A 72,089-nucleotide genomic window follows, 5' to 3' on the forward strand; every position below is an offset into this window, starting at 1 on the left:
GTGTACAGTTTATATTTTATAAAGTTAATATCAATAAATAGCAGCATTTCAAATTTGTCTTCTTCACAAAATTTGTATAGATACACAGAAATATGTATTGAAATATGTATTTTTTAAATCAATTGTGTTCTTAATTCATATTTCTAGGTCATTCCTACTGCTACTTCTACTACAAGCAACTCAAATGACAGAATGTTTTACAAGAGAAAACTTTCAGGAACTTTTCAGTAACACACATCTTTATAATACTCTTATAGATATGAAATCTATGTACTGTATATAAAATATTTGTATATAAAAATAAATAACATAAAGTCCATAGCACACCTATTGCACATTTCTTTCACAAATACAGCATGAATATGAATATGAAAATATTTTAGGTTAATTCCATACATCCTGCTATAAATAGGTTATGTTTGGAATTGACTGTAGGGCACTTCTTATTGAATTGGCTACTGTTCTGTTGAAAAAACATATAATCTTTAAATGATACTATTGATCATTCTGTAAATATATTGCAGGGAAATTGGGTTTAGTTTGAAACAACAACAATGCGTAATGTTTCAGCTCTAAGACTTTTGAGCTGCATGTCCATTTTAAATGATCGGTCCCTTATCAAAAAAAAATGCAGCTATATATAAAAGACATATTTTGTTTTCATTTGGCACAGGGGACATCTGTATTTGGCAGATGGTGGATATTTGTTCTGTAGCAGAGGAACTCAAAGCAAAGAAAAATAGGGAAAATGTAAAATACATTCATTATTAATATATGGTGTGTGTATATATATATATATATATATATATATATATATATATATATATATATATATAAAAGTATATCTAACAATTTAGAAAGCAGTATAATTGTACATCATTGTCATTGTCAATATTGCAAAAGAGCATTTGATTATACAGTATCGCAAACACATTGTATAATTCATGGTGAGAAAAGCATTGCCGCATAAAGGTGGCCAAGTGCAAACTGCACTGTGGCCTCAATTTCAAACTTTGCTCAGGTATTCAGCTTGAAGTGTTTCAATTGACTCTCTAGGATGGGTATGTTCATTATCTAAAATAACATACTGAAAGCAAAGAATACTCTATGCTAATGTTTAGCGGAGACACCACGATGTATCATGTACCATATAAATGCAAACTCAACTTCCTTCCGATATTTCGGTGCTTTCTCTCCACCACAGGTTTCTATAAATACCTACTAGTCTCCAACCTGCAGTGACACTTGAATTCGGAAAAATGAACCATGCAGGAAAATCCCCTTATTTATCCAACACCCTGCATAGTCAGCGGAGCAAAGGGTGTAGATGCAACCCACAAAAATGCCACAACAAACTGCCTTTTCATTCCTGCAGGGGCACAGTAAGAATTCAGACCAACAGCACCCTTTGCTGGGCACCATGTATACACTGGTCTGTTTGGCACTTGGAGGAACAAACCGCCACAGGATGCGGAGAGATGCTGCACATGGAACTCACAGGCTGGATTATTGTATACAGCCAAAAGGTCTTTCTTCAGGCAGAGATTTTCAAAACCTTGTTTCAAATATCTCTAGTTGTGAAACTATCCACTCTAGCTGCATCTCCATTGCAGCTGTTACCCACAATTAACTGGTGGCCATTGTATTCACAGATCGGCCAACAAAACCTAACCTAATCTTACCCCAGAAATCAATTCAGTTTAGCCAAGGACGCATTGCCTTTTAATAACCCTATAGCTCTGCCTGGTGCTATCCTTCTGTATTCTCACCTTTAGCAATAGTAATAGTAAAAACCAAGAATAGCTAGATAGTTTCTTAAAGAAGGAAACATTACTTGTGTTAGACGAGATTGCGGTGGTATTTGTGTAAGACAGACAGATGCTGGGTAATCATAAGCATGTGAGTAAACTAAGTGAGCAACACTAAACAGCAGTTTAACAGCCAGATCTTCACTTACGCTGAAAACAAAAATTAATTCGGACAAGGTGTTTTTTCTTAACGTAATGGTGCATATAAGGGGTAGATATTTAGTGCAAAGTCATTTGGCGTATGAGGATAGGGGTAAGAGGACTATTGCTATGGTATGGATAGTGTCCATTAGAACTCAGGCCCCATCTGTGCGAAAGCTAGGGGCAGTGGTAAGTCACATGACTCAGGAGTAAATGGTGATGACCTCGCGTCCACCACCACGCACAAGGAGGACTCGATTTAAGCCTTCAGTCAGGACCTCGAGGAACTCCATGTCTGAAAGGGACATGCTGTTAAGGTGCACAAACATTGTCTCCAGAAGCTGATCTAAAGTGCCCACAGAAAAAAGAACATGAAACCTAAAATTCACACCCAACGAAGCACTATGAAATGAAACATATTACCATAAGTAGTGATTTTTTTTCCTGTCAGCTACTGATATGATCAAATGTGCATCTTTAAACATTACCTTGAGGAAAAAGCCAGCTTATGCTGGAAGTTGGTTTTGGCTGGTCTAAGACGGTCTTAGATGGTCATGTCCCAGCTCTTGCTGCTCTTTGATGGATTAACTGGGTGAGGCACCAGTTGGTCTTGTTGGTCATGCTGGTATATCCAGCTAAACCATTAAAGCATAATGCGAAAACACCTAAAGCTGGTCAATTATAATAAATTGGTCAACCAATTCAACCAGTTTAACCTGGTTAAGTTGTCTTTTTTAGCAGGGTAGGCAGAGACTGACTGAGTTCCACCACTGCAGAACTCCTACAATGCAGTTGACATAGTTCCGACTTCGCAGTCTGACCTGTAAAAATCAGCTACCTAATCATCTTGGAATACACAACCATATTTTATGCTGTCCACTAAGCAATGGGAGCATTCTCAGTGACTGCACCCCTGCCATGTCATTGAATGAGAAAAGGATACAGTTCTCCTCACCTGTACGGTTCTTGGGTGGACCAGGCATATTAAGCAGAACAAGCTTTGCTGCTTTGGACTTATTCACAATGACTTCATTCAGTTTGAGTGCAGTGTGCATACGTCTCACATTGGACTGGTTCCTGATATGGTAATAAAAAAGAGAGTAAGTGAAAATGTTAACTATCAGCTATTAAAATACACCGCAATAATTACAGTATTGTATAAGCAAGTTCTTATGTTCTAAGCAGCAACATTTACTCACAGATTCTCCCATTCTCTGAAGCATGGTAAGGAGAAGATCAGAAATAAAGAAATTAACATGACTGAAATTAACATGACTGAAATAAAAAGACTGGAATTAAATATAAAATGTGTTCTCTTTCAAAATCGTAGGCAGAGGTGTGGCTCTGAGGCTAGGGCTCTATACCATCAATCGGAAGATTGCTGGTTTGAATCTTGTGACTATCAGGAGCGATAATACTCCACCGGGCCGTTGAGCAGGGCCCTTAACCTGCAATTGCTTTGTCCTGGGTATGATGTTAATCTACATCCAGCCCTCCAAGGAGGTCCTCCAACTTACAGGGAAACTTGGGGGTTGGCGGCATTATTGGCACTCCAGCCACTGGAAAAAACTCATACTGTTCCATTATTGCTGGTGTGTGGTGCTGAGGTATCACCCACTGCATGGCTGCACTCAGGTTCTCATCCCTGAGGTGGTTTGTTGTGTGGTGGGTGCAGCAGCGTGCTGTAATCAGTGCATGCTCTCTTACCCCTCTCTCTCTCTCTTTTAAAAGATGTATATTTTAACTTCAGTGGAAACCCTGCTGTTCCTTCAGAAATAGTTTAACAGAATACTTTGATAGAATTTTGATTTGCTAAGCAACATATTTGAGGGTAAGAGCTGATGTGAGACAGGCAGGAGACTCACGGCTTCATGTTGAAGATGTCCTTGATTCCCGCCGAGACGTTTGCTGGTGGCTGGTCCTTGAGTCCATCACATTTCTCTGCCCATGTCATGTGCCCCTTGTCTCCTGAGGCTTCAGGGCCCTCAGCAGGGGACACTGGGCTGGTTGGGGTCAGTGTGGAATTCTTGTTGTCAATAAGATGCATCTATTTTGGCAGAAAAAGGGTGAAAAGGGAAGAGGGGAACACAGAAGATCTGCTCAGTAGGCTTATGAAGCTTTTAAAATATCACCCTCATCTGAGCATGAGAAAGCTAATGGCAGCTTAAAATGCTGCACGCACAAAGAGACTGCATCTCCATTATTATCGGCATGCTCAGGTTCAGGGAGGGGTGGAGAGGTCCTGGAGGGGAACAACAGTTACCTCCTCCTCTGGTTTTTCATTGCTGGCCATGGGCTTCTCCTCCTTCCCGCCTGGCTGGGCACCTACACCGGCTGGGTTCTTGCGACGAATGGATCCCCGAGAAACATCTGTGATGCTCTGGATCTGAGAACAGAAGAATTTGTGTAATTCACAGAATGCTTAATATAAATCACAAAACAGTGACAATCTGATAATTTTAATATGTGCATTCGCCCAATTAATACAGAAAACAAGATACATAGTATTTTTTTTTGTTAGGTTTAATCTGAAATTGTAATTATAATTCTGAACCTTAATTACTTTTATATGGTTTTCATTTATTATGTAAATGTTTTTTGTAGATTCATAAACTATTCTCAGAAGCTATTGAAATCAAAATAAATCTGACATAAAGATTGAAGCTTCAGATATCCTCAGCCTGACAAAATGTGACAAAACATTTCTCTTCTCCTCTTCATTACTGAAAAGTGCCATGTTATCACACAGACACAACCTTGCTGCTTCTAATGCAGATTAAGCTCCTTTTCACCAAGTACCTCTTGACTATGTAAACATGCCTGATTTTTGTATTTTCACCTCTTTTAACATATTCACATCATTCCTCTTCACTTTGCCTGTGTTTTGTCACACCAGTCAATACAGTAACTCCCAATACAGTCACAGCCAAACCTCATAGCCAATTACAGCTCATCTTGCTCTCATTGATCACCCTTGTCAGTGTGTTTTGTGGTGTATTCTACAGTAGGTCCATTGCAAGGGCTGGTTATCAGCCTTTTCTGTCTCTTTAGAACTGATGACTTCTTCATTATGCTACACCAGATAAGCATTTGGGCTTACTCGTTATTTCGTAAGCAGTCCCACTGGGATCTCACTGATTTTGTTGGCCAAAAAATGCTTGACTTTACAGCTGCTTTTCTCAGAATTTGTGACGCAACTTGTGGAGTGCACCATGGTTTTTTTTTTTTTGCAAAGAATTTGCATAAATTGGCAAAATCGCACATTCAGATTTTTTTAACAATTACCAAGTGAAGATGAAATGAAATAGACTAACAGAAAAATGTACAGCTTCACTTCCAAAGTGCCTATTGTTTGTTTCATTTAGACTAGGGGTTCCTAATGCTGGAGGATTAGCGAAGGGGTTGGTTAATTTTAAAAAATAAAGCATGTTTGCAGTGTCATGGCGGCGGGCCATGAAGTAGGCAACCTACAGCTCCAAGACAACAAAGGGGCTTAAGGAAATTAAGCAAAACCAGGAAGGCACAAAATAAAGGGACCACAAGGGGTCCAAAAAAAAGCAACACAGGGGAAACAAAACTACAGTGGCACCTCAGTTCTCGAACTCAATTTCTTAAAAGTCGTACCAACCAGTTAGATAAAAAATTACCTAGAGCTCGATCTGAGTCTCAGAAGTCAAACCGTGAATGCAGACCTAAGATAACTTGTACGCATGGGGTAACGAGTCACGCGGCACGTCTCTCAGCGGAAACAAAGGCCTGGTAAAGCTTCAGTCTCAGCCTCGCATTCGCTGCGATAGCATCGTGCATGTTTACACTAGCTGAATACATATATTTAGACATTTAGACAATGATAGACAGTAACAGTAATTGTTATATAATAAAATACAATAAAGATTTCTTATTCATTATTTTAATATTAATAATAGACCATTAATACATTTAATTATAATAATATTGTCGGGCCAAGCGGGGACGGAACGGAGACAAAGGCGCAGACGTCAGGGTATCGGGGAATACGGGGTTTAATTACAGGTAAGGCAGGCAAAACGCAGACGGACAATACAATGACCGGACTGGGGAAACAAACTGAAACGCGGACTAAATACAGAGGACTAATGACAACAACCAGAAACAGCTGATCACACGGGGATTCCACATGGAGTTAACGAGGGGGTGTGGATTGGGGCAGGACACATTGTTTGTTTTTTTAACTTTACACATTGTTTGGATACATTTATTTTCTTACTTTACAAATTACTGTTTTGATAAATGTGCTTAGATGTGTTTAGTACGTATATGCTTTTCTTGTTTTATCTGGTTAATTTTGTGTTTAAATGTTAAAAAAAAAACATCTTTAGGTGTAATTTTTTTGGGGGCCAGGAACCAATTAATTGGTTTCCCATTATTTCTTATGGGGAAAATTTGATCAGAACTCAAACTTTTTAGGATTCGATCCAGAGTTCTGAAGGGATTAAGTTCGAGTTCTGAGGTACCACTGTACAAGAAACCATAGGATCAGACAAATGGGGAGCAGAGCAAAAGAAATGAATACCGGGTAATGAAAAACAGGTGGATCTAATAAACTTAATCAAGGTAACTAAGAGGCTAACAGGGAAACTTGGAAACAGAATCTAACACTTGGAATATAACAGGACAAGTAATACATAATCACAAAGACACAGAGCAAAAACCAAAACAGAACAGAAACCACAAACTAGGGACAAGAAAACTAATAGAGAATAAACACAGGGAATAAAAATCTAATAAATACAAATGAGGCTGGCCTCAAACTCATAACCAAAGGGTTTATAGCCACATGCTCAGCTCATGCAGGGAACAGGGAAAACACACTAGGGACATCAAGGACAAGAGACATGGTGGAGAACAGGATGGCCAGCAACACCTGCTGGCTAAACAGGGAGGGGACACGAAGGGCAGAGATGGACGGTACAGACCCTGACATTCAATTATTACAACCTCTCACATTCACGAGGTCTGTTAGCAACTGAAAAAAAATGGAAGTGGTTAACCTTATGAAATTCACTGGCAACCCCCCAGCCATTTTATTGATCTGTGAAATTTTCATGACACAAAATGGTGTGTGGACATCAAAATGGAGGGAACTGTTTTCATCTGTGCTCTGTTCATCTCATGCTTCAGCTTTACAGAATATAAAGTTTGCCTCCACATTCCGGAATTGTTTTGCATGGTTTTCTGCAGTATTTCTTTTCGGTAAATGAAATGTGTTTGCTGTGCTGGTCCTCCCCGCAGCTGAGCCTAGCTAGACCCCATATGAATGCACACTGTGATGGCATCCCAGGATGTGTCACAGTCAAATGCAAGCAATCTGTTGATTTAGCCACTTGTGGAAAAGCTACAGTAAATTTGAAAAATTGCAAATTCATGAAAGTTTACTTGATTTGGTGTTAATTTCTGCCATTACAGAATTGCAAAATCCTGAAGGGACTGTGTAAGGACCAGTCCTTTTATTCTGCAAATAAATTAATCTACAATTCCTCCAGTGAAAGTTTATATTGGATCTAACAAGTGTCATGTATTTTGAAATTGCATAAAATATTTGTGCTTGCATTTACAAATTCATGTACAAATTACAAATGATTTAACTGAACTATTTCAAAGCTTCTTTTTGTGGCATTTTTAAAAATTCTATTTCACCATTGGGTCCTTGAGCAAGGTCCTTAAGCTCCAACTGCTCAAGAGGCTGTCTCACCCTACTGTCTCAAAAAAAACAAAAATAAAAGAGAAATGTTTGTTGTTTTGGATAATAGCATCTTCAGAACAAATGTGAATGCAAAATGTAAAAACATAATGTTTTGCCTTGGATTCCATTTAAATGAACACACAATACAGAATAAAGGAATTGAATGAGACCTACTTCTCTTTCACGCTCAGTTTTTGTCAGATGCATCTCTTTGAGGATCTGTGACCGCTGCTCCATCACAAGAGTCTTCTCATATGTGTAGGCTGATATATCACTGTCTTGCTGATGAAAGAGAGGCCATGGTTAATACATCCATCCATCCATCCATCCATTTTCTGTAACTGCTTGTCCTATTCAGGGTCGCAGGAGATCCAGAGCCTACCCCGGAGGCTATGGGCACAAGGCAGCAAACTCCCAGGACGGGGCGCCAACCCACTGCAGATGGTGGGGTGATGATTTCCTGTGTTACTCTATCAATTTTCATTGAATAACCATATATTTTAAGTGCCATTTGCTGAGATAAGCAGCACTGTGCAATGACCTTTTTGGCACTCTTCCTAATACAGGAGAACCTTGGAACTCGGATGCCTCTTTGCTCGAATTTGAATTTTTTTCGACTTGTACCTCGACCGAAGTCTTGGAACTCGACCGTTCCTGCTATAGCTTGTATGACTGGAGGCGCGTTCAACTCTACCAATTCGGACCTGGAATGGATCGGTTTAAAAAAATCTAGCCACAACTCGACCGAAAACATGACAAAACAAAACAGACCTGTTAAAATTTGTACCTATGGAGATGCATCTCTGATGGGCTGAAACAAAGGCAGATGGACCTACTAGCATGCTGATGCCTACAAATTGCTCTCTCGCGGTACCTCTCGACCGAGTTTGACGTGTGAAAGCTGTGTTCCTGTGTTCAGTGTGAATTTGAAATTTCAGTGTGATTGTGCTTCATCTACATTACATTTAGTAATACAGTAATCACGGCCCTTAAGAAAGTGAGCAGTGACAGCAGCACATCACAGAGGAAAGTAAGAGTAACTGTAGAACTTAAATAGGAAATTATAGCGAGACTTGAAGGTGGTGCACATGTGTCTGCTCTCGCTACGGAGTATGGGATTGTCATTTATTTAATGTTTTTTGCTTTTGTATGTGTGCTTTTCCATGTGTGTATTAGTTTAATATTGATTGTTAATCCTTTTAATCATTAGCTGATAAGTTTAAATAGACAGTCATTTGGGGGTCTGGAATGGATTAAATTCATTTACGTTATTTCTTATGGGGAAATTCAACTTGGACCTCGACCAAAACACAACTCAAGCAGCCTTCTGGAATGAATTAAGTTTGCGTTCCAAGGTACCACTGTACTGATATTTTAACAACTAAACATAAATTTACTCTAATATTTAGGTCGTATAGGAAAATGCGTACTCTATTTTAAAAATGCTGTTTATTTTTGGGGTAACACCCATACCACACACTTCACTTAAAGTAGAACTTTTGAATGTTTAAATAAGATTGGTGTGTATATATCAGGATATTCTCAACTGAGCTACTTTGATCATTATCTGAAAAATAATAATGTACACCTACCATCTCCACCACTTCCACTGCAGCATCAATACGGAGATGATATAGGAAGGTAATAAGATCATTCCTCATCTGAATGCTGTTGTCATCCATTTGGGCCACAGTAAAAATGCGCATCTTGCACTTTTTCCAGACCTGTTTACAGGGTGAGGCCAATCATAGTTCACCCTTAAAATGCATAACATGCTCATCTTTGCAAATTACAAGTCTGCAGGCATGCATGTTTAAGGAGAGAAAACACCACGTGTTCTATCCAGCAAGACAATAATAATTATCTCCACACCGATGAGACTGAAGTTCAGTACCTTGTGCTGGCGTAGGAGAAAGGGCAACAACATGAGCATGCCACCATCATGGACGATCCACCAGACGTCAATGAATCCCTCAGTGAAGCGTTCCCCATTAGACGGGAAAGCACAGATGTTTTTTGTCACCAGGAGAGCGAGATGGGCTGCAGTGGTCTCCCTCACCAGCTCTGCACACATGAGTGACTCCCGGTTACTGACTCCTGCCTCCCTGTAGCACGGCTCACTGTATCAGTCAGATTAAACTCAACATCTTCTTCTTACTTATTTGACTTACCAATAAAGTTTCTCCAGGGTTGGTGGTTTTCAGACTGCTTCCAGTTCTGAGGCCAGTTCACCAGCACAGTATTGTGTCGAAGGCCTCCCAGCCCTACTGCTTGGATTATCTGGGATGTGGCGTCACGGATGTTGGAGGAGATGACTGCCTTGCAGAAGCCCTTAACCCTCTCCATCTCCATCATCTTCCGCAAAGACTAAGAGGACCCAAGTTACAGATCAAGGTATACAGTTTGAGTGCTTTTCCTTTAAATCTAAGTAGTGAAGTATTTATGGCGCTGACCTGCTCTGCTCGTTGTGCCTGGGGGTAGTTGTTGAGGAGCGTTCCCTCAAGTGCAGTGCCTACAATGGTTAGGCCCTTGCCTGCCTTAAGCTGGCTGGTTAGGGAAAGTATCCGCGGTTGCTCCATGTTCTGCTCCTCGTCCACATTGACCAGAACCAGCAGCTGAGGCCTAGAGTGAGGATACACAGATTGCTAAAATGGACATCACTTTAATAGACTAAATCATTTTTTGATTCCCTCTGGAAAATCAGCTCTAATGCTCAAAGTGACCACATGCTCACTATACTGTATTCTGCTTTACACCTTGGCTTTTGTTAAATACCGTTTTGTTATTGGTCCAGAGATGTCAGGTGTGTGTTGGTCACCACACATGTAGTTCTGGCAGCCTAATAGCAGTTCTATATTAATGCATAGAATTAATGTTTTATTAAACATATTAATATAAAAACCCATGTCACTTTTTAATCATAAATAAACAGTCATTCTTGTCATTTTACTTGGTCTTCATAAGGCAAGTGTCGGTCTGTTGACGGTTTCTATGGTAACTTAAATGACTTCCCGCTTCCAGTGAGTATCCTGACCAGACATTCTGTCCTTATAAGCACTAAATTTGGTAATACTGTACATTAACGGCACCTTCATAATGCCTTTATAATGCACTCGTAGAACATTCAGTGCAACTTCGTAATGGATTCACAGAACAGCATGTAAGCATACATAAACTTCCTAACATAATTCCAGCTATAACCAGCATTATAATCATATAATCAGATAATGTTTGTTATTAAAGTATATTAAAGTTGTTAAGGTATGTTTGGATGTTAAGCTGTACTGACATGCTGCTTTTCAATGTTCTATGAGTTATAAAGGCATTATGAAGGTGCACTGAATGTTCTATGAATACATAATGAATGCATTATGAAGGTGCAGTCAATGTAAACACATTATTAAATACTAATTGAAATAACTTCCTTCTGAAAAATTAACCATGACTAGTTTATTGTATTAGCCATGGTATAAACGGGATAAACCACTCTGAGGTGTGCAGTTATACAAAAATAATCTACTCCAACCCCAAAAATGATTTTTGTATAACTGCACACCTCAGAGTGGTTTATCCATTACAAAATATATGAACTTTACATTACTTACGGATTTAATATGTAATAAAATGAAACTGTAGAATATTATATTATTTGTCATCACAAATGCTCACAGTAGTTCATACAATAAGCATTTACCCATTTTCACACAGTTGGTAAACGTGCAATATTTAAATTATGCATGTTAATGTTTTGAAGAGAAATCATTCAACCATTCAGTCGTCTTCTTAGCAATATCACTGGCAGAATGCATATTACATATTTTTTATGAAAAAGTAGGAAAAAAGCAAAAGAACATTATTTTCATAACAGAATTGAATATTATGACAGCTCTTTTGGGAATTTGAATGTTTTAGTCTGAACAGCAATAGTTGTGATCTGCTGGTTCCAATTTAAGTAGCTTATAGCTCAATAGATATCATTCTGTGGAAAGGATTTGCTAAGTAAAGGAAATATGTAAATAAAGGCTACTGCGATGACAGCGATGGAAGACACGCTAATTGCTGTGCATATGTTGAGCCTCACCGCCAGTTCTTGGTATGGGGTGGGCCCTCCTCCAGCCTCATGAGCGCGAAGCGAGCCGCGCTGAGGGACAGCCCGCGGATTCCATCTCCCCACTCTTTCTCTGCTCTGCAATCATCCAAGTCAACAGAAGACAGCTAGCTGCAGGCTTAGTGAGTAACAGAATAAATGTAGCGTTACATAAGCAAGTAACGGAATACATGTAGCGTTACGTAAGCAAGTAACGGAATACATGTAGCGTTACGTAAGCAAGTAACGGAACACGTAGCGTTACGTAAGCAAGTAACGGAACACATGTGGTGTTACGTACTCAAGTAACAGAATACATGTAGCGTTACGTAAGCAAGTAAAGGAACACATGTAGCAGCGTTACATATTTAAATTACAAAATAAGAGTAATTGTGTCCCATTAGAGTTACCTTATAAATTTACATAGACATAATACAATTACTTTTCAAAACCAGGTATATTACTCCAGAGATTACTTTCAGTTTCATTGTACATTCTTTGAACTTTCTAATTCATGATATTCAAAATGTATCCAATGGTTGTCTATTTGGAGGTGGCATCCATGCCCCAGTGTTAAAAAAATAAACAAAAAAACACATACTAACAAAAGAGATATAGAATTCTGTTTGCCGGAAGTCAAATTGTTGTCAGCATCAATGGAATAATTTTAAAGTAACCAAAAAAATTGAATTAATTTTTTTATCTTGCGTATCCCTTATGTTTATGTTGAAGTTTGAAAAGTAATGCTAAATATTTAGATTACAGTACTAATTTGGAGTAATCTAACAGGATATGTTACAATTTACATTATGGAGCATGTATTCCGTAATCCATAATGGAATATGTTTTTAAAGTAACCTTCCCAGCACTGGTTAGCCGTGCTTCTCTAAAGCATCACAAATGCAGTGCAAATGAAGCTAATGCTGATATACGTAGTGATCCTCGAACAAAACCTTCTCAGCTCGGCCCGATTCTATGACTCATGCCTTAACTGTTGGAGAAGAATGCCCTTTCTCTACCCATCCTCTTCTCCTACTGGCCTCGGGTTTCCCTTTTTTAAAACTTGAATATTATATCTTGTATTTTACTCACCCACGGAACTCGATGTATTTGTAAATGCAGCCAGCAATCACCATGGCAACAATGGCGTAGTACCAGGAGCAAATGAACATGAGTGACAGACATAAGCTCATACCCAGGAAGGAGAGCGCCCTGCAGGTCAAAGTGGAACGTAGGGTCACATGCCTGGATACAATTATCATTATACAGCCCAATACCTGTCAGTCTGATCCATCACAGTTGCTGTGAATAAATTATTTATGGTTGTCATTTGTTCTTGATCTTCCAGACAGTCTGTTCAACATCACATATATTTACTGCTATAAAATGGTATGAAATATTAATGTTTTTTTATCAGATAGTATACACAAATAGAAGACGTTTTGGTACACAGCTAAGGCTCTGGTCCCGTTAGTTTGGCAAGCAGAAGGCACAGTGTCTGCCATTACCGGCCACTAAAGGCCGTCAGACTCACCAGTGGTAGTACTTGAAGCGTGGCCTCCAGTTTGGGGTACGAAGCAGAGTTTGCAGGGCACAAGCCAAGTTAACGAACATGTAGCACATCAGAAAGAACCTGCAGGGGAACAGGCATTGCCACATAATGTACCGAGTTTCTCTTTCATTCAGCTTCACGGCTTTCAGTCCAGAACTTTTGTCCTCTGAGAGTAACTGTGTCGCAGGAGTGTGTGGCAATCAAGCTTACAATGTTCTGGGTCAACAAAGAGCTTTTTTTGTTGTTTTTAGGAAAGCACTTACATTGACAGGATAGGTGCGACAGCATCTAGGGAGGCGATGATGATCCCAATTTCACAGATGCAGGCAGTGAGGAGCAAGGCCCAAGTGGGCTCGCCGTTCGCTTTGCCATGACCGAAGACCTACGAGCAACAAATGAATGAAGTAAACAAAGGCAGCGAGAAAAGACACTGACTATACAGAATCCCGTAGGAACACAACGGTAAGCATGGGTGTGATTACAAATCCACATTCTGCTAAGGCATCATCTCACAAACATGCATTCTTACACACTGAAACAAATCCTTTCACTGAAATGCATAAAGAATAAAGCCATACAAACACTGTACGTAGGTCAATATGGTCATTTCTGCTGTCAGACAAATATACATGCAGGCACACGCTTGCATAAACATAAGGACCTGTGGCTTTTCTAGATACATATTTAGTGACCTAAGTCAATAATAGATGAAACTCATACTCACCCGGAGGAAAGGAACAATACCATCACGAGCAATGGCCTGTAGGAGACGGGGAGCCCCTGTCAAACTCTGTAAACCTGCCCCACAGGTTGAGAAGAAGGAGCCAATCACAATCACCCATGGTGAGGGCCAAGCCAGTGTTCCAATCACCAGATTGCCATTAACTGCTTCACCAAATCTGCATACAGGAACATGAAATAGGTGAGGGTCACCTCCTCTTAATATCTAATTTACACTACACTAATATTAATATTCCCCTTCCCAGTTTGTGTGGATAAAATCAGACTTACTTGTCCCTCAGTACCACTCCTTCGATGCAGGCACCAAACAGTATCACACAGGACATGTCTGGAATATGGCGTAAAGGTACACAGGCAGAGAGCTATGAGATGTATAATTCTGCACAGTTGCTTCAACCTGGACACGACGGTGTGACAGTTTGCGAGCAGGCGCAGGGTGGCACCGTCACTGCCCTGTCAACATTGCTCCCATCTGTGCCCCACTTTTCACCCGACTGTCCTGGCTGCTCACCAGCCAGCAACATGGAGGGCGGCTGAAAAGAGACAGGGATCTATGGGGCTGCCATGTGGCCAGCCCACCAAGGCCAAGGGAAAAGGCAGCCTCTCCGAGGATGGTCTGGCCAGAGCTTTCAGGTCGCTCGTGCCGCGTCTCTCTCCCGGAGAATGCCAACAAGCAGGATGACTTCATACTTCCTTAATCCCCTTGGCCTACTCCGGTGCTGCTTGGAAAGCCCCCTCACAGCTCTCTCACACCACGCGTTGGACTTAGGCCCTCTTCCAATCTGCCCTCCCCTGGCCAGGCTACCCCTCTATCTAGCCCCTACATACAGCCTGCTCTGTCCTCCCCAGTTAAGAACATGGGTATCAACTAAATCTCTGCTACTCCTCCCCAGGGATTTTTAGAGATGCAGCACGCTTGGACATCTTCTTTTTCTTAGTAAATAAACAAAGAAATAATCAGAACAATAAATGATAACCAGAAGACACCATGTACAGAGCTGAAAGGGAATGACGTACTTTATAATCATAACTGACAAGCGGAAATGAGTGATACGCCTGCTTTGTGCCCATTGGAATATTTCAAGGAGAATGCCGTGCGCTGCAAAGGTAGGTCAGAAGCTTCTGTCCTGTAGGAAACAGCTACTGTAAGCCACAGTCCACAGAGAAGGATACAGACGGTGGACGTGGTGGCGATGGCCATGATAGTGCCTATCGGGATGGACTTCTGAGCATCCCGCAGATCTCCTGAGCGGTTGGAGCCGGCCATGATCCCTGAAAGAATGACGATGAGGAGTTTTAACAACTGTTTATAGTTGTACCATATTTATGTGTCTGACAACGAGTCAACAAATACCCATATCTGTAAAATGCACATGTGTGTGTGTGATACAATGATTTGATTTTTTGTGCTGTTGCCTTCAACACCTGGAAGGAACAAATGAAGGTTTTTTGATGAATTGTAAGGAAAAGAACGTCACAATTAAATTATATATAGATAAAAGTACATGTTGCATCCAGCTTCTGGCAGAGAAATACGGAGTGCATGGGTATGACTGACAGAGTGTGCTTCTGTAGATATAGGCATAAAATTATATTTTTGTCTTTGTATGGAGTACACAGAGACTTTCACCAGAACACTGGACACAGGTAGAGCTTAATAGTTCTTTCCCCGGGGGAGAAAAAAATGACCTTAACATGAAACTGACCTGTGACTGATGGAAAATAGATCCCAACTAACAGAGTGAAGAAGCTGGTAATATCAGACAAGACATAGCGGTTGGCGTTGGTCACAGGAGCATCTGGGATTGTCAGAGATGGGATGCCTTTCTTCATTAGGATGATACCTTTGTCCATGTAGTTACCAAATAGGTTCTCTGTAATTAACAGATAATGAAAGAGAGAAGTAGCTGACAAAAAGATGACTCCATTCAAAACATACATTTCTATTTATGACTTTCATGGAAGCTTAGTCATATAGGAATCAATAGAATGGTTTTACATTTTACTTGTACTTTGTATATGTGGGTTTGTGTGGGCTTTTACCTGCCAGGATACCGCTGGTGATCCCTGGAATGCCCTGAACCTCTGTCACATTGTTGTTAGTGAAATAATCATCACAGGTAGCATTGAGGAACTCAGAGTCGCAGAAGATCCTCCAAAGTCTGGTTGTGACTGTGCCGTTCTCTTTCTCAATAAATTTAGCACACACATCGAAGCCCTTTCTGATCAGAGCACGGTTCCCCAAAAGGCAGATTCTACAGGAGGCACAAAGGCGAGAAAACTTTAGCGATGGCTATGTGTACTGGTGTGTCACGGGCCTTTTTGTCAAAGAACATGAGAGGAACTGCACTCACGGGAAATCTGGCGGATCAATAGCTGTCTTGATGACTCCAGAATAGACAGCGATGATTGAGAGAATGACACAGGCCAGGAAAACGAGGGCCAGCTTGTTAACATATTTGACACCGACAAAAACCACCAGGGCCATGAAGCTCAGGACACAGGTGCCATAAATGCGCATGTTGTTAAGCAGAGCCGCCTCTGCCTCAGCTCCCTCAAGGCCCTCGATTTTAAAAATAGCTGCCTGAGGCACAATGTAAATCTGTGGAAGAAACAGAGAATGAAAAAAGTGAAAAAACACCAGCCACAAACTTTCTGTTAATGCCAAACAGTCCTGAAATATTCACATAAAGTACTGAAAATGATAACAGTTCTGGCTGTTACTTGCTTTACAGATATTTATTGACCATGACAAATATCCTGAAGCTTATGGGTCCCAATTAGGACTCTTGAGTAATATACTAAATACATGTGTATAAAAGGTTTTTTAAAAAGCCATCATTAATTAAAGCATCATTGAAGCAACATGATATAATCCAAATATAAACATTTTAGTATAATTTGAGTTAGTAGTCCGATTTCCTGAAATATGCTCATGTGCTTTCCAAACAAATTATGGTATTAGATCGAAAACACTCATTAGTTTGTATCATACTTTTTCAAACAGAAACATTAGCTCTTCATAGACTGGTGTTTAATTCTAACTGAGATTCACTTGCCTCAAGTGTTTTTTTATGGTAAAAATAAAAAGGAACAAAAAAAAAGGCAATAGTAGCACAAAAGCAATGGCTGTTTTGTTTCAAGGACATTGTGCTCTGATATTGTCCCTCGAGTGAGTGTCACCTCTTTAATGGGAATATCTGGAAATTAGGACAGCAATGGAGGATCATTATGGGATAGACATAATCCACCACTGTGGTAATCCAGTAAGAGGTAAACTGCCTAGAATAAGTCAGACAAACCAGTAGGCAGCGCCTGCTCCTCTTGGAAGAAATTAATATAAAACATCTGTTATTACCCTTTAATGTCTAGTTAGAGTAGTTCTCATGACAACAGCACAATACCACTGCTATAGCTCTACAGGACAAATGCAGAGCCGCTACAGAGAAATGAACCTCAATTTAGCCCCAACAGTGTACTCAAAGTGTCTTATAAAACAGAATGCATTGGATATTTCAAATAACAAGCCATAAGCTTACATGTGCATTACTTGACTGTTTATACATCGACTTCAAGTGTATGCGAGAAAAAAAAAATCGCTAAACTGTAGTTTTTTTATGGGAAATTCTCTCTGAATAAAACCTCATGTTATGCAAAATATTGCTATAAAAATATTGGGGTCATGGAAAAAATTGAATTGCAGCAGACCACTTGAAACTGAACTGAGCTAATCATCAAGCCTTTACCAAATTTAATATTTTTAAAATTGCTTTTTTAGATCACAATTTTTTTTTTTTTATGTTGAACGTCTGAAATTTACTCCAGTACAGTCCTTGTACACTTTCCTTCACCTTTTTTTTACTCATATTTACAGGAATGGAATAAATTTTGTGAAAATTTGTACTTCCCAAACAAAGCTGAGCATCAAGAATATTCAGAATATCACAATTACGCTATAAACAAGCACATTTAGGTGCGTTGCTCTGTGAAGAAAACCTGAAACATTTCTCACCTGAAATCACTTACAAACCAATGTGAGATTCATCTTATAGAACATCATAATTGTATATTAAATGCTTAAAATGCTCATCTTAGTGCAGCAGAGTTACATTAGACATGATGCCTGACAGAAAAGCCTCATATAGTTTATGTATGCATATATATTTAATGGGCATAAAATACTCCCAGAGGAGAAAATTAAACATTTTATGAAAAAGACAGTGGGAACATGCAAATTTTCCTTAAATATGCTGAAGGTATTACAATATAGTATAGGGTATTCCAGAACAGTTTAAAAAAAGATGTGTATTCATGCTTTCTTACCAACAAGATCTCAATGCAGCCCAGGATGTACATGGCCCCAGCAAATGTTGTGCCCAGGTAAAAACAAATGCCAACGGCCCCCCCAAACTCGGGCCCCAGTGAACGAGAGATCATGTAATAGGAGCCACCAGCTGGAATTTACAAAAAACATCAGTCAGGTATGGGGTCCAGTCAGAGTCTTTCAGGTAGAGCTAGTGAAAAATATTTGTTCTGATAAGTCTCTGTTTTTATGCTACATCCTTAATAAATTGTTTTGGTCTCCTGTCAAACAATGCTAATTATAAGTGGTTGATTTGATTACCAAGTACCAAGTAGTGAAATCATGCACAATGTTGGATAACATTCTATAACTAACTGAGGTAGCTGAAGGAGAACAGAAACCAAGAGATTTGGGGGCTTTAATGTATTTAAATTTAAATTAGTTTAATAAATAAAGTTAAAAAGTAAAAACTAAACTGGTCCTTTCTTCAACATTAGAACATTAGAACTTTATCCTTCATAAAGCTGTAGATTCCGTATGGTGCATGGCGAAGACGATTAACCTCCAACTCATCTGAACTTGACTGCAATTGGTTAATAAATTCACATCTGTTATTGCTCATATTTCTCATGTAATTCATTTAATAATTCATTTCAGTAAGCCTGCCTAAGACCTGTGTGTATGTAGATTAAGAAGATGACTTCATTAGCCACCGAAGACAATGAAGAGTGGCTTGACACATACGGTTTTATTCACTCACCTGGCACAACTCCGTTGGTGGCAATAGCACTCATGGAAATGGCAGTCAGCATCGTCTGAGAATAGAAGAGAAACAAATAAGCCAGAAAGCCAGACCTTACATCTCCAGTGAGACTCAACAGATCCGCACCAAAATAGGAAGTGACATAACAGTTAGAACAGACAGCGCAGCACTGTGCCAAAGATCAGAGGTTCAGGGATACATCACAAGCCACAAGAAAAAAAATACAGGGACACAATATAAATGAAGAAGACAGAAAGACACAAATTATTATAAAGTACATACACAGACTTCAATATTATTTAACAAAAGGATAAATCCGTTTGTCATCATACACCTTTCTATCTAATCTGGTTATTGTGGACTTTAAGCATGGAACTGTGTGCCAAATATTCACGAAGCCTGTTCTCAGTGACTTTGTGATCAAGTAACAATGAAGGGGGGGGGGGGGCAGTTCCCTGGAGGGAAGAGATTAGACTGCAATTGTTTTAAGTGTTATCTGATGTTGGAAGCTATGGATAAAATAGAGGGTGGTGATACGGTATTGACATGTAGCCTGCAGCCTGTAGCCTAGCCAAGATTAAATGTGCAGTAGTGTAGTACTGGTAAGACTTTCAGCAGTTCTGTGTAAGTATATTGAAATACCTTCCTCTTTATCAATAGATTTAATACTCACATACAGAGTGGGGGGAATATTCAGAGCAGAAATATAGCTGATGCATGTCTTTTAACATGATGTGACTGCACAATTATGTAAATAACATCTTTTAGTATCACGTTTTGTTCATAGCTGGAAGGACGGCTGTACTCACTGTAGAGCAGCACATAAAAACGATGATGAAGGAACCTATTACCCCTCCAATGCCCACTACCCAGGTCATCCTCAGGAACAGGATCACCCCAAAAATGTTCTGCAGGCAGGGGAGGTAGACGCCCATCAAGGTGCCCATCTGGGGAGCCTGTGACGTAAAAGCACCAGAAATGCTCTTTGCTCAAAAGCTTTGAGGATAATCAATATTCACCACTGCTCAGTAAAAGTCTAGCAGGAAGGAGGCGAGTGGTACAGTCCCGTGTAAGCATGTGACCCCTCAACGCCATGTGACCCCTCAACGCCATACAAAGACACAACATTTCTACCACAAATATACCTGCAGTTTGCAGCATATACTTTTGTGTTTAATGTGGAATTTTCCAATTAAAATATTATTTTCTAAAAACTTTAAGGATTTTGCTTTTGAAATGATATTTGTTTTTACTGTACAATATGATACAGTATATATCAGCTTTTTAGGAATGACGTACTGACCAGGCAATCCCCTGCTTGGTATCTTGTGCTTCTTGGGCTAGGATGACCCTATACTGGTTAAGTGGAATGGATGCGGGACAAGTGGCCTGGTTTTTATACATTTGAACTATATAGCACATACTGTATGTACTCTTACATTGCATGTCTACTGACCTATGTATGACCAATGACTCAATATCACATTCTGTATATGCAATAATCTTTGATACGACACTGATAATGACCAGAATAAAAGGAAAATGAGCTGTGCTGCATATCACATTCATTAATACATATCACAGTCTCGCAGAGCATATCTCAGCAGTAGCCGACTGGGCGAGAAGATGAATGAGAGAGAGAAAAGTCCCCATCGCAGAGACCTGAAGTGCAGTGCAATAAAGCTGACAGCAGAAAAGGAGCTTATTCCAGCATCATGCTTTGCTGCACTTACACAACCTGACAGTCCTAATGTGTTTCTGCTCTTGCCCAGTGAATTATCAAATAATGCCATACTGGGGCAGTGAACATAATTGTCACCCATGACCTGGCTGAACAAGTCCTGCTATGGTCAGAGATAAATGAGTACGTTCATGACATAACCTACCATATCTCTTTAGTGTGAAGAACATGCCAAAGTAATTATGAGAAATGTGCATGCATTACATGACAACAACACTGGAGTAGAGAAGTAGGAGAGGGTCAAATCTTTTACACTACAGTGTAAATTGTATATGTATTGAACGTTGGTTTCAACACAATTTGTCTGTAAAATTGATTTGAGTAGGTGAGCTGGTTTGGCTGTTAATCAAAGGTTTGTACAGTGACCAATGCAGGCATGTGTGGCTGTTATCAGAGGGTACTTATCTTCTAGTGGACTGACTAATATCATTACTTGTCAGAAATGTTTAAGAGTAACACCATCACATTATCGATTGCTCATTACATGGAAGGATGAGTACCCAGGCTCAGTGTAAATTTATATAATGTCTATTTGGGTATTCATTTTAAATCCTGTGTACTTTTAATTTGCCCTGGATATGAACTTGGAAGCTTAGCCTGTGTTCACAGAAGAGGTCATATCCCATTCTGGATTCCAAAAAGCCCAAAGCCTCTTTTAAAGGACTGCCAAAACTTATTTTATGCCGTACATTTTCTTTTTACATTACTATCTTTCCATGAATTGAAGTCAGTTCTTTTTTAAAACAACTACAAAGTACAAGTCCCTTGAGAAATCTGGTATTGTTCTGCAAAATCCGGATGATGCAAAAATGTGAATTGAGAGATTACTCTTGCAGTGGGATGTTGCTATATTTTACATTTTATATGCAGTTATATATAATTTATACCTGTAGGCCTTGTAGTTCTGCTAAAGTCTTGAGAGTATTTTATGGCACTAAACTGTATTGGAATGATTTTATTGTCAAAATCATGACCGCAACTTTAAATTCTAAATTTAATTAGTATGCTAATATGTAAATTACAAGCTGAAAAAACACAGGGTGTCTTGGGGTATGGAGAATAGGGGTTTAATTCCCAGAATTAAGACAAAAAGTGGCAAAGCAACTGGTAAAAAAAGTCATTTTGGGAAGACAGGGAAAATGCAAAGACATTGAATGAAGGGTAAGAATGGGCACTGAGGACATTATCTGAATGAACTAATTTTTCCAGGACTATCAGAACGCAAAGGTTTATAGTAATGAAAATGGACGGGAAAGAGTGTAACTGGGCCACCTGCTCCTGGTCTCCCTTCACATGTGAACCCCATCCGTTGTTTGGCTATCGGGTTCCCTTCATAAGACTGCTTGCTGCTATTTTTCTTGAGTTTCCCAGTGTTGCGATTCCTGCTGATGGTTGTGAAGGTACCTTGATGGGCTTCTTGACGGCCTCCTCGTTGTTCTCGGCCTCCTCATGCTCCTTGCTGCCCTGAGGGAGGTTGGAGTAGTTGGCCAGGCTGCTGAGAAGAGAGGAGACCATGGGGCTGGTGTCCATTTCCTCCTGGAAAAAAATTAGTATATGAAGAATTAAAACTGGTCAGTTCAAAAGCATATGTGTTTTCAGTATCTCCCATGACGAAATGAATTTTATTTATTTATTTATTTGTTCGCAAAATCCAATAACCTTTTTGGCTATGGTTCTATTCTGGGTTAAGAATAAAAATAATGTTCATCTCAACCTTGTCCAATGGGTGGCATTCATCTTACTCATGCTGTAAACTATTATGCAGCTGGACAGTCAACAGAGAACCTTATTTTTGAAAGATTAGGGAGTTAGGGAATCATTCAGTAGCCTTCATTTTCTAAAAATTCTTGAATGGAATTCGGCCAGAATGTTGGACTTATCAACTCTGTTCCTCTGATAGGTGCCAGGAGACCTTTGATGATCATGGATGAAATAGGACTTTGGTAAGAGGCTCACCTGAAATTTGGCACCTGGTACTACTGCAATAGCACCTTCACTGCACACACTTGGGATTAATTTTACTTTGTGCAGAGGAAAAGTACCCTTTATTTACTCACCAACATCACCTCCAGCAGCAAATATATTTTGCCTAGAGGTCTTTATCCAAGGTCTTACTGACTTCAACACTGCTCAGTGTTGGGTTTTCACAAAGCAAGTATGACAGGGTAATAATTAAAGTTACACACTTACCCATAGACTTACCCCCATTGTGAAGTCGCCTGGAGCGATTTCTACTTGACCTTCAAGCTGTAACTACTGTAATTAATAATGGTTATTTTGTTTATTTGCGTAGGACCTGCCACGGAGTACTGTACCTCAAACAGGGCCATGTTCTTGCTGTCATACTGCTGGGCCTTCTGAGTGTCACTAGTGCCAATGAAAGGGCTGCTTTCCTTAGGGGTGACATCATCTGCCCAGTGGGGATAAAGAGTTTCACCATTAGCTGCTTCTCTTTTTATATTACTATGCCTAAAGCTAATTAATTTTAGCACAGGTAATAGTATAACAGTAACAATGCCAGCTTCATCATACATTGTACTAAATAGTTCAGTGGTATATATGTTTAACTGTAACTTTGTTTTTTTAAGATTTTAATGATTACATATAATCCTTTGAATTGTACTTCCCTTCACTAGTATTAGATAATCTGAGAAATTCGCTTCACTTCTGGATGTAACTGCACGGTGGAGCCATTTTCAAATCCAATAGCTTTTCCTTGCAATTAAACGCTGTTTATTGCTTGTACAGCACTGTTCCTGCAAGTTGCCTGCAGGCCTGGCCCAAGGGTCCTATTCGCATAGGCTGCCTCTGTCTTTTCCAGAGATTATATACAGTGTCTATTTTTGGTGGAGCTGAAGCATCACCGTGGCTGTTTTTCCCCAACAAGCTCACTGCCTCCTCCCTCCAAGAGCGCTCCCCATAGGCAGACGAAGAGTCTTTGCAATCTCTCTCCTGCAGCATCTTGTTTACTGTCAATTCTTTGATTTTTTTTTTTTTGTCTGACCTAGATTATCTGTTTTACTTGGTTTCTCCAAACAAGTTTGAACATATGCTGGAAAAAAGATAGAATTAAATAAAACCGACATAGAACAGACACTTATTAAAACTGCTTTGGAGGTATTCTAACATTGGCTTTATTGTATTTATTTGTAAATATTAAGAACTAAAATCTGGGAAAACTTCAGAGGTAGTAATGGTGCCCTTCCTAGAGTACGCCATGGGTAATGCATATTCTAAAAGATACCAGCCGTGACATCCCGATACAAACAAATTATTCAAGAACCTAATTAATTTATATTATAGGAAAATTATAAAGCAAGATAACTACAAAAATTTTATGTAAGATCTAATTAGATGATAAAAAGGAAGTTTGAGGAAGTATATAAAAGTATGCATACCATAAGCAGTACCATAGGCATTGTGAATATAACTGTAAATATATCCAATGTCAAATTTTCAGTCCACTTCTGTGAGGAACAGGCTGAGTTATTTTGTCGTTCTGCACACGTCCTTGTGTGTGTGAAGGTGCTTCTGAGCGAAGATGCCTTTGTGGAATTTGGAAGTTTAATGGACATTAATATACAGTATTGAATACACAGCAATTACAGTCGTGTGAATGATATGCATGAATGTTTTGTTAAAGGTGAATGCAAGAAGTCTGCATTATGCAAATAGGTAACAACAACCTGGGGTGTGATTAATTAAAAAATGTCAGGTGTTAGGAATTATTAAACAACTTTTAAATGCTCATGAGCAGTCCGTCCTCCTACACAGGCAGACATGTTTTCTCCCATTTGACATTAATGAAATGTAGACTGTTTTACCGTCCGTCTGGCCCAAAGCTCTCTGTGCTGTAAGCTCCTGCATTTTATATGACGGCAGATGAACCGCAAAAAGCCAATAATCCTGTAACCTATTTAAAGGCCGCTGAACCTGCAATGTGACCAACGACAACACGGGAATCTGAGTGAGACTGGGTATAGAAGCAGAAAGCTTCAATTGATCAGATGGCAACACTGCAGGAACTGTTCTGAGCAACATAATGGCTGCAAATACCTGCATTCATAAATCCCCCCCCACGCGCCCAACACAGTGTGAATGCAGACACAACACGCTGGGAAGACCTCTGGCCTGCAAAGCCTGATTTTGGATCAAATCACTCTTAACTACTAATCAGTCCCACGGGCAAATGAAAGGCATTATGATATTCACGAAGGCCAGCTTCAGTAGTTTTTTCCCTGAAGCCAGCCAGCCAATAACCAATCTGTTTTAAATAACAATGCAACAGACTAGGACTGTCATAATTTTCTATTGTCATGTAGCGCAGAAGATGCAACGTCCATCATAACAACATCAATCCAAATATTAACATTCTGTAGAATCAGTGGATATAATGTTACGAAAAGGCAACGTAAAATGCTTATTTGGATTTGCCAGAATGAAAAGAACAAAGAGAAAAATGAGCATCCTTCTGTCTGAAAACACACGGAGTTTAAAAAAACCCCATCACATTCAGCAAGCAACTTCAAAAGTATTCAAAATTCTAATCACAGCTTAGTAGCAGGTAGAGCAAATTAGGAAATACCAAAAATACTTTGAGGTATAGTCGGAGTAGCTGAGGCATTAGCTGTGTTAGAACAGGGAAGTGATTCAACATATCTGACAGATGTGGTTAGCTCACTGCCTCACTGCACTGGTGGGGATTATGGGAAAAATACTAAATAAAGGCCACAGGTTGCAAACTATAGTAGTCAGTCAATATCTTGGCAGATGGCGAGTTACTGATCCTTAAGAGGTTCGTTAAACCAAGACTAGGGCCTTGAATATTAGTGTGGCTGTAACTAGGAGCCAATAGAGAGCAATCAGAAGGGATACGCATTGACCAATGGAGGTTGAAGATCTGACAAGTCGATGCATTTCTAATCAACAGAGGGCTTCCTGTGTTCATAGGGTCGGAGCAACACGGGGGAGCGTCACATTGGGAGAGGACTGGGGTGAGGACTGGCAAGCACATGGCGGGCCTTATGCTTTACCCATTATGTTGGCTACATAAAAACAGACCTCTGCACAAATATAGTATATGGGGAGTGGGATATTAGATGAGGTGCAGGAATGAAATAACAGAAACGGTATAGAGTGAATAATCTGGAATGAATTTTCAAGTTGTCTTGTTATGAATTCTGACTATAATGAAGAGCCACCAAAAAAAAACTCTTGTATGACCGATGATGAAGGCTTACACAAAGTAGGAGCATCACCCAATTCTCTTGCTAAATCCCAAAGCAAAAGGAGCAGACATTAGCAACAATTTATGTTTAATTCAAACTGGTCCTAAGCCTCTTAGCACCAGTGGAGACATCTGGCAGCAGATTATATATTAAATACACAATAAATCAATGGGCCACTGAAGGCGAGCTTTCGATAGCGTGTCGCCACAAGGGCAGTTGGAGGCTAGATGTTTCTTAACTTTCTTATCAACATGAAAAAAGAACAGTGATATATTAGTCAAGCCCAGCAGCAACAAATGAATTATACACCAGTTACAAGATTCTAATTTTGAATATTTTGTCTGATAAAATCAACAATTGTTTGCAGCACACTAGCTACAGATAAGTGCAAGGGAATCCAGTGAGGACTGGTCGCTATGATTGCTGCCAGTCAGATAACTGCTTTTGTATGAGTGATTATAGCGGCATAAATTCTTAAACCAAATTGCAACTGAATACTCCGAACAAGTGAAGTAACAGCAAGCTAATAAAAAAATAAATGTATAATCCGTTAAACAGGTACATCAGGTAACATCTGATAAATTGATGTTTCTGTTTTTAAAGCGATTTACAGAAGACGGTTGTGTATCATGTTGTATAAAATCTAAAAAACAAGAATCCGGGTGACAAAAATAGCAATTAATTCTGACTTGTATTATAGCCAACAAGATTGTACACTCATTTCCTCACTGTTCCAAAGCTGAAACACACAGAACTCTATTCCAAATTAGGAACAGTGTAATGCTAAAAATGTCCCAGGATTTATCCAAACAAGATTAGAAACTTGCACAGCTTAAATGATGCACACATGGTAGCATTGCTCTTGGAGGGAGGAATGTCTGATTCCCAGTCTCAGTAAGGAAAGGGTATCCTTCTCTCCTTTACTGTTATCTTGACTGTTTTCAAATGTCCACTGTGAACCACGATTGTAAGGCAAAGTGAACTGTATAATGAAGACCATGTTCCTTCCATTTTCAGAATGACCTTCGCTTCTCTGTGCCGTGGAATAAATCTCCTTTGATCTCTCCTAGAGGCCAAAATGACCGTAATGGCTGAAATGGTCTATGCGGAGTACATCCTTAATCCCTGCAATCCTTCCTGCACTTTTTAGGTCACAATTCACACAGAAGAATAGCATCTGACCTACATTTCAGCTGCCTTGGGAAATAGATACCATACATACATCTTTACAAACATACACATACACAACAGGACACAGTGTGACATGTAAGGCATTTCTTACAAGCATACCCACATAAATCATGGAGCTTGCCACAGATAATGCCCTGGTTATAAGGCTGTGCTGCTTTCAGGACCTGTGCTTAGGGACTTTGCACTATATCAATTTTACAGTTAAATCATTCATACACTGAAGAGGATGTCTGACAATATTGTGGATGCCTTTTAATCGCCATTGCAAAGTACTTTTATTGGAATTTATTTTCATCATAAATGACTGCAGATGTTTAGTAGCACACAGACTCCACCTTTTCCACATTTTGTCTACAATTTTATCCAGGTTGCAAGTTGAGTCTGAATGAGAGAACTTCTGCTTTGGAACTAATATCAAATCATGCCACCTCACTTAGCATTTTGCTTTAATAGTGTAAAAGACCACACATCCCAAATTTGTGACCTTGTAATATCTCGAAATAGCCAAGCTCTAGGCAAAACCACGTCCAATGGGAGAACAAAGCTGAGGACAGTCTTCCTGGGTGCATGGTGAAGTTACACTTTATTCCAAGTCACCTGCCCTTTTGCTTGTGGTAAATGCAAACATCAGGTACAAAAGATCAGAACTAAAAGAATGGACACTTAAAATTTCATTTTAACCACCCTGACTGATGCCGAAAGTAGCCTAGCTAATTTTAAGGGTATATTCAACCACAATGTGCCAAATATTTGTAAAAATTAATGATAAAAGTAATGCTAACTTTTCTCTTCTTGTTCCACATTTGTGCAGGTCCTTTAGCTGCAGTGCTGGTATGTGCTGTTCTTCTCATATTCGATCTCCAACTGAACCTCTGTACAGAGCCTGCGCACAGGCGGCTCTTGTCATCGTTAAGCTAAGTGTTCCCTTCCACTAATAAAAAGTGCCAAAATACAAGGCTACCGTGAGTCACGATGTGTCAGATAAATTAGCAGTGGGCCTAATACATACCTCACAAAGCAACAATTTTGCAGGCTGTCATTGTAGTGATTAGTACTTTGTGACAGTTGTCGCTATTGGCAGGTAGTGAATTAAAATGAATCACACATTTTTACTTCACATTAGCATGTTACCTGTGATTAACTATAGCTTTACATGGACGACTCTGCCTGTCCCCTGTGATTTTTGGCTCCAAATTTATTAACGATGGGTGCATTGATTAGGTGTTTCAATACAGTTTAATACAGTTTTCAGTTTTATCAATGTGTCCTAGGATGGCTCTTTAAATGACTGTATTGATTTAATTGCCCTGAGTCAGTGAGTGGCACAACTATGTCTGAAACATCTTTGAAGGTATTTAGCTTTGTTTTAGGAATGAGGAAGGTGCTACTAGCTTGGACCTTGGCATCAAAGGGGCTCACTGCACCATTTATGACAATTTCCCTCTGTGCTTTACAAAGTGATTCCTTGCCCCCAGGCATAGCAGTGTCCACAGTCGTCATAGCCTCCTGGTCTATGTCTAATGTCAGACCTACCTCCCTGCTAACAGACAGGAACGACGGTCCTCACCTCCTGAAGGACATTGATATTACCCAAAAAGGCAGCTGACTATTGCAAAAATGTGTGTGTATATTTCTTGTATATATCTTCATATATAGAAGTATGGCAGAGTTATTCCAATGATGTCCTTCTTGAAACTTCCTGTTGTGTTGGATTTTGTAACAGCACTTACTGAGTTATGTAATTTAACAGAAAGCATACAGTTCAGCTTTGCAAGTCATTATAATAATTATCCTTGATTATCCTATAGTTCACTTGTAGTTCATCACACTACAGAAATCAGGTGAAAGTTAATGTGTCAGCCCATTTGATTTTATATCTACCCAGGCCTGTGGCAATAGGTCTCTGACTTGTCTTCTTTTATTTGAAATGTTGCTTTTGGGTGATCACAGGCCAAAGAAAATCTTTACTTAGCCACTGATTCACACATATCAGATTTTACTGAAAAGCTAAAAAAAATACTGTTCCTGATCGGTCAACACAAAGCACATACATCATTTATATATGCTTTTCAACTTGTTCCATGTGCAGTTGTGCAAGGACGTGATGCTTGATTGTTTTTCTAAACCTGGTCTTGGTGTGCTTTTGAACTGAAATCAATGTGGGCAACTAAATATAGATTTAAATATTTGTTGTTAAACAGTCTACTAATTAAACTAAAGCAAAATGATGACTTAAATATACAAACAGACATTTAAAGAAATACTTGGGCATTGACAGTAAAGCAACAGGTTTTTGCTGGACAAAATTAAAACATCATTTACTAGCTAAGAACGTCTGCACAGACCTGACACTTCTCAGGAAGCATTGCACACAAGGCTGGGGCGCAACATAGACAGGATGCCAGCCACCTACACTCACAGTCATACTCTTTGGGCAATTTAGCGACAACAGTAAGCCTAACTGCATGTCCTTGGGCTGCAGGAGAAACTCGCATAACACAAGGGGAACATACAAATAGAAACATTTGTATTATGTATATAATTAGCTTAAAATACCTCTTCCATATTATTAATATCTCTCCTTTCATTACTGACCTACACTACGTAAGTTTCATGGCAATAGAGCAAGCAAACCACTTTTAATAAAAAACCTTGGTTTGATGCAATAATTTCTTACCTATTTACCTTAGCAAATTATATGCTTGTTACACTGATAGCTCTTTACAAGTTTCAATAGTGCAACTAATAATTTAAATAATTGTTTCGATCTACAAAATAGTCAATAATTCAAATCCAACAAAACTGAAGTAAACAGATGGTATATACTGGGATCTATAAAACACTGTGAGATTCTTAATCAGTCAATCTTACAATCGACTGACTGAGGCATCTGTCCACCAGTTGCATTAGACCAGATTGATTGCTGATTGATTGACTGGACCAGGTATAATATGGACAAAGTGTCTCCTATAAGCAGATACATGCGCATACATGCATGGTATGCTGGAAATAAAATAATATGCTCATATGCTAATATGTTAATGTGCTAATATGTTAATATGCTCATGTGCTAATATGTTAGCTGTGTGTTGACTGGTCACTCCAGTCCATCCATTCAACCATCTTTTTGTGAGGCTCCATCCTATTCAAAAGCAAACAAACGTTTTAAGCTAATGTTCCTGCTGATGCTGGTGTTTGGATGCCCTTGGGCCTCAGATGATTAGCTTTATTTGAAACTGTTCATAAGCTATATTAAATTTGCTCACCCACTGTACTGTTGCAGCAAGGAATCTCTTTTCTATTTTATGCATCAAGGCAGAACAGTTTTTGCCCACTGCATCAATTTTCACCACAGCAGACACTACATGGGGAAGCAGCCACTGACGCTAAACCAATAAAACAAAGACAGAAGTAGGCCATGCTTTTCCACTCAAGCTTATTGTCTTCTTACCCTATTGAAGGTAGTTTATAATTGATTGTTCCAAATTTACTATGATCAGATGACATGAACCATGTGTCCATTAGAGTTCCCAACCACCTTTTTTTGGACCGACACCAGCATTTCACTTGGCCACAGAATGCTGTAGGTGTGGGGGAGAGGTTGGTTAATCCCCCAAAATTTTGTTTCTGATTGCATCTGATTGCATGGGTGCTACAGTAGCTGTAGTAAGCCAAATGAAAAATCAAACGGCTTAGAACTTTCCCATGGGTGAGAGAATCAACAAAGACAACGGTAACACTGCGATTGGTTACTGTTGCAGTTATAAACAAGCTTTGATGTTGGCATTATTTTCATATTAATCATGAGTAATCCTGTGGTCCATGAAATTTTTGCACATATGGAATGTGCCGATCCATAGTCATCAGAAGGCTGGCAGTTCCTACACTTGGGGATCATAACTACAAATTAAGTGTTTTTCACCAGAATCTCCAATAGAAGAATCATGGTATCCACTGACTGATGTTTTAAGATTATTATTCCTTTTGAATGTCTAAGACTTCCATATGACATACTTATTACAAATGACAAAACTATCCTTGGCTTTCAAAAGCTTACAAAACTTGCAACTTTTTTGTCCTAGCAGTAAGGACATATATTATGAAAGGACTATCAATAATTGGATCACACACAATTTGAATAATTTTTGCTTATTTACATAGAAAGTCCATAATATGTCCTGCGTTTATAATTTCAAGCCCTTTCAAGGGAAATGACATTTCATTCTGTTAACCTACTTTGCTTTCATTCCCTTACATAAATGTGTGTTATTTACTTCAACTTAGGTAAAATTACCCATGTGTAGGACTGTTCTTACATCACAATGGTTGGACTAAAGTGGGATTTTGCACACTACATTTGTTGAGCTTGCTAGATTTTTTCCTCTCTCTGAATATTGTATATTTTTTGCTTATATATATCAGAAGAGTATGCTTCATGTCTGTTCCTAGCAAACTGGCAGACAGAACTGTCTGGGTTGTTATATAACTATATTTCTTACATATTTTATCCACCAGAGTATTCGTATTTAAAGAGATTTATGTATGAATCTACTCCTTCCTTTAAAGGCAACCTCCTAGGAGTAAAGTAGAAGGAATGACCACTCAAATGAAGCCTGCATGCACACAGGTTCTCAGTGCAAGGCAAGGTGACCTAGATAGAGTCTCTTTCTATTACACAAATATGCCTTGTGAATGGCTTAATATTTCACCTGGTCATCAAACATCATGGTCCTTGAAGATGCCCCTCTTTAAAAATATACCAAAACAACCGAGTGCCGCACAAACTCCGTCAGCCAATGCAGGGACTGAACTTAACCTAGTTCCAAAGTATAAGGGGAGATGAAGTTTGCAGCACTGCAGGTATGTCTGCCTTTGATGCACAAAATCCTTACATTGAAAATGACTTACGTAGTTAATTATGTAGCATTTTGAAACTCGATTTGGGTATTAAAGAAAATAGAAAATAGAAGAATTTTTTTAAACCAGCTTAAAAACCATACTTAACATCCCATTCTTCTGATTGAGAGGCAAATCTGCGACTTCCTAGTGCCACAATTTCGATCTACCATTAAAATACTGGTATTGATGTTTGTATAGTAATATATTTATGAAAAGATTGTGAAAAACAGATGAAAATAGAATGCAGTGAACTTTACAGGCTGATTTTACTATACTTAGAAATTCCAGATTGTATCATCACTGTGCTGCTAAGTTGTTGCATTGATGCCATTTTTATCTTTTCTTGTTATTAAAATGGCCCAGACTGTTGAGCTACAGCTAGAGCAAAATGTAATATCAGGACACTCTTTATTTTTAATAGAATGATTCATCTTCTTATGAATGAGACACCTCAACGTAAATAAAAAAATGTATGGGATACTGACTGTGAATCCTGTATAGAGTACTATTGTACAGGCCTGTGGTTTGAGATAGCGTAAGCATCTGACATCATTACATAAGAACCTGCATTGTGACTACATCAGGAAGGGACCGGTGCTCAGCTTAGCTCTGGATGTCTGTCTGAAGAACTGAAATTATATTGTATGAAATGACATATTTGTCTCTGCAGAAAAACAGATGAGTATATTGCGGTGTACTTTAGGATTATTTAGCGTGTTTTGGGTACAGTTAAGCACAATGGAGGATAGGTTGAGGCTATATAGCTCACTTTACAATTAGCTTGGCATAAAGTTACAAAGTTTCTGAACACGTGATATCTCCACAGTACAAGTGTTGGACTCATTAAAATGACACAGTGTTCAATTTTTTCAAACAGCAACACAGCTGTAAGCTATACTTTTAAAACTAAATCAAATAAAATTTTACTATTAAAATGCAGAACAGTACAGCATGAGTTTCCATGAGAGCTTAATAGAGTAATATTAATATGTGAAAAGAGCAAATACATAAAATTGTAAATAAATAAAAGTAAAAAAAAAGAGAAATATGCAGTGTGCATATTGTCCATAGTAACAGTGTGAACAGTTATGACTTGTCTCACTGCCTGAGGGTAGAAGCCGTTACGAAGCCTGTTAGTGCATGTGCTGATATTCTGATGCCGTTTCCCTGACAGCAGTTTCTGGCAGGGTTGGCTGGGGTTTTCGGTGGATGGAGCTGGTCATCTTGAGGAGTCTATACTTGTGTATATCCTGAATGTCAGGCAGGTTAGAACTGGCAATATTGTGTGTGAACTTCACCGTGTTTTGTAAGCATTTGCAGTTGTGGGCTGTATGGCTTCCATGCCACTTGGCGATGCAGCCAGTTAGGATGCTTTATTTGGTCCACCAGCAGAAATTTCTTAGGATGTGGGGTAACATGCTAAACCTTTTTTTAGTTTGCAAAGGAAGAACAGGCGCTTATATGTTGATTTACTTACTGCTGAGGTATGTAATGACCAGAAGAAGTCTGTGGACATGCTGACCCAAAATACACATATGACCTACAGTGACTGTCAGTGACAAGTTTTTGCAAGTTCTGCTTGGAGAAAATAAGTGGACATTCCTGAGACAGATGACATCTCAGAGGCGGAAGGAAGATGCTGACAATCCTGATGCTTGTGTACTTTAATTGGTTCAAATATGGAATCATGAAAGGAAATCATCAATCGAAACCTGGAGAACACCACCACCCTTAAGAGAGGGAATATGGAAATCTAAAAAAGGAGATGCAGAATGGTGCAGTAAAGTCAACTACTGTATGAGATAATAATGCAATGAAAACAGACCAGAGCCAAGTAGATTCACGGGCACTGAGATTTCTGACATGTGATCAGCATGTTCACTCCGTAAGCCTGCATCAATAGAGGGGGCCATATAACTAAAGGGATGGAATGTGCTGGAAGTCACATTCAATTTTTGTATATAAAATCATTTAACACAATATCCGGCGTGATTCATTTTGCTAATCTTGGTATCAGATCTGCTTAATGTGACAAACTCAAGCTGGCTGTAGTCAGTGATGTGTGGAATAAATGGCTGCAGATCCTGCTTCTGATGTACGATCTAGGCCTTCATTGTGAACATGTTGGGGTGAACAGTGGGTGAACATGTTGTCCTTTTGGGCACTATATGCCAACATAACCGTAGGAATTATGACATCAAAGTCTGGCCAGCATATGATGCAAAATCTAGCTATTGATGCCAGTCATAGAAAGTCTTCTATTAAGATCACCTGAGAAATTAGAGATGGTTTCCATCTTTGGAACATTGCCATATTAAATAGCTAAGTATGAAATATGGTTACCCAAAATTAACAATGATGGGTGGCTGGGTAACAGTGGAAAGTCAAAAAATATGACAACTTCTTCACATCCTTCCAAGTAAAAGCAGCAGCTGATGCTGAAAAAAATGTGCAAAATAAAGCAGAACCCCTAATGATTCTCTGAAGATAGAGGGCTGATCTGTGACATCCATGGGATTTGCTTACTGCCAGCATGTCACATTGTCCCAAGAATAGCAGGAATGTCCTTTATGAACATGGTAGGCAAAGATCTATTTCTGAGCACAAGGCATGAACCCACAAATCATCCTGGACTACAGTCCACCAAAGCAGGGGCGACAACCTTGATAAGGTGATTGTAACGTACAGCTTGGCTGCACATTGGATTTTGGCAGTTTTCCAGAATATTGTCAACATATCTGCATATAACCCTTAAATCCTCTGACATGGAACCAAGCAGCAGGGATTTTATGGGAAATTGCATCAGTGGCAGATATTCTATGAAGTTCTTGTCAATCCTCACATCCGAAGGCGAAAGCAGCTCCCTCATTGCCCTACGGCTGCAGTCTCTGAGAGACATGGGCCAAGGCGCCCGGGCCGTCCTCGCCAGAACCAGTGGGTAGAGGTACCAGCCCCAAAAATAGAAAATATGCATCACCTCACTCATAGTGACCAGCACCAAAAAATGTCCCCACAAGGTCAAAATAACAGGTTTTTATCACATTGTGGGGACATTATGTGGAGAAAAAAACTGAGCAGAGAAAATGTAAACAAAAAGGCCAATGGCTTACATCAGTGTTTATGGGATAAGCTGAACATGCATACTTCAGGCTGAATGATCAGGACCAGTTTCAGTCAAATCAAACTATTTACTGCAAGGGAAATATGATAAACGATCAATTATCAAAATTAGTCTTTGAGATAAAAATGTCCTTTTACTGCTTTTAATTCTTATGCTGTTATTTTCTTCCTATGCAACTCTTACAAAAAGTAAGAGTAGATTATTTTGCCAATTGGAGTATGAAAGTAGAGCATGAAACATTAACTAGTCACAGGTCAATTTCACGAGAAACTGGCAAATGTCAGCAATTAATTCTACTAACTACTAAAAACCAACAGTTCAAAAAAAGTCCACTATGATGTTCTTGTCATTCAGTTATATGAGCCCTCTATAAAAAAAGCAAAGCAAAAAAAAAGTAGAAAGGAAAGAAAAAAAGGAGCTTAAAGCTCCACTAAGCACTAACCCTGGTCAGGGTCACATTTCACGTGTTGCCACTGCATGCAGTTTGAGAATATGAGGCTGTCTATAGCCCACACTGGTAAACTGCACCATGACTTAGGAATAAATTACACACTGACGTTATTTGAAATTGTTTTATCTTTGCAGATTACATTAGGAAAGTCTGAATTTAATAATTGTATGCAAAATTATGGGTGGGAAGTAAAATTAAGTGAATGCAAGCTGTTCAAGGTCATTGTTAATAGTGAGAAACTACAAGATATGGTGAAATATATATGGATGGTGTCATGCTGGAGGAAATATATAGCATTGTACTATATATATATATATATATATATATATATATATATATATATGTGTGTGTGTGTGTGTTTGTGTGTGTGTGTGTGTGTGTGTGTATACATTACTGCTACCTCACTGGAATCACAGTGTTCCATCTTTCAGCTACTCATCCAACACAGGGGACAGGGTAACTCAGGACACCAGTCCACTGCAGGGCACACACATGTTCACCAAACTGTATGTCTTTGAACTGAAGGAGGATACCCGAGTACCTGCAGGAGGCCTGCACACCATGAGGGGAACATGCAGACTCCACACACACAGATTGTGAGGGAGGTTCACAGCCTCAGCCTGGGGGCATGAGGGACGAGAGCTGCTCACTGAGCCATCAGGCCCCCTTCATTCATACATTTTTTGGTAAATACAATAAAGCTAAAATAGTATAATATACAATATCAAAGGAGTCTGAAGGCCGGCCAGCCAAGGTCATTAACTGGAGGTATCCTTCACTATTCCAATTCACAACATTTCTTTTACAATTTTCAATAATTGGGGTTTTGCTGAAGAATTAAGGTCTGCCCAGTCAGTTGTAATCATCTTTGAAGTTTGCCATAGTGGCCATGCTGGTGGATACTGTCATAGATCTCTTAGAGACCACCAACAGTGTCACCAGCAAAGCCACCCCAGACTATGTCATCCTAATTGTCTGTGGTTTATGTTACTGGACAAGTAAAGTACATACAGAATAATATAAGTGAACATTACTTGAGCTTGTAGTTAAGGCAAAAATGTGGTTTAAGGTTACCACATTACTACAAGGGAAAGTGTTTATTCTGGAAAAGAACAACAAAAAATTAACAAAAAAAGAAAGTAACTAATAAATCTAATATGAGGTTAAAAAACTAAAAGTGATTATCAATTCAAAGCAGTTGTAAAACCTGACTTTTTTGGATTATTTAATTTTACTTAAGGTATTTTTATAGATTTTTTGTCCGTTGTCTATACATACTTTTACCATTTTTCAGGTGCACTGTGAAATATCTTTATGTTCAAGTACTGTAGCTATCAGTGTAGCGCAGGAACACAATCAGAACCAAATGTTTAAGCTTCATGCTCGGTTTGTGAGTTACAGCAAAGAAATTAGTTACTAATCACACACAAAAGCGTTTTAATCATTGTTAATTTTGGGCAACCATATTTCATACTTAACTATTTAATATGCCAATGTTCCAAAGATGGAAATTTCTCTTTAATCTTTACATCCAATAGATTTACAATAAATATATTCATCATTATTAGGCAGGAAACTGGAGATTTGTTTCATGAAGCTCTCAAAAGAAAACACAAATATAGTTCTGTGAAATATGATGAGTGGATTAACTGTCTCATAATGTACAATCCAAAAATACAGAAGAACGGTTAAAATGTGAACTTCATTAGTGCAGCTGGTAGGATTACTACTTTTCTTAAAGTTGCTCTGTCTGCATTGGGTGCTTTTCTTGTCCCAGGTCATGGTTAGAAAAGACCTCTGATAAAACAAAATGCAAACGTGCAGAGATAACCATAATGCAAGTTTCATAGGAACTCATTTCATAGAGAATTCAGTGGAAGCGCTTATAGTGATCACGGTTATAGTGATCAACAATTATGGATCAAAAAGCTTGGGACAGAATCATTCCTGTATAAATACTGCTTAAATAATTTGCTTATAGTAATCAAGTAGTCCACTTACAGTGTTTATTTTGGGTCTTTTTAAACATGACAACATATGGAAAAAAATTAAAACTGCGGTAATAGTTTTTTTTTCCTATTTTACTTTACTTTGTTTGCCCTACTTTGCCTTGCAGTAACCTGTATGCCTCTGGCTAGCTACCTGAGGCTAATGCTGCGTGCACAGAAAACATGACAGGTTAGAATAAAGTAATTTTCTCTCAATGACATACAGACGCTCCTCTACTTATGAACTTTCAACTTATGAACTTTCAGACATACGAACGAAGAGGACTGTAAGTCCATCAATTTTTCTTCTTCTGCATGCCAGTTCTGCCTAGTACGACTTCTGGCCGCTACTTCCACCGCGCAGCAGCATAGCGTGCAAACTCCCAGCATCCTAGTTCTTTGTACTTGCGTATACCATTACAGTGATGCTGAATAACGACTTACGAACATTTCAAGTTATGAACGGCCGTTCGGAACATATCTCGTTCGCAAGTAGAGGAGCGTCTGTATATAGACTCATCAAAGTTTATGATAAGCTGCGGAAAATGAACCACTGATATGCAGCCACAAAACTACAATAAGCGCTTTGAAACAACGTAATGTTGTCAAAATGTGCTGTGTAAATAAAATTGAACTAAATATTTATATACAGTACTATACTGTTGTAATGTGTATTTGCATCATACACAGTTCAGTAATTAAATTTGTACAGTACTGTAATTTGAAAAGCATTTGAAACAACTGTACTGCATTTTGAAATCGGTAATAAAATTCAGTAAATAGTGATGCTGTCCGTTTTATTACCTTATTACATGTAATATACAAATGTCAATTAGGTGAAAATCTGAAGAAAAAGAAAAAAAAATCAGTTATAATGATCATCCACTTACAGCGATCAATTTCACCCAGACAAACGTGATCACTATAAGTGAATTCCACTGTAAGTCCTATCAATGTTACAGTAAAAGTTGTGTTTGTTGTGAAAAATGGAATGGAAGGAATTTTGTAACATTTGATTGGATTGCTAATAGCTGAGGTAGGAATGTTGCAATGGGGCTGGTCTCTGATCTCAGCTCGTAAAATGAGAAATATGGAAAAGAGCTGTGACAGCACTATAGGGTAGCTTTGCTACTTGATGTATGTGTAGCGCTGGCATCTGCTCCATGTTTTCGGAAGAGTCTCCTTCCAAAGAGAATGGGCAACTGCAAACGGCAGCTTCTGTGCATCTGGTGTTTGCAAAAGAGCATTCTGTGTCCTTTCAAGGACTGATGCCTTGTGCTCTGCACTTCTCAGGGAAACTTCCAGTCACTGTAACCCAAAATGGATAAAAAGCCATCTTTATGTGCTTTGGGGGACAAGGAACTAAAACATAAGTCCAGGAAAACCATCCATCTATCCATCTTCCAACCGGTTAGGGTTGAAGGAGACATGGAATTTATATCAGACAGCACAGGGCACAAGGCTGGGGAACACCCTGGATGGGATGTTGCTTCATCATGGAGCACACACACACACACACACACACACACACACACACACACACATTAATTGTGAACAAGTTAGTGATGCCAATTAACCTTACTGCAACCAGGAAACCAGAATAAATATAAATGTATGCTCACCAATGTTAATTATGTATGTTATTCATACATAATGATGCTGATTGTTGACCCATACTACAACATTCATCCAATGGTAAACTATCAAAAGCAAAATCAAATATCAGTCCCTCGATCTGTCCACAAATAGGTTTTGTCACCTGAGCTTAAACATTCACACAATGAAAGGATACCTTAAGTCAAATCTATCCTGAAACACCAGTAATTCAGCAAATCAGATAAAAAAACATCAACAGAAATATTAGGAAGCTCTTAACATCCTGTATCTGGTATTAGGGGCATTTATGTAACAGTTTTATGTCCTGTAATGATATAATGTACAACACTCAGCTATAACATAATTATACACAGTATGTTAATCTGCTTCACAATAATACATGCATACAACATCTAAATTCTAATATAAGGGTCCACCACCAATCTGCTTTTTCTGAAATAAGCTTGCATTCATCCATTTGCAGAACTATAGAACCCTGCGTCAGTTCCGTGTATTCCGCTATCATCGATTCTGGTTTGTTGGTTAAACTTCCGTCCTGATTAAACTGCTGGCCTATAACGGTGGTGACATACTGTATGGTGGTGCGACACTGCAAATGGACGCATCTCTTTAAAGATCAAGTGTAAAAAGCGAATAACAAAATCTGCTCTTATAGGCGACTATATTACAGACATGGGACGGAAGTGACATCCTGAGGAATATCTAAAGCTTAAAAAGCATTGTGTCCATTTTATGAGGAGTCGGGACAATGAGAATAAACAACAGCACAGATTCAGCCATTTCAGTCTCATGACCTCTACCTCACACTGTTTTCCTGCATATAATGTCCTATGAGGGAGGCATTATTATTAGTGTGCATTGCAAGGAAAGATGACTGAAAGAATATTCAGTTCTGTTCTTTATCTCTTTAGTTCTCTATTACCAAGCTCCCTGTTGTCATAACAGTCTAAGCTATATTTGTGTGATGAACAGGCAGTCCCCAGGGTACGAACAAAATCCATTCCCTAAGTCTAAGTTTAATTTGTAGGTAAGTCAGGAAAATAATAATACAAAACATAATGATAATTGTTATTGTTTTTATTATTAATAATATTATTAGAGTTGCTACTGTCGATTATATCAATAACCGAGTAATCTAACGATTATTCTGAAAATTCATCGAGTAATCGTTTATATGTAATATATATACAATCGTTCATAACACTATACTCTCTCTCTCTATATATATATATATATATATAGATAGATAAAATCGTTTATATTATAAATAATATAATTAGTATAGTTAAATCGCCGCTTGCCAGGAACCAACCAGCCATTGTATGCTGCACACTAGCTCAGTCACTCCAAAGGTCAGTTTTTGCACTCCCATGTACAGTTGCATGTTTCCGGACAGTGGAAGCAGTGGCGGTTCTAAACATTTCAACTATACTGTCTTGCTCTCACAAGCTTGATTATTCTTTCTGCCGTTAACTTCGCTTTCCACCAACTGAAGCGGGTTCTACCGCCCGGAGCACCCGCATTAAGAGTCCGTCAGGTAAATGTGCTTACGTTTGTGTTTCCCCTGTTCCCAGCGCACCAAATTTTATCCCACATATATAAATGTAAATAAAAGCTACGTACTGTACACTCAGGGTGAACCTACAAACTGCAGACACAAAGCGGCAATGCCCACTGCGCAATGTAAATATCAAAATGGCATTTCATGCACATGCCGTTCCCAGAGGACCGCAATAGTCAAGTTGCGCTAAAACATTTTAACTCGGTCATAGAAAACAAAAAATAGCAAGATTTGCAATTTAATTATGGTTCATTTTCAACATTATGTTTGTATATTAATGTAGTATATGTTTTAAAAACAGTCTAAAGTTTACTGCGGCTGCGTCGGCATGAGTTCTAACTGCACTCTCCGAGTAAATCCTCATCATTCCCGTTGTTACTGTTGAAGTCACAAATACACCTGAGAAATTAAATCTGAAAAGTTGAAAGGCGAACAGGAACTGGTGACGAAAATACATTCGTCTTCCGCTCTATGGAGATGTTTGTATTCCATATAGAGCCAATATTGGGCAAAAGCAAGTGATTTGTCGGCACTGCTTTGCGTATATTGTCGCGACTGCCGGTGTAACCAATGTTTCATTTATCTCGGAGGTCGCACCCGGTTTAACGGCATTCCAGTATAACAAGCCAGAAAGTTATTTAGTAATACCAGGGACCTGTTTCAGTCACCTTGCTTAGCCGGAAAACTTGAACGATTTAAGGTACCCCAATTTAAATGCACTTTATCTTCATTCACCTACATTTATAGCTCAGACTACCTTAAATCCCATGTTATCTGGCTTAGTAAGAGATCCTGCTTTTTGAAACAGACCCCATTTTTAGCCAGATTCTTTAATGTTAGCCATTCTTAGCAATATCAATGGTTGGACAGTACTGTGTATATGAAAGGTTTAAAACATACAGGAGTTGAACAATGTATGAAACTGGAACATCTAGTTTTGGACCTCAATAACATATTAGTATGATGTAGGGCCTCCTTTGCGGCCAACACAGCATCAGTTTCTATTGGGAATGACAAATACAAGTTCTGCACGGTGGCCAGAGGGATTTTGAACCATTCTTCTCACAAAACAGTGGACTGGTCACTATGTGAGGCTGGTGGAGGAAAAGTTTCCTCACTCGCTCTTCTAAAACACCCCAAACTGACTCAATAGTATTAATATCTGGTAACTATGCAGGTCATGGGAGATGTTCAACTTTGCTTTCAAGTTCATCAAACCACTCTGTCACCAGTTTTGCTGTGTGTATTGCTGCATTATCATCCTAATACACAGCACCACATTCAGGGTACAATGTTTGAACCATTGGTTGAACATGGTCCTCCAGAATGCGCCCATGTAGAACAAGTAGTGGGCCTAGGGAATGCCATGATATTGCAGCCCAAACCATCACTGATCCACCCCCATGCTGTACTCTGGGTACACAGCAGTCCAGGTGGTAAGTCTCTTTGGGACTTTGCCACACCGTGACTCTCCCAGATGTGGGAAAGACAGTGAAGGTGAACTCGTCAGAGAACAATACGTTTCACATTGTCCATAGCCCAAGATTTGTGCTACTGGTACTACTGAAACCGACATCTGGCATTGGCATGAGTGACCAAAGGTTTGCTTGTAGCCGCACGACCATGAATATTGACCCTGTGCAGCTGCGGCAGTAGTTTTGGAAACAGGAGAGTCAAGGTGCGCATTTAATTCTGCAGTGAGTTGGGCAGCTGTGGTTTAATGTTTTTTGGATATAATTCGGGTTAGTACCTGGCCATCCCTTTCAGACAGCTTTCGCTTGTTTCTACAGTTATTCCTGTTGGATGTTGTCCATCTGACGTGGTGGTCTGCCATCATTACCCTGGATACAGTGGCCTTCGATACACCACAAAGACTTGCTGTGCTGGTCACAGATGTGCCAGCAAGATGTGCAACAAACAATTTGTCCTCTTTTGAACTCTGATATGTCTCCCATTATGTTGTGTGGATTACAATGTTTTATATACAGCTATGCTATTGTTTTGCTGATTCAACCTTCACACTCTGCGCTTACTGATGGAATATGCCATCAGTGAGGATTGGCCACCAGACATATATAGTGCATATATAGGCGTGAAACTTCTAACACTATCGACAAAGTGTTTCAGTTTCATTGTCCAACACTTCAGAATGCAAATAAAAAATATACAACTTCAGCTTCAGGTAACATTTTGTTAGGAGGCTCAGAGTTTCTAGGTACGCCCATGCACATAGTGAGTGGGTGTATTACATGCCCTGTGATGTACTGGCATTGCATTCTGGGTGTAGCTGTGTGCCCTGTGATGGACTGGCATTCCATTCTGGGAGTAGCTGCGTGCCCTGTGATGGACTGGCATTCCATTCTGGGAGTAGCTGCGTGCCCTGTGATGGACTGGCATTCCATTCTGGGCATAGCTGTGTGCCCTGTGATGGACTGGCATTCCGTTTAGGATGTAGCTGTGTGCCCTGTGATGGACTGGCATTCCATTTAGGATGTAGCTGTGTGCCCTGTGATGGACTGGCATTCCATTCTGGGCGTAGCTGTGTGTCCTGTGATGGACTGGCATTACATTCTGGGTGTAGCTGTGTGTCCTGTGATGGACTGGCATTCCATTCTGGGCGTAGCTGTGTGCCCTGTGATGGACTGGCATTCCATTCTGGGCATAGCTGTGTGCCCTGTGATGGACTGGCATTCTGTTTAGGATGTAGCTGTGTGCCCTGTGATGGACTGGCATTCCATTTAGGATGTAGCTGTGTGCCCTGTGATGGACTGGCATTCCATTCTGGGCGTAGCTGTGTGTCCTGTGATGGACTGGCATTCCGTTTAGGATGTAGCTGTGTGCCCTGTGATGGACTGGCATTCCATTTAGGATGTAGCTGTGTGCCCTGTGATGGACTGGCATTCCATTCTGGGCGTAGCTGTGTGTCCTGTGATGGACTGGCATTCCATTTAGGATGTAGCTGTGTGCCCTGTGATGGACTGGCATTCCATTCTGGGCGTAGCTGTGTGTCCTGTGATGGACTGGCATTCCGTTTAGGATGTAGCTGTGTGCCCTGTGATGGACTGGCATTCCATTTAGGATGTAGCTGTGTGCCCTGTGATGGACTGGCATTCCATTCTGGGCATAGCTGTGTGTCCTGTGATGGACTGGCATTCCATTCTGGGCGTAGCTGTGTGCCCTGTGATGGACTGGCATTCCATTCTGGGTGTAGCTGTGTGTCCTGTGATGGACTGGCATTCCATTCTGGGCATAGCTGCCTGCCCTGTGATGGACTGGCATTCCATTCTGGGCGTAGCTGTGTGCCCTGTGATGGACTGGCATTCCATTCTGGGCATAGCTGCCTGCCCTGTGATGGACTGGCATTCCATTCTGGGCGTAGCTGTGTGCCCTGTGATGGACTGGCATTCCATTCTGGGTGTAGCTGTGTGTCCTGTGATGGACTGGCATTCCATTAAGGGGGTAGCTGTGTGCCCTTTGATGGACTGGCATTCCATTAAGGGTGTAGCTGTGTGCCCTGTGATGGACTAGCATTCCGTTTAAGATGTAGCTGTGTGCCCTGTGATGGACTGGCATTCCATTCTGGGCGTAGCTGTGTGCCCTTTGATGGACTGGCATTCCGTTTAGGATGTAGCTGTGTGCCCTGTGATGGACTGGCATTCCATTCTGGGCATAGCTGTGTGTCCTGTGATGGACTGGCATTCCATTCTGGGCGTAGCTGTGTGCCCTGTGATGGACTGGCATTCCATTCTGGGTGTAGCTGTGTGTCCTGTGATGGACTGGCATTCCATTCTGGGCATAGCTGCCTGCCCTGTGATGGACTGGCATTCCATTCTGGGCGTAGCTGTGTGCCCTGTGATGGACTGGCATTCCATTCTGGGCATAGCTGCCTGCCCTGTGATGGACTGGCATTCCATTCTGGGCGTAGCTGTGTGCCCTGTGATGGACTGGCATTCCATTCTGGGTGTAGCTGTGTGTCCTGTGATGGACTGGCATTCCATTAAGGGTGTAGCTGTGTGCCCTGTGATGGACTGGCATTCCATTCTGGGTGTAGCTGTGTGTCCTGTGATTGACTGGCATTCCATTCTGGGCGTAGCTGTGTGCCCTGTGATGGACTGGCATTCCATTCTGGGCATAGCTGCCTGCCCTGTGATGGACTGGCATTCCATTCTGGCGTAGCTGTGTGCCCAGTGATGGACTGGCATTCCGTTTTAGGGTGTAGCTTTGTGCCCTGTGATGGACTGGCATTCCATTCTGGGCGTAGCTGTGTGTCCTGTGATGGACTGGCATTCCGTTTAGGATGTAGCTGTGTGCCCTGTGATGGACTGGCATTCCATTTAGGATGTAGCTGTGTGCCCTGTGATGGACTGGCATTCCATTCTGGGCGTAGCTGTGTGTCCTGTGATGGACTGGCATTCCATTTAGGATGTAGCTGTGTGCCCTGTGATGGACTGGCATTCCATTCTGGGCGTAGCTGTGTGTCCTGTGATGGACTGGCATTCCGTTTAGGATGTAGCTGTGTGCCCTGTGATGGACTGGCATTCCATTTAGGATGTAGCTGTGTGCCCTGTGATGGACTGGCATTCCATTCTGGGCATAGCTGTGTGTCCTGTGATGGACTGGCATTCCATTCTGGGCGTAGCTGTGTGCCCTGTGATGGACTGGCATTCCATTCTGGGTGTAGCTGTGTGTCCTGTGATGGACTGGCATTCCATTCTGGGCATAGCTGCCTGCCCTGTGATGGACTGGCATTCCATTCTGGGCGTAGCTGTGTGCCCTGTGATGGACTGGCATTCCATTCTGGGCATAGCTGCCTGCCCTGTGATGGACTGGCATTCCATTCTGGGCGTAGCTGTGTGCCCTGTGATGGACTGGCATTCCATTCTGGGTGTAGCTGTGTGTCCTGTGATGGACTGGCATTCCATTAAGGGGGTAGCTGTGTGCCCTTTGATGGACTGGCATTCCATTAAGGGTGTAGCTGTGTGCCCTGTGATGGACTAGCATTCCGTTTAAGATGTAGCTGTGTGCCCTGTGATGGACTGGCATTCCATTCTGGGCGTAGCTGTGTGCCCTTTGATGGACTGGCATTCCGTTTAGGATGTAGCTGTGTGCCCTGTGATGGACTGGCATTCCATTCTGGGCATAGCTGTGTGTCCTGTGATGGACTGGCATTCCATTCTGGGCGTAGCTGTGTGCCCTGTGATGGACTGGCATTCCATTCTGGGTGTAGCTGTGTGTCCTGTGATGGACTGGCATTCCATTCTGGGCATAGCTGCCTGCCCTGTGATGGACTGGCATTCCATTCTGGGCGTAGCTGTGTGCCCTGTGATGGACTGGCATTCCATTCTGGGCATAGCTGCCTGCCCTGTGATGGACTGGCATTCCATTCTGGGCGTAGCTGTGTGCCCTGTGATGGACTGGCATTCCATTCTGGGTGTAGCTGTGTGTCCTGTGATGGACTGGCATTCCATTAAGGGTGTAGCTGTGTGCCCTGTGATGGACTGGCATTCCATTCTGGGCATAGCTGTGTGCCCTGTGATGGACTGGCATTCCATTTAGGATGTAGCTGTGTGCCCTGTGATGGACTAGCATTCCATTCTGGGTGTAGCTGTGTGCCCTTTGATGGACTGGCATTCCATTAAGGGTGTAGCTGTGTGCCCTGTGATGGACTGGCATTCCATTCTGGGGGTAGGTGTGTGCCCTTTGATGGACTGGCATTCCATTAAGGGTGTAGCTGTGTGCCCTGTGATGGACTAGCATTCCGTTTAAGATGTAGCTGTGTGCCCTGTGATGGACTGGCATTCCATTCTGGGCGTAGCTGTGTGCCCTTTGATGGACTGGCATTCCGTTTAGGATGTAGCTGTGTGCCCTGTGATGGACTGGCATTCCATTCTGGGCGTAGCTGTGTGCCCTTTGATGGACTGGCATTCCGTTTAGGATGTAGCTGTGTGCCCTGTGCTGCCAGACCCCCTAAAATCCTCTTTAGGATAAAGCATTGGAAGATGGATGAAAGGAACAATTTTGGGGTGAATATTTATTCCAACCCTGCACTAGATAAGTGGCTGGAAGATGGATGGATGAGTGGGAATATTTAGCTTTAATACTTGCATATAATTAAACCAATGGTGTATCAATATACTGTACGCCAATATTTCATAAATACTAAATGTTCTTGATTTTCAACCCAGTTTTAGTTATTTCCAGGTATATATGTAATTAAGGGCTCTGTACCATTTCCAGGTCTCTCCAAGCCCTCTATGGGCTGAAGGGGCCACTCAGCATTCATACACAGGCGTTTTTCTGAAGTATAATCTCCCAGATCTTTACAAGTCTAGATTGCGGGTCGGACATTGAACAGACTGTGACCTTCTCAGGCACCCATTGTACCAGGGTAGTACCTGGCTACTCAGTTCTGAGCCTGTGTGTAATGTTCCTTACTATCAGCCAGTAAGCTTTCCTTCACTTCACTCTGCAATGGCTTTCAAAGTCCCAGGTTTGACTGCCTTAGTACCTTTGTGATCTTTTCTGCTGTTTTATCTGACTCTCACCTCTCAGGAATCCCTTTCATTTCTAACACCTTCAGGGAAGAGGTAAGGCGCAGCTCGGAATCTTTCCTTCTTCACCCAGTGGACAGTTGGCGTTCTCATCAAACGCAGACCCGTCTCAGCCCACAGCCTCAGGTCACTGACAGCGTCACACAAAACCGTTTCTCCTCTGTATTACAAGTGCAGCATACTACAGTCATACCACAGGTTTCTCAACAGTACTGTCTGCTGTTCTTTACAGAATGACAGATATTACAGATTCCTTCTCTTTCATTAGAAAGAAAGCAAATTATGTTCCCTGCAAGGTTTCCACATAGCAAGTAAAAGCTCATAAGCTAAAAAAGGCAGGCTTATGTAAAACATCTAAATGCATGCAAATATATGCATCGTATTGTACTGTAGTATGACAATAATGTGAACCAATTCTTCCGAAATATAAGCATTGTATTGAGCGTGATAATTCATTCACATTGTCTTTGTTTTAAGGCTGTCCATCCAACTTCAATGTATGAGTGACCGTCTTTGAATCTTTTAAATGCTTTTTTCTTCTGAAGAAGGTTAAGACTACATTATTTTATGAGCCTGATTTAGTACCTTCTTACATTCTTACATTCTGTTAACTTTCCTGTACTGATTAATCAGCACACAGATGAGTTTTTTTCAAACTGTATTAAAAGTGAATGTTATTGTGCATTCCAAAGGATTCATTTCTAACATGCGCTGACTTCTTTGTAATTGACAAAACTTGCTGTGAAATGTATAAACAAACAGCAGCCTGCCAGTCTCAGCAGTAATGGGACTTTAATTACATTCTGTGAGATTATCATTCCTGACAGGTGTTTCAAACTGCAGTGTCTGTGTCCACAGTGCATGTACTCTTACACCCTTTATGTCCTTCAAGCCAAGCCTCGCAAACACAAATATGACACAATATCCGCGTGAACAGTGCCAGTGTTTGCCCTGTGTCAGAATTTCATCAAGTTTTTCGCAAAGTGAAGGCGGGAAAAAGAGAGAAAAAATACATTTTGTATTTCTTTCATTTGGTTGCAGCAGAAAGTAATGAACCAGGCAATCTTTTGGCATGAAAAGGTTGTTGTGCTGCTCGATAACTCAGTACAACTAATGAGATGATTATGGCCAGCTGTTTAAATACTTTGATTACCAGTGAAGCATATTTGGATCAGTACTATCCAATATAATCTGACCCTGGCTTTTTCCATCTGAGTGAAGTTATCTGCACAGAGACACAACAGGCCAAGATCAAAATAAAAAACCACGAAGACCACGGAAAGTTGATGTCCATCAGTCTGGAATTGGCTTAAAATCATTTGTAAGTCTGTAAGTTTCAACCAAATCGTATTCAAGGGCAAATGGTTCAAGGGTAGAAGATAATGAATTTCCCAGGGAGTGACTTTCCTGATGAATTCTTTCAAAGAACAATGAGCTACACCATCTAGAAACATTCTGGGAATCTTAGAACCACATCCAGGAATCTGCAGACCTATCCTGACTTAGCAGAGGTCAGTGGATCATGACCCCACATCTATAAAGAAACATGTACGACCCTGTAAGTTCCGAGAGAATGAACAACAAGCAGGAAACGTATAACACTGTCACAAGCTAAGAGCCATGATCAAATGAACGCTTTGATGCGTCAAGACCAGGATCTGACTCTACACCAGAAAAATCTGCAGCATGGTGTCAGTTCATCCACCCTTGAGCACAAGGTTCAAGCCTTAAACCTCTATAAACACACATTTCACACAGATGAACTAGTTCTGCGTGGAAAATGGGGCAAAAATACCTCCAGAGTGCTATGTAAGACATCAATAACCGCTGGAAGTGTTTGGTTACTGCCATAGCTGCTAACAGAGGTATAAGCAGTCAGCGAGTGAAAGGGGGTCATGCTTTTTTTAAACAGGGGTTGCTGAGTGCTCCCTAACTGTCATCCATTCAGCTTCCATAATTCCCATTACCCAGTACAGGCTTGCGGTGGATCTCAGGAAGCGAAAGGGCACAAGGAAGAGGACACCTTGGACAGGATAGCAGCACAACTTCCTACACGGAATTATGTAAGGATGGAAACTGTTATTTTAATGTTTTGTCTAATTTTGGTTTCTGTTTCAATTAATATGGAAATGATTATTGTATGATTAGCATATTACATTCCATGTATATTGTCGTCTTTTCTAAAACAAAAGGAATATATGTTTTTAGGACATTAACTGTTTCCCTTTGTCAAGAAAATGTAAGGCTTGATTAACGGGGCCTTTTTTAAGTGAATCAACAAGGAGCCCTGGGTGCTTTCCCCTCTATTCCCCATATGTAGTGTGTTACCTCTGGAAACGGTGGCTTTTTGCAGTCCTGATTGTAATGTAGGGCGGCTTAGTGCATCACACCTCTAGGTCTGAGAGTTCAAATCCTGCTTCTGCTCTATGCATGTGGAGTTTGCATTTTCCCTGTGTTGCGCAGGTTTTCTCACACAGTCCAAAGACACACCATACGGCTAATTGGTGTCTCCAGGGTTCCCGCAGAGTGTGAGTGTATGTGCCCTAGGAGGGGTTCCTCGTGGTGCTTGGAACAGGTGCCAGGCCCCCGGCGACTCTGTACTGGATAAGCGGCTGGAAGATGGCTGGATAGATTATTCTAATCACCAGCACAGGTGCTGTTTCCATTTATGAGCTTTTAGTGCCTCCAGTGAAATGCAGGTCTGGGCACATCACGCGTGCTGTTGGGTTCTGGGCATTGGGGCTGTGCACAGACTTTTTGAGGAGCAGGTGTCTTTATTCGGGGGAGGGGGGCTCCTCCTCAGCAGTTTTCAATTTTGCATTATCATGGGGCACCTCAGAAGGGGGACACTCTCAAAAGGGGCAGGTGCCGGGGCACCCCCCTCCCCCCCACACGTGCTTGCTGGTCATCATCCTTTTCAGTTTGCACAAATGTTCGTAGGATTGGGATCCTGCAGTGTCCAAAAACACGAAAACTGTAGACAATCGCTGACAACATCCCCTGTGGTCCGAGATGACAAGCAGTTGATACCAATTCATTTTTTTCTGGATTAGAAGGTGGAGGAGGAATGTATGAATGTTCTCTCACATTTGGTAGTACTGTGATGGTTTCTATTTAGAAACATGAATTCTTTAACGTTAAGAGTAGATGGCTGATGGAGAACTCACACTAGTAGAATGAGTAGATATATCTTGCTGATACTTGGTTCCTGTATTGGTTTTGTAGGTCATACTGGCTATTGAGTAAAAGTGCTTAGGGAAAGATTATTCTGGCCCAGTTAACCCCCTGGGGCCTGAGGCCTTTTTTCCACTTTCGAAGTAGTCTGACATGCCTTGACATTTTAAAATATTTCACCTATCTAAAAAACATTTATCCCAAAGTGATACATTTGCTTTTATTCAGCACAAACTCAGCACCAATAATCTGAGACCTCTTAGAATGTTATTATTCTATTTTTTGTTAAAATCAACTTTAAACATATACTTTTCAAAAACCTATTTTCAGACATGCTGAGAAATTGTAAAAAATCACATTATAGACATTTCTAGGTAAGACTTTTGAGCTCTGAAGCTTATAGACACAGGGGTTGGCTACACATAGGTGAAAGTGACATTCTGAAATTTTATGTAGTTTGATTACTAAAGTGTTAGAACTTTGGAGTGACACTCTTTTTCTCAAAGTCAGTGGTCTTCACAATGAATATTGATGAGATAGGTGTCCTCACACCTGTAGTAGTTTGCATACTGTCAATGGCCCATCAGTCTGGAATGTCACTGCACCCCACACCCATCACTTTGGAAAGGCAGTTTGAAACGCAAGAAAAGTAGCAACAATAAAATCCCTTTCACAGTTTATTGATAGATGGAATGAAAAATGAAAAACTGTGACTATATAAATATAGAAAGCGATAAATATGATGCAGTGACTATAATTGACGCTCTGGGGACGAGGGCATCATCGACCGCGTATCTTTCTCGTGTATTTCAGTTTATATCTCGCTGAAATCATTATGTAGAATCATGAAAAAAACACTGACTAAATCCGTTATCTGTCTTCTTTTCAAAACTTCCATTGTCAGAAGTATTAAGGTTTTTAAAATTAGGTTAAATAGGCAAAAAAGCAAATCGTGTCACCTTTCTTTGTTTTACTTGCGTCGGGAGCGTGTAGGACCGCTCTCAGCGGAAGATCGCTATTCACGTTCTAAATATGCTGCGTTTGAATCGGCGACCACGTGATTGCAGGCACACAGGCTTAGCCCACTGAGCCATGAACGCAGGTATGAGCTTCGCTGCTGAAAGTGGCAACACTGGCGCAAAGCTTCAAGCGGCAGAGACGTATCCGTGTGCTATATTGTAGCCGATCAGTGTAAACACTACCCAGACATGTGCTCTTGTTTATTTCGGTCACAATGGGCGTATTCACATATTTCTTCACCCAATACTAACTGTCGGATTATCATGTTATTATCATGCGAATAGCGCGATTTGCAAGTGGGTGGGTGATCAGAGCCGCTTCGAGACGCAGACGCTTAAGTCAGTCACTCTTGTTCTTTCTATTCGTATCACGAAGCTGTAAAAATATATTTAGTTTCTACCTATATATATTTGAAAAGTAGACCGTCCAAAGTTTCTGAGAGTATTTTTAAAATGTGTATATGACAAAAACTCGCGGAGTTATTTAAACGGTCTCGCGAGAATTCTGTCAGATCCCGCCGGCGGGATCGCCGGTCCCAGGGGGTTAAAGGGACTGACATGTACTGCAAACATACCTCAAACAACTAATAATACAGAGACTTATCAGAGTGATTCACAATGTTCCCCAATTATAATACCTGCATATTTTTCTATCGGTTTCTAACCTAGACATTCACTGGAAGTGGGGGTCATAAATTCAAATTCAGTTGGAATGTCTTTAGCTAAGCTTTCCTGTGTTGCCTCTCCTGACTGCATCCTGCAATGTGATTGTGCCTTTGTAGTTATGATAACTGTAATATAGAGACACCACAACACAGTGACTATAATTAACATTAACACAATTAAAAGCAAAATTCCTGAATCACTTTGCACCTTGAAAAATAAACACGTTTCTGTATGGGTCATTGTAGGCAAAGGTAAGACAAAAAAAAGCTACATTAGGGTGGATCACACCTCAAGGGATGGAGGTCAAACCATGTTCCCCCGTTTCCTCCGAAAGCCCAAAGACACGCAGTTAGGCTAATTGCTATCTCTAAATTACAGTATAATTATGTATGTATATATCTGCCCTGCAATGCACTGCTGTCCTGACTGTACCCCAGTGTTGTGAACCCTATGCTGCCTGAGATGAGCTCAAGTATCCCTCCCCCATCCTGACCAGGATAAAAAGGTACAAGATAAATGGATGGATCCATCGCGTTGCTAAATCTTTACACAAAATTTCCACAATACTTTTTAGCAAAATACAAATATTAATTTGGAGAGCCGAGTATCTGCACAGATTGTGTGGGATTTACACGGGTCAGTGAATCCTCCCTTTGGGGTATTTTGCTGATGTGCCTTCGGCTGCTGGGCCCTTTGAATGTTACCAATTTTCAGCAGCTTTTTCCCGACTTGAAGAAACTGACTTTGATGTACTGCTTAGTGTTAACATTTCCCTTTATTGAATTGTATGGGCTCCATGTAAGAAAGCAGTATGTTCCAAATCTTGGGTCCTTTGTTCTCTTGCAATAAATTATCTGTGGTGTTAATCCATATAATTGAATTACACTTAAGAGTCATCGGTAGGGTTATTTGAAAGTTTAAGATGTGGTATGCTGTATAATAATATCTAAATGTATTCCGTCTCACCAAATCTGGGCTTTAGTATCTCAGGAAGCTGGTATATATTCAGAAGAATGTGAAGTAATTCTAGAAAGGCAGGATCAACTTTTTATAATGAAATATGCTTTTGTCATTCAAGGTCTGGGGAAGCGCAGTAATGTTTGTGATCATTTGTGATCATATTTCATGCTTGGTGATGATGGAGCTGAAGATAGTATATTGCAGCAGAGAGAAAACCTAGCGTGTGTCAATGTAGGTATGTGAGGAGACATGTGACAGGAGGGAAGCGATGCTGATGTGGTGCTTTGGCTAGGTAATATCGACTGGACAAGTATAGCCCAGCTTATGTAAGACTGTACACGACTCTGTCATCCAGGACATAACAAACTTGTTAAATATGGCATTTTGTTTAAGTGTGATTTTTCAAAAGCATTTGAGTTGTGCCTCTGGCTCTGTGTGCGGGATTCGCATCTTCTTGCATGTGGATAGGTGACTTATAGTCTCAGTATGTGTTCGTGTGCCATGTGATGGACTGGCAGCCCAGCCAGGGTGCCTCCTGTCCCCGTTCTTAGGATAAGATCAGGCCTACTGTGACACTGTACTGGATAAGCGGATATGGAAGATAGACTGATGTGCTGCCAATGTACACAGAAATGTCTCTGAATGTAGATCTGCAACACTGATCCCATTTTAATGCACGTGCCCCCTAGACCCCCTGAAATATACGTTGATATACTCAGAAATATGTGGAATGCAGTCATGCTGAATATAAGAATTACTTAGCACTTTGCAACGAAAGAGTTCAAAGCAAAACTAGATAAAATATGCATCCTCCCCTGGTCATGTATGCAAATTATTGTTCAGTCATTATTTTAGTGTGAAGTTTGCCATGAACACTGGATATAATCAGGTCTGCTGCTGTTCATATTGCTTAGTAATTAGCAACAAAAAGACTACCTGTAATACTAATTGATGTAATTATATTCCATTACAGTAACACTGGTGATATTTAAGGTAATATTAATAATGATAATCTTGATGTAGCACCTTAACAGTGTTGTTATTAATATTATTATTAGTATTATTATTTTGGAAGTTCATAGGCCCACATGTGTCTTGGCAGGGCAACAGGGACGCCTCCCTTATGGAAGCAGACAAGCACATCTTCTCTCTCATACTCAGCCAAGCGCTCTGCTTACACCTTCACAGGCAGAGGTCAATGTGACAGTGATAAGTTACAACAGGTAAGACTGCCAGTGTCTCCAGACTTCAATGACTTTGAAAATAGGAATTTGAAATGAAGCAGTGCTGACAGTTAATCTGTGATCACAGTCAGCTCCGAACCTGCGCCAGCCTAGTACTCTCCCTTCCTCTGTGACCCTGTAGTGGGACAGTGGTTTGAAGATCGATGGATGGATGGTGGACATTCTGTTCCCTAATCAGTTTTCCTAACAAGATCCTTAAGATCCTAAAATATGCACCTAATAGGGAATCATCCATCATAATTAAGTAAATGAATGAAGCACAAATTCTGACATGAATGAAACCTTATGCCTTGTATAAACTGAAAATTACTATGATTTTTGGAGAATGTAACTTTGTATTCTGAAATATAACTGATGTAGCAAGACTTCATGGATATTATGAAATCTGCATGTATTACATTTAAATGCGTTTGATGCTTCTGAAGCCCAATTTGATCGCCAAGTTTTGCACAACACTGCAGTGCAGTATTCCGAGGCAGAATCAGGACCCTGGACAGGGGAGAATCTGTCGGTCTCAGAGCACAGGTTTTTCTGCCATATAGAGTATTAGCTATTGGTTATAAAGTAGGAATTTATCACTGTGCATATAATATACATGAAAAGGCAACGTTAGATATAGAAAATAACATGATTCTGAAACCATTTGTACAGAAATGAGTAATATAAATTTTGCCATGGGAAACAATAAGGCACATTAGCCCTCGTAATCTCTATTAATATGGTTTTTCAGTTCCTACAAGTCATACACACATACAGACAAAACACATGACGATTATCATGCATTTATTGAATTTTTTTTTTCCTCGAGCACTTTTTCTGTGACATTCCCGGCATGCTTTTCTCGAAGAGAAAACGATCGCGAAAGATTAACATGCATCCGTATCTGTGCGTTTGTGTCGGAAGGGTTTGCCCTACCATATAATGTAAAAGTTAAATTGCAGTACAAGCAACAGACAGGAGCAGGCAGTCGGGAAGACAGGGAATGAGCAGAGCCAGGCGGACAGATGCAGGTTGACAAATGCAGCCCCGGGGGGTGACCGCGCTCAAACAAAAATCGTGCCCCGGTGCCAAGTTATGGTGCCATGAAGCAGGCTGCTGGATTCTGCACCAATTGCGTGTCTATAGGTGCTGGATCCCTCATTCTCCCGCCTCAAGGGGAAACGAATCATTATTCCTGTCACAGCAGCCTTGCAGTAGGAGCTACTGTGAGGCACAGTAAGTTAGGGCAGGTAATCAGCCTCAGCAGTAGAGTCGAGCCCATCTCCTTCATCTGTCATGCACTCTTACTCTTTTGTCTTTCGGCAGGAACGATTTTGCCACCTACCCAGGCTGTTGGGTCCCCCATCGCCTTCCTCGCTGTCGGTCAGGTTGTTTAGCATCTTGGCTTCTCTAGGAGGTTGTGCAGAGAGAGAGCGCTCCTGGACTGCTGGCTCGCGCGTTTATCCCAAACGTGGAAAAAAAAAAAAAGCGCAGCGACAGAACCATGAGGACGTGGGAATGAATATACTCTCTCCTCCTCAGGCAGAGCAGTGACAGCGAGGACAGGGGATGGCAGCTTTCCCTCCTTCTCTCCCTGGCGTTCTCTCCTGCTGCTGCAGCGCAGCTCCCCCTGTACCGAGGACACGGAGGGATAAGGAGGGTAAAGGAGGCGTGTGGATGACGGACCGCCTTTGAGCAGCAGCGCACACACATGCTCATTCCGCACTCCACAGTCACCGCCAGCCCCTGAGTGGGGCTCAGCCTAATGACTGACTTCATCATGTATTCAGCAGGCATAATCTGCCTCTTTCTCTCCAGCGGAGGGGCGGCAGAGAGAAATCGTGAGAAGAGATGGATGATGCTTTCGTTCAGGTGCTGAAATAATGTTTGACTTTTCTTATCCTTCTTTAATAGCACCTGTCCTTTTCCCCCACTGAATGATTCCATTCTCTTTTCTAACACAGAAGAGATACTTTTAGCCAGAGTTCCATTTCTCCTGTTTCTCTTCTACTCACACATTTAGTCAATTAAAACAATAAAGAATGAAGACAGAGTGAGCTGCAGTAAAGCTTTTTTGCATAATAAAGATGCTCAGTTTATTGAGAGCTGTGAAAGGTTACAGCACAGCAGATGTAGATCATCTCTACAGCTTTTTCGAACGTTCAGAGGAATCATTGCTTGGCTGTGGATGAGGATCGTATTCGATGCAGTAAATTGTACCAGCAAAACAGCTATGGGCATTAGTTTGTATCCACGGGTGTGTCTGTGAGCATGTCACGGGGCTCACATCAGTGTCTGAATGTCACACGCAATTAACGGTGTGTCACTTTGTGAGTGGGTCTTCTGGGCTGTCATGCTCACAACCTCAACATTCCATGATCCAGACAAAGACATATTGAATGTCTGTGAATAAAACAGATTAGACATGGCACCAAAGCATTTGTTGTGATACAAGGAGCCAAATAATAATGGACCTCATTGCTGTGTAAGTTCCCTAAACACAACAGAAGTCTTTCACTTCTGCTAAATGAAAAAAATCTACCTATTGACTAAGAGAGACATAAAACAGAGGTTCCTAAAGACAAGACAAAAAGAACTGGACAGAGAATTGCACCAATGGCTTCTGATGTATTTATGGATGTAAGACGTTATCCTTGCAAAATTGGAAGGAGTGCGTTTCTATCCTGCTGGAACATGTAATTTTGTTCAGTTAATCGGAATAAAATCAGTTGTAACACTGCAGCTCCCTGATAGCTTTTTTATTGTTCAGCACTGTCATTTAGTTGTTGTCTCGATGTCAGTCTGGCATGTGAAGCAAAATAAATAAGCTGTAGTTCCAGAATCTTACCTCAGATTCCCCTTCTGCTTTTTCCACGCTTCCCTGCCCAGATGTAGGTGAGAGCCAGTCCCTGGTGCCGGGTGCAGTGAGCACCACAGTCGGTGACTTACAGCAGTCCTGCAGGTCTCATCATAAATATCCCCTGCTCTAGATTCCTGTGTTTTAACACTGAGGGTGATCCCTCTAACGGGCTGCCTTACACCACTTGAACAGTATTAGATTTAGACTGTAAGTCTATAAGTCTTATCACAGACTACTGGCCTCAATTACAAATAAATATGGCTCGTTAAATTTAAGATCATCGAGGTAACATTTACACTTATACACAGCTGTTGTGGGATGTGTTATGTTATGAACAGCCAAGGTGATTCAAATGAAACATCACAGTTCATTAAAATTAAATGAACAGTCTTCGAAATATAATTAGGATGATCATTTTTATCATCACTTTTCCGTATTATATCCAGTTTGGAGGTGGCATTTTATGAACATGATGCAATACACTGCAAATATTGTGTTGTATTGATATAAAAATGATGTTGAAATGCTTGGTACACAAATTACCATTCCAGATATGAACATAATGTTTTGAAAGCCCTCTTAAACTCCCCAAACCCTGAAAGATGCCCTTGATCCAATTTTTGTGATACTAAACATATTAGACAAAGGAAAAGTATAAATTGGAAAGATGTTTGGTGAAGCATGACAAATATTACAATATTAATGAACAAGTGTGCTCACATTACCATCGCACGGGATGATTTTCTGTGGAAAGGCAGGTTATAACTATTTTTCAGACAGTGTAATTATTTCCTCCCGCAATTCCCTCATCATGTTAATGTAATCGCTTCAGTAAATCAGCTTTCTGGACAAGACTTCCTCCTCTTTCAATGGGGACGGACCTGATAAGCAGATAACTACTGAGAGATGTCAGATATTGCAGTATAGCAGTACAAGTCCCACCACAACCTAGAGCAATTCTATTAAGTGCCTTAAAAGAGCATTTGCACTGAAAACTGATTTGTTTGAATCAAACCATTACTGGCTCTGAATCTGGGCAATTGAAACATTCTCTGTTCAAAAGACTGAGTAAAACAGCATAGGCCTGATTTTGCAGCATTCACAATACAACTCATTCTCCCTGTTTCTTGCAATATTCCTTATGTAATAATAGATAATCAGGAACAATTGCTAATGATAATCGTCCTGGTTGTCATACCAGAATTTCCTACTTCTGTCTCTGCACTGTGCTCTGACAATGAAATTAATCAGCATACATACTTTTTAAGTTTTCCCCATTGGCTATACGTTTTTCTCTTCTGTATAATTTTACACTTACATAGCTTGAATCTATTAGTAGTCCTTTAATTACTTCCAATTCTAATATGTTGACTATTGTTAGTTTTTAAAGACCTTTTTCTTTTTTAATTTTCATGACATTATGCAGATCTTTGCAATGCTTTATACATCTTTCATTGCCCCCCTATCCGGCCATCCAGCGTCTCTGTAACAGACTTCATTGCCGATACCCTGAAGGCGAATGTAATTGATATGTTAGTCTCCCTGAAATAATGAGCTGTCTCCTTTGGTATGTTTTATCATTGGCTTTTGTGTAATCATGGAAAAGGGTAAATTACATATACATTACATATACATATACCATCCATCCGTCCGTCCATCTGTCCATCCATCCATCCATCCATTCATGTCACTATTTATCCTCTATAGGGTTATGATGGGCCTGCATATATAGACTACATGTTTACATATAAAAACACAACTTTTAGATATACACTTACCTAAAGGATTATTAGGAACACCATACTAATACGGTGTTTGACCCCCTTTCGCCTTCAGAACTGCCTTAATTCTACGTGGCATTGATTCAACAAGGTGCTGAAAGCATTCTTTAGAAATGTTGGCCCATATTGATAGGATAGCATCTTGCAGTTGATGGAGATTTGTGGGATGCACATCCAGGGCACGAAGCTCCCGTTCCACCACATCCCAAAGATGCTCTATTGGGTTGAGATCTGGTGACTGTGGGGGTCATTTTAGTACAGTGAACTCATTGTCATGTTCAAGAAACCAATTTGAAATGATTCGAGCTTTGTGACATGGTGCATTATCCTGCTGGAAGTAGCCATCAGAGGATGGGTACATGGTGGTCATAAAGGGATGGACATGGTCAGAAACAATGCTCAGGTAGGCCGTGGCATTTAAACGATGCCCAATTGGCACTAAGGGGCCTAAAGTGTGCCAAGAAAACATCCCCCACACCATTACACCACCACCACCAGCCTGCACAGTGGTAACAAGGCATGATGGATCCATGTTCTCATTCTGTTTACGCCAAATTCTGACTCTACCATTTGAATGTCTCAACAGAAATCGAGACTCATCAGACCAGGCAACATTTTTCCAGTCTTCAACTGTCCAATTTTGGTGAGCTCGTGCAAATTGTAGCCTCTTTTTCCTATTTGTAGTGGAGATGAGTGGTACCCGGTGGGGTCTTCTGCTGTTGTAGCCCATCCGCCTCAAGGTTGTGCGTGTTGTGGCTTCACAAATGCTTTGCTGCATACCTCGGTTGTAACGAGTGGTTATTTCAGTCAAAGTTGCTCTTCTATCAGCTTGAATCAGTCGGCCCATTCTCCTCTGACCTCTAGCATCAACAAGGCATTTTCGCCCACAGGACTGCCGCATACTGGATGTTTTTCCCTTTGCACACCATTCTTTGTAAACCCTAGAAATGGTTGTGCGTGAAAATCCCAGTAACTGAGCAGATTGTGAAATACTCAGACCGGCCCGTCTGGCACCAACAACCGTGCCACGCTCAAAATTGCTTAAATCACCTTTCTTTCCCATTCTGACATTCAGTTTGGAGTTCAGGAGATTGTCTTGACCAGGACCACACCCCTAAATGCATTGAAGCAACTGACATGTGATTGGTTGATTAGATAATTGCATCAATGAGAAATTGAACAGGTGTTCCTAATAATCCTTTAGGTGAGTGTACAGTTATGATAAAAAAGTGAAATGTGCGAACACATACAATTTTTTTTTTTTTAAATTAAGACCAAGCCAAGAAGCTATTTAATTTTGAAGAGAAGTAATTACAGCACTAATTATAATTTGAAAGGCTGGGTTTGCATTTCCTTGGAATGTTCACATATCATGACACAAAAAGAATCATTCTCAGTGTTAGTTTAAGAGCATGACTGTCCTATGGCTGAACCACCTGCCGTGGATTTGAAAAGTAACCACAGGTGGGGAATGTTGATTAAACAATGCATCTAGAATTCAATGACTCCAGTTGTGTGCAGAGTGTGATATCCTCCATGGCAATTCCACCCACTGTTCCACATGCCAATCATGGCCACTGGTTTCCCTGGCAACAGTGCTCCTCTCTAATATTGCAAAATCCACTCTACCAAAATTTTTTTTTCTTCTCTGCGTCCAAGCTGCGCAGCTGGTTTAAAGACTCGTTTGCAGAAAAGTTTTGTCAATCAAGATCAAATTGTTTAGCTTTTGGCAATTTTAATCATGGCAAAAATTCATCCAGAAAAAGTGGAATTCCAAAACGTGTCTAAAAGAAATAATAATTAATAGTCTTGGTACAAAATTATAGATATTAGCTCTCAAAAGCATTCCCAAATGATCTGTTTTCAAAACGCTACATGTCGGGAAGACTTTTTTTAGTGTTGGAATGACGGCATGTTCATCCTGACGAATCATTCTTCATTCTTGATGCGCTATTTACATTTAGATCCTATAGCCTAATGTTAAATTTATTGATTTTCAAGGTCCTCAACTGCTTTGTCGGAAAACAGCTAAGAAAAAAATCTGCCGTTCTTACGGGAATTGCTTGTTCTTGTTGAAACTAGAATTAGGATTAGGTTAGAGGAATGGCAGGAGGACGAATTAAACACTGTGGAAGGTTTAGTTTATGGTTAAGGATTAAGGCAATAAAATGTCACGTGATGAATCAAGAATCAAGACACGACTGCCTTTCTATTAGCTTATGATCCTTGCCTTCCCTTATTGATAAAGTCCTACGCGTTTCAGTATCGAATGCCTTTCTGCGACTGTAGTTTCTTTAAAGATAATTCTATGATTTTAAGTTTATGGCGCCCTCTTCTGGATACCTACTGTAAATCCTTAAAGCGGACGAGAGCCCCAGAGGCGTCACGAATGAATCGAGCGCCCTGAATGATTTGTTTAGCTCAGACAACCATAAGATTCTAGCAACGATCCTAGTTAGCGCTGATTCAATAAGGCTACGAACTGCTGGAAAACAGACGTATTACATTTACAGCAATATCCAAATATATCGGACACAACCAATATAAATCAGATAAATTACTGCGGTTATGTAAACAAAATTAAGAACATCTTTTTCGACCTACACTGAAAAATACCCCTGCAACTTGCAACCTCCAACCGTTCTACTATATTCCACTACTAAATTAAATAATAGCGTATTTCTGTATCAACGTTCACAGGTCTACCAGAAATATAAAGAATTAAGACTGTGATAATGCTATGTAAAATGGTTTTGATAAGACTATCTTACAGAATTGCTTTATCATGTCTTCTCAATAACACACTCCACACAAACCTTTGCAAACTATGATCTGATTTAAAAATTGACTTCACATATCACAGGCACATTTGTTACTGACATTTTAATGTGTGGCTTTAAGTAGGTCATGTGATTACAGAAGCAAATTGTCATGAGGACTGTATGAACAATATTTTGATTTAGACCTTTTAATTTAATTTTGTTCCATGTCAGTTTATTATATAGGTACCTCTTGTGAATTACATCTACATAAGCAAGTATGAACCTTACTCAATACAAAATTCATTATAACACATATTCAATCAAAGTCAACCATAAAAATCCACTGCAATATGGAAGAAGAATTTAAAAATGCATCACTCTTTGCAGGCCTACTGTAGTAGTATTCATATATTTCTTTCTCAAACATAAATTAACCTTATTTATTTTCTTGTGCACTGATTTCCTAGGGGGTCTATATCTAAAATAGCTGAAATGGAAGGTTCCAAATATCGGACCTGGCCATCCGTTTTTTGCTAGGTACTATTTACAATCCGAATATCATGGTATTTACGTTAAAAACCAGCCCTCTTCAGTATGTATGACTTCTGATAAACAAAACATATCAATTTTCTAGATGGAATTTCAGAATGATGACAGTGACATTTACAGAGCTGAGAAAGAACATTATTTGGTATGACTTTAAGAAGAATAAGGTCCCAGGTCCCCAGCTGCCCTGTGCCAGATATGTGGAAAGATGTAGTATGAACGGTCCCAAGGGCGTGAAATAGATACTGCCACTAGATGGCAGAAAATGATTTTAACACAAATGATACGCTATGAAATCTATTAAACTCATGTGTGAATGCGTCCTTTATAGCCTTATGCTTACTGTTAATTAAATGGAAATTTAATAAATACTACTATCACTGTTACCAGCAGGAAAAACATATGATTATCTTAGTTGGTATTTCCATCTTTGTTACACATGGACCGGCAATCTTACAAGGGCTGTATGCACACTGCAAAAGCAAGGAGCCTCTAGTGAACATAGATTTGCCTTTAGGTGACATAACACATTAAAAGTGTGTTTTTCCCGACTGCTACTGCTTTACTGTGTTATAATTCAGACGTAGGGTATGGTATCTGATTTAAATGATGTAGTTAAAATCTATTGATGTATTTGATTTTAAAAAAACATGCTTGACCGGAAATTTCCTCAGTGGCTAAAGTCTTTTTCCTTGTTGAAGATAAGTTGTATTTTCCTCAGTAATAGGATTATATTCTCATACTTTCACCCTATTTGCTACTTCACCCTTTCTTCTGTTAACTGGCTGATTTTTCAGTAAGACAAATTGCAAGAGTGGTAGCAAAATAAATCCTTAGTTGTAAATTAGACATGTCTGAAGAGGCATAATATTGGTTCACGTTACCTTGAAAGGTTCAATTCTCAAAGCCCACAGCTATTTTTAATCAATAAGTAATATTAGCCTCTCCACCTATGTGATCACAGTAACAAGCCAATTGTCAAGGCACCTTTAAAGCCCAGCTCTGATTGCAGCCCCGAGGGACTCTGTCCGCCACTCCCTCAGCACTCTGTCGTACCTCATCACCGTCGCCACTTATTGAGGCGCCTGGTCAACAGAGGAGCAGAAACATGATAAACATCAGCCGCCATAGTGAAACACCGCGCACTTTTTGTGTTGGGACCATTATTTTATGGATTGCAAAATTTGCAGTATTATGATTCCTTAAGGGAATGACCTAAAATGGTTATTGATATTTCTATTATGATTTAGCTTGTGAGCATCCAAATTTATTACTCCTTGATGCGACATTATACGCCTGCAGTAACTAAGCTGGTTTTAAGGGACATTACCTGAAAATGGTGGTGGTGGGGTAGGTAGCTTCATGACAATAGCTGAATATAAGGGGCAACATATGTGAGTCTAGGCCCTATTTAGGGGGGTTTCATCCGCCCTATTTTTTGTCTCTGCCGGTCTGAAACAGTATTATTCTATATCCATAGCGATTCTGTACAGAGTTTCAAATCTTAGATTTGCCCCTAGGGGGCAACACAATCCAAATAGTAACAGACTGCCTTCCTGATTCGGAGTGGATGAGATGCACTGATAAAGTGGAAGTTCAATATTCCTGATATATACGGCCTCTATCAGGGTGCGCATATGGCAGAAAGAAAAATTAATAAATGCATTCGTTTACAAATGTGTTTTTTACTTGGAACGCAGCAGTGTGCGCATGCTTCATGAGCTGTGGCATTTCTGTTTGATTTTAATTTACCTCCAGAGTGCGGCTCAGCTTGACTTGGTGCAGAGACTGGCTTTCAGTTCAAGTATTTTCTTGGTAAATAGATGGTCTATTTTATGCTCCAGCACCCACGTTTGGCAATTTACTGTACTCAGTATTGGTTTGTTTCTCTTGGAAGCTGCCAAGCTCGACTGAAACTGAGTCACTAGCTTTGATTCCAATATCCTCACACTAGAAATCTCTGCTGCCCTGGAGCCACTTCAAAACTCACCGAAACCTCGAAGAAAATGATGTCATAACCCTCTAACCCAAGGCAAAATCAAATATAAATATAAATGCCAATAAGTGAAAACTTTATCTTAACCAAAATATCTGGCAAATATCCTGCAAGTAGCCCATACATGCCAAGCATCAGCAACTGGTAATTACAGCAAAATTTAGTTTAAGAACACAAACTTGCTACTTGCGTATTACATATTCAAGCTAATAATCCTGTCCTTCCTAATTCACTGCAAATGAAGCTGAATTCATTTATACTTCAAAAGAAACAAAAAAGCAAATTACTTCAATATGAATTTATTTTGTTGTAACTATTAAACAAAATAGACGGGAAAAAAAGTCCCCATGAAAGAAACCTGCTGTTTTATGCATTAGTTTCATGTTAATCAGGGCACACAATAATTTCAGCTAAACAAGAAATCCTGCTTTGTGATACAGGCAAATTGAAATAATAATTAACCACGTAAACAGATATGACCTTAACCAGGGGCCTGTTTCAGAAAGTAGGATTTCTTTCTTAGCCAGATAACGTGTTGGATTTAAGGTAGTTTGGGGTAAATGTAAGTGTACAAAGATGAAGCCCATTTAAAGTAGGGTTCCTTAAATCTCAAGAGGGTCTAGCTGCAGACGCCTGTAGAGTGGAGCTCCACGTGATCTTTAAGGACATAAAGTGGAGCTCCGGTTAGGGTTAGGGTTAAGGTTAAGGTTAGGGTTTATTCGCTGTAACACAGAGTTGAGGTCACGTGTTTCCTGTGGAGGTGAAGTATATCCGGTGGAGCTCCACTCTGCAGGTGTCTGCAGCTGGACTCTTCTCTTAAATCTGACAAATAGAGTATCACAGTAACTCATCTGCATGGTTAGCTCATTCAGCCACGTGGTGGGCCGGGGTGCAGAGAAACACACAAAGAACTAACAAAGAGGGTACAATACTATGGAAGGAACGGGATGGCCAGTGACCCCTGCTGACCAAAAATGGAAATGATAGAACAGGATAAGGCAGGGGCTGAACCTGACAGAAGCACTTTGATGGTAGTCAGCATGCTTTTTGCGCTATGATAGTTTGAGGCTTGAGGGGAAATGTTTATGTTCCAGAACGGCAAATATAAATTAATCTATTTAAGAAACACATATTCAGCACAATTTTTACAGCAGCTATGTCATAGTTAAGGACATTCTGAATATTTCAGGGTAAACATAATGAACAGTGTAATAAATTCAGATGACATGGTTTATATCATCTCTCAGGGAGCAGCTCTTTCAGGACAACAGTGATTCAACTCCTTCCTGCATCTTTGTCCTTTTATTTATGAGAAAAGTAGGCATACTTTCTCATCAGCTGTGACTGTAAAAGACTTTGAACCTCCTGCATCAGAACGCCACAGTCTCCCATCCACATTTCACGGGTAAGCCGCATGAAGCACGGTGTTTCTATGTCAACCGCAAAGCTTCCAGGTGGCTGCGCACATACTCTCAGAACTGATCCTTTTTGTGGACACTTGTGCTTTTTTTTATAACGGATACATTTTTCCTGATATCACTTCAAAAGCTTTTTTTGTCGTAAATACACAAATTACTGATGCAAATACACAATCAAATATGATTATGTATCTGATATCCACAAGGTATCCTACAAGCAAAATCAAATATATGTAAGTAAAATTACAAAACAAATGGAAAGCCTTGTGCCTGTAGCCTCCAGGATAAACTCTGGACCTCCTGCGACCCTGAATAGGATAAGCAGTAACAGAAAATGGATGGATGGATGGTAACATGTTACTTAAAACTCTCATCTACAATATACTGTAGATACCTCCATGCATTATAATGGTTGGTAAAAGAATTAAGGATGCTTTGTACTGCATTATGAAGGTATCTATAGTGCATGATAGATGAGAGCTGCATAAAGCATTCATAAAGCAAAATAAACACAGCTATATTGTGTGATACCTTTTTATAAGTATTTATAACCATGTTTATATAGCTTTTTTAATGTATTGTAATGTATTATGAATGTGTTCATAGATCCTTACAGACATGGCATTTGTAGAAAGTGCTACCGAACATATTATCAATACATAAAGAAAACCTCAATACTTGTTTGTCCAATACTGATTTCAGAATAGACTATTTTGAGTTCAGAATACAATGGAATACCTTTTGTTCAAACAATTCTTGCTCAGTCCATCTATCTGTCTTCAAGTCTTTATTTAAGCACACTGCTGACCAGCCTGAAGCCTGTCTCACTAAGCATGGGGACAATGCAGGGAAATAATCTGGATGGGATGGGACCTTCTTAAATACAAAATCACACTCCGAGAGCTAATTTAAAACAGAAAAAGAAAGCATCAAGATAACACCATCAATGACTTTGCCTTGGGGACTGGTGGTGGACTGACTGCCTGGCCGTGCTCTGCTGTGCTCCAGCTGTGCAAAGTGGCCAATAACCTCACATCAATAACCTCGAACAACAGAATGAGCCGGGGTTTCCTGAGAAGCACATGAGATATTTAAGTAATTAGAAAGGAGGCATGGGAGGTAGTATAAATTGAAAGTCTGAAATTTAATCACTGATTAAGGTTATTTTGGCGAGAAACCAAGAGAAGAGGGAGAAAATGTTTACGATTCAGACACAATGTAGAGGATTGAAAAGATGATTAAGAAAAAAACAACACAATAACACTCCATCCATCCATCCATCCATCACCATAACTGCTTAATTCCAACTGGGGTAGCGGGGGGGACCGGAGCCTATCCCAGGAACAAGGGGCGCTGGGTGGAACCAAATCCTGGACAGCTGCCAACACACCGCGGGGTTAATTTAGACCTGCCAATCAACCTGCCCTGCACACCTTTGGACCGTGGGAGGAAACCGGAGCCCCCAGCCGAAACCCACACGAACACGGGGAGAGCGTGTGACCTCCACATAAGGAAGGACCCGGGACCGAACATGGGGAGAGCGTGTGAACTGCACACAGGAAGGACCCGGGACCGAACATGGGGAGACCGTGTGAACTGCACACAGGAAGGACCCGGGACCGAACACGGGGAGAGCGTGTGACCTGCACACAGGAAGGACCCGGGACCGAACATGGGGAGAGCGTGTGAACTGCACACAGGAAGGACCCGGGACCTTCTTGCTGTCATGCAGCAGCGCTCACCACTGCGCCACCATGCCGCCACACAACACCACTAATAATATGAAATAACCGAATTTGTCCTTTTAAAATGATACATTTCATTAATTAAATTTGGAGGTGTGTTTTTATTCTGTAATTATGGTGGGGCACAGGGGTATTTCGCCCACCAATTCAGCATGGACAAACTTTTGTTTGTCTTTGAATTCTGTTTGTTATTCATTCCTAATGTAAAATTAATAGTTAATTTAATTAATTAATTAATTTTATGTTTGTATATTTCATTGACCTGTTCCCTTCTCCTGTTAATCACTAGATTCAGAAATATCACCATAATTTAATTTTTAATGTACAGTCATTAATGCTTAAGTTCCATCCAAAGTATACATAATTTGGCGGATACAAAACTGGGAATGATTAAATTAAAAAAGTAGCCAGCAGAATCAAAGGACTTTAGCAATTTGCATTCTAAAGCTGGCATTTACAGCAGAAATTAATACTGACAACAGAGTCTGTCATTATTCCGGAGCTGATAGATGTGGCACCTTGATAGATATTGCATATTTGCTGAAACTTAGAAGTAAAATTTTGAATCTTGTGCAGAATTAGTACTGGTGAAATTACAATTTGTATTGGGTACCTCAAGATTAATGCATTGTTGCCATTTCAAGTAAATATATGATAGAGCTACCATTTAATTGAAGTTCCGGAATGCTTTATGACCTTGACCTTGAAAAATTAAATTAAATGGATTAAAGGTGCAGCTCAGGAGTGTCCAACTCATTTCAGTTAACGGAGTGCACTGGACCTAATACAATCTCAAATGGGGCAACCTATGCCTATTAAGTTAATAATATTAACAGCACCCTTAACACTTGGGCAACTCCTTAAAACTATTTTTCACTCAGGGGAGGAGTTTAATAGTTTCCCCTATATAGGCTACCCACAGAAACAATCATGGGGGATTAATGGTGTTAATCAAATTGTGATTACCGGTATAATGCATGATTAACAGTATTTGGAAACAAACTGTGACAGTGCGAGTAAACAGAACTTCGTCTGCCTGTGACCTCAGTTACAGTAATGTAGCCCTACAGCTTCCATTCAGTGCACTTTACGCAGTTATGCACCATACAGTTATTCCCCAAGTACTGGTGAAAAAAGATCTGAAATCCTGTCCGCAACTGCATTCCTCTTATTTTGGGAAAAGCGTGGCACTTCTCAGGCCAGACAGCTTCTTCCCAGCCTTGTCTCTGAGCTTTATGGTAGCTAGATATCCAAGCTGCATCACTTCCCTTCTAACTGCAATTAAAAATGAACAGCGCCACTTTACAATTAAAAGTGCCGCAGTCTCACTAGCAATTCATTCATTTTGTTTGTTTCCAGTTACCCTTGCAAGCTGGTGAGTCCAATACAGGCAGTGAACATTATGTTCCTTTGACCCTCTGTCGTTCCACAAGTGGAACAACTTAGCATAGCAGGTTGTTTACTGTTTAAATTATAATTTTGGGTTTTTATCCCCAGATTGATATATCCATATTCTAAAATAAACAAATTATAATCCTCAATATTATTTTTTGTAAATTCAGCAGTTGCATGAAATTTAAGGCAGGCCATGAGTTTGACTCCAGGTATTTAGCAAACGAAGCTGATGAGAAGCAAGGATCCTCAGGGAATCCATTCCAGTTATACAATCCTCATACAGTATAAGCCATTGATTCAGAGTAAATAAAATGACTCAATACTAATATTGATCATTTGTAATATTTTGACAGGCCCTGGAAAATGGAAGCGATCAAGTGATGAAGTTGGTTCTAATAGGGAGGTAGGAGAGTGAAATGGCAGACTTACAGTCCAGAAGTATTTATTCTATATTTAAAATCACTGAAGAGTAACATAAAAAGATAAAAAAGTGGAAGACAAGAAATACCAGAAAATCGAGGCTCCACAAATTCAGAATCGCCAGTGAAAAATTTTACATTGAATTACTGGTAAATCATGAAAAAATGAACCTTCAAAACATTTGGTTCCTAAATAATTTTGATAATGGTAGCTGCCATGTTCAACGGGTACTTTTTCATGTGCTCAGATGAGCACATGGACTGATATTAAAATAATCAACCCAGAGACACTTCCTGATGGGGGAAAAAAATCAAAAGCGAATATTAAAATAATATTCACACTGCATTATGCAAATGAACTCTCTGTGGTCATAAATCTTCCTGATCCAGGTATATGGTGCTTGGTGTTCTGGCTTGAATACTGTCTCTAAAGAACATTTATGATGACTCAGCAGGGGACACTGCAAAAATTATAGCATTTTGCATCTTAATTGGAGAAGTGGAGGGAGGGGGGGGGGATATAGACAGGGAAAATTAACTGTATCCATTACAGTGACATCAAACCCATAAAAAACAACAAAGAAACGTACTCTACGCTAGATATGTTGTGCAGGACACACAGCACTAACTTGTTATTTAAATTGGTCACTATTCATTGAACTGAAAATTCACTGGAATAAAGTACCTTTTTAGAATGAAATAGTTATTAAAAGAATGCTGTATTACTGGCCAGTTATAACAGCATTTCCTTTGTGTGTTATGACAATAGACGATACATGTGATATAGAAATTACATGATAAATGCCTCTCAACATGTTTGAGTGTCATGGGAACAATATTGTTAATTTCAAATTCACAATAACAGCTTCATTTTAAGGAAATGATACTGATAATTTGGCACTCTGGAAGTGGAAATTTATAAATTACATGTTTAATCCAAATCATAGAATGAAAAAAGGCATTACGCTTCTTGTAGTTGACTTTTGTCATAGTTAAGAATTCAGAGTCTCTTCGAAGAATTTTGTTCTGAATAACTGAGTCTATGATATGAGTGTATGATAATCTTTCAACAATTACATTCTAAAAATGTCTGTAGCATCATTATTATCATCTTCATAATTATTACTCCAGTATTGATATATGGAAATACATAAACACAGTGTTTATGTATAACTTTGGATTGAGCATGGTGGGGTGGTTAAGGTTAACCTGTTTAAGAGGATCCAGGAGCTGTAATGGCTGGTTTTGATCATTGAGGGGGTTACAACCCACCCCCTTAATTTAGACCAATGTGTTTGTGCATCCTCTTTCCATAATGAAAATCTGCATTTCCTCCACAGTCAAGAAACTGGACACATTGTGAAATGTGAAAAGATTATGTAATTAATATGGGAATCTTTAATAAGAAGTTAAGGAGCAAAATGATGTAATAGGTATAACAAATTTGTTTTATTCTGCTTAACAACAGACATTGTTATGCAAAAGTCTTAGGCAGTCAAAGAATATGATGTTTAAATGATCTTCATGTTAGTGTAAATCTATGCTACAATGCCAGTCAAGGTGTGTCAGCTTATCTAGGAGATGTCTCCTAAAGTCACCCCAGGATTTGCAGCAACCATCCAATACACCCATCTATTTTTTGACTCGGCCACTATTACACCTCATATGGTTAATCAATTCCTCATAGACTTTTTAAAATAATTACATTAATAAATTATGTGATCTGGTGGTGAAATATAACAAACACAAGGAATGGCTGAGGTGCCCCTGAGGAGAGGTTTGGGAAGCAATGCTCTTCTAGCTATCCAACAAGATATCTGTGACTTTTCAGAGAACAGGAAAAGTTATTCTTAGTTTTTATTGTGTTACTCCGATACATGAGCTTTGGGTATTGGCCGATACTGAGTACCGATCCGATACCAGTGTTTAATTAATAAGCTAAAAGCTTTGCCTCACTGTGTAGAAGAGACCGCATAATAGACGAGACTGATATAGTAACAACTCAGTACATGTAGCCTATATATACAGTGGAGGTACTACAGTCGTACAGGAAGCAGGAAGTGGTGGCATGCATTTGGTGCACGAAGGCTCCAATACAGCACTTTTCAATCTATTGCAGTCAATTTATTCAGCCCATTGTGAGCATTGCCTGTAAGTTCCTTTTTATTGTTTGCAGATTGATCTTTCAGTATTGAAGGACATTGACTGTCACTGGGATGTTTGTGTTTATATTCAGTTAGTGATATTTACCATCTGACACATTCTGTACCTTAACTTTAGTGACAAATTGTCACTTTCTGTGTTCTGAGTGTGTAACTCAGACCTTTCATGTGACGCCTTAGAGAATATGTGCTTACATGTCTTATATTCTAATATCATAATTTCTGGTATTTCAGTTTTACTCTTCTGTGCCACATCAACATTCTCTGCAAGAGGCAATATTAAACACAGAGCAAGAAAGCTACGTTCTGACACTCGTGTTGTTTACTGAGGGACTTTGGCTGTCTGTCCACTTCTGGTTATTTAATACCATTAGAAGGGCAGTACAGAGGAACACTGGAAAAAAAAGTGCAATGGATAGACAAATCTAAGTTTGAGGTCTTCAGATCACAAAGAAGAACATTTGAAAAGATGCTGGAGGAGTGCTTGATAACATCTGT

General features: G+C 40.1%; 1 protein-coding gene and 2 long non-coding RNA genes across 5 annotated transcripts; 2 read left to right on the forward strand and 1 right to left on the reverse strand.

Annotated features, from left to right (window-relative positions):
- Positions 1-851: 851 nt before the first annotated feature.
- Positions 852-56,070, reverse strand: LOC111844684 (solute carrier family 12 member 5-like). Its single transcript, XM_023813374.2, has 26 exons — positions 55,853-56,070; positions 23,174-23,268; positions 22,263-22,394; positions 19,927-20,073; positions 19,115-19,169; positions 18,375-18,505; positions 16,406-16,653; positions 16,095-16,306; positions 15,758-15,925; positions 15,225-15,323; positions 14,322-14,379; positions 14,035-14,209; positions 13,574-13,692; positions 13,293-13,391; positions 12,851-12,970; positions 11,753-11,857; positions 10,125-10,293; positions 9,843-10,038; positions 9,566-9,735; positions 9,264-9,395; positions 7,846-7,953; positions 4,213-4,335; positions 3,815-3,996; positions 3,149-3,163; positions 2,893-3,026; positions 852-2,244 (listed from the first exon to the last, which is right to left on the reverse strand). The coding sequence occupies exons 1-26, from the start codon at positions 55,905-55,907 to the stop codon at positions 2,153-2,155; spliced, it is 3,339 nt and encodes a 1,112-aa protein (XP_023669142.1). The 5' UTR covers positions 55,908-56,070; the 3' UTR covers positions 852-2,152.
- Positions 9,962-15,231, forward strand: LOC111844686 (uncharacterized). The gene is made up of 4 exons (XR_002838456.2): positions 9,962-10,065; positions 13,562-13,772; positions 14,120-14,232; positions 14,333-15,231. It is a non-coding gene; the product is annotated as an uncharacterized lncRNA (long non-coding RNA).
- LOC111844685 (uncharacterized) lies at positions 40,762-56,183 on the forward strand. Of its 3 annotated transcripts, none has more exons than XR_002838455.1 (4): positions 40,762-40,890; positions 49,442-49,528; positions 54,387-54,507; positions 56,050-56,183. It is a non-coding gene; the product is annotated as an uncharacterized lncRNA (long non-coding RNA). The 3 variants fall into 3 exon arrangements; XR_002838454.2 differs by having other exon boundaries at positions 40,799-40,890; positions 49,437-49,528; XR_011991968.1 differs by lacking the exons at positions 40,762-40,890; positions 49,442-49,528 and adding exons at positions 51,711-51,741; positions 52,762-52,829.
- The last annotated feature ends 15,906 nt before the right edge of the window (positions 56,184-72,089 follow it).

Source organism: Paramormyrops kingsleyae, chromosome 6 (genome assembly GCF_048594095.1).
Source record: "Paramormyrops kingsleyae isolate MSU_618 chromosome 6, PKINGS_0.4, whole genome shotgun sequence".
Taxonomy (NCBI): Eukaryota; Metazoa; Chordata; class Actinopteri; order Osteoglossiformes; family Mormyridae; genus Paramormyrops; species Paramormyrops kingsleyae.

Excerpts from the sequence above, each read along its gene's own strand:
- LOC111844684 (XM_023813374.2), bottom strand. The coding sequence starts at position 55,907 with ATGCTAAACAACCTGACCGACAGCGAGGAAGGCGATGGGGGACCCAAC. Across the intron at positions 16,307-16,405 it reads ATTGATCCGCCAGATTTCCC|AATCTGCCTTTTGGGGAACC; the intron begins GTGAGTGCAGTT and ends TGCCTCCTGTAG. Across the intron at positions 9,736-9,842 it reads ACCCTGGAGAAACTTTATTG|AGCTGGTGAGGGAGACCACT; the intron begins GTAAGTCAAATA and ends TCATGTGTGCAG.